Genomic DNA, 72089 nt, shown 5'->3' with positions numbered 1-72089 from the left:
GTCAGGCTTAACTTCTGTTTGTTCTGGGACCTTATTTTTCATGGGACAATCCATACAGGCATGTCCTATGCCACAATCTCTGCAGAGTGGTTGGAAAGTAGCAGGGCTACCACGATGAGGGCACTCTACGATCCAATGATTTTCTCCACAACCGTAACACTTGATTGGTGCTCGATATGTGTTGGGTCGTACTTGATTTGCATAAACTGGTATGAGACCCTCTGCACCTTCTACATAGTACACTGGGTACTCTGCTTCATACTCAAATAGTGAGTCTACTTCCTCGGCTTGTAATTGATGTATTGGAACTGCCTGAGAAGCTGGATTTGGTGCTCTTGGATACGGTCGTGGATTCGGATCTCTGAGTAGTTGCAGGACTTGTGTCCGAACGGGAACAGGATTTAGCCTTGGAGCTGGGGGCGCTTGTGTGAGTGCCGGTTGCCTGTATACTAGCATGGGTGCCGCTTGGTATTGTGGAGGTCAAGGCAGATTATTGCGCATGTTGAAGATGCAACTATTCTCATCATGACCGCCGACGATGCAGATATGGCACCACAACCGTGGCAGTGGATTTGCTTGTGCAATGATCCTGGCTCTTAGGACTGGGCATTCATTTGCTGTATGATTTGCCAAGTAGTGTGGGCACCAGACATTTTCTCACCGTGGATATGTTTGAGTTGGCGGCTAAGATAAGTGGAGTTTTTGATCCATGGCCTGCATCATATCTCCGTTGAGCTTCAAGGTCATGACCTCTAGGCAATCTTCATTGGATGTTTCGGCAATGTCCTTTGATTTACCTTTTTTCGTGCGCTTATCTCGTGTATTTGATCTGGCGTCATCACTGCTAGTGTCTGAGTCATGCCATCTTCGATGTCAATGGCTACCGCATGAGCAGCACTGAATGTTTCATAGCTACTTATCTTTTTCATATCCTTGCAGATTTTCTTTCTTAGACCTGCTATGAACCATGCCGTGAGGTACTTTGCATCTGGGCGTGGGTCACATTTGGCGATCAATCTCTTCATCTTTCCCAGGTATGTGCATACATCTTCCCTCCGGCCTTGTTCGATCTTGCTGAGTTGGAGAGCGGGATCGTCTTGTAGCCTCTCCATTTGAAAACGACGTTTGAATTCAGTTTGAAGTAGGTCCCATGTGGCGCGTTCTTCCATGAGAAGGTCGAGGTACCATTCTGACGCCTCATCAGTTAAGGCCATTGGAAACCAAGCCACCTTGGTTTCATGGGACTGCTGCTCGACATGCGGCATCAAAATGCTGGAGGAAGCGAGCTGGGTCTCCCCTACCATTATATTTGGGAAGTTCCAATTTTCCCAAGGGGCGACGGCCTTGATTGTTGTGATTTCGTCGATTGAAGAAGTTGTCAGCCTTTGCATCGAGCTCGATATCCCCATCATGGTCATGACAGCGTCCAGCCATGTTGGGGCGTGGAGGAGTTAAAGGGAGTTGTTGAATCTCAGGGGGGGATTCGGGGTAGAGGATTGGCAGGGGCGGTTGTTGCAGTGGAGTTAGATGTGGATGGGGCGAGCGTTGGAGTTGAAGTCGTTGGCCGGAACGTAACTGCATGCAGATTGTGCGTGATTTGCCAAGGGTGTCGCTACCCCAAGTGCGGGTGTGGATGTGGTGTTGTTAGGAGAGTTAGAGTGGTGTTAGTTTCTGTAGGGACCGTCGTGTTAATAATGTGCCTAAGATTGTCCTACGTGTGTAGGGAAATGTGCCGGTGCAGACGGATCGTTAATCAAAAGTCACGGCGTGAAAATACGAGTGAATTAATGCAAAATGAGGCCCACACGGGGGCGCGAATGAACGTGTGCTAGGGATGCCGAATGTTGGGATATCTCAAGGTGTATGCCTCAGGCACACCTTATGTTTCTATGTGTGAGTGCTAGAGGCACAGTTAGGTGCCCATAAGCACAGTTAGGTGGTGGAGAGCCACATAGGATGATTGAGAGAATCTAGGAGCAGATTGAGGAGATGATTGTGGAGCTCTGAAGTCATCAGTGATGTCAGTGAGCATGTATGAGGTGCCTACTTAAGGACCTCACTCTTCTTCATTCTATAATGGAAGTAATGCAAGTATTCTGAGTTTGTGTCCACTCTACTCTTTTCCTTCAGTTTTCCAACATGGTATCAGAGCCATTTGATCCCCCTTGAGCCCATTTCTGCCACATCATCATCTTCTTCTTCTTCTTCTTCTTCACCATCTCTCCCTCTTCTTCCCAAAATTTGCTTAAGCCTATTTTCCTCAGGTTCTCAACCATTTCCCACGCCCTTCCTGCTGGAGATCCACCTTGAAGGGGCAAACTTCCGGCTGCAAGGAATTGAAGAACCTCCATCTCTGCTGGTCGCCATTACACGGTTTTCGTCGATTTCTCTTCCTATGTTTTCTCTGCGTCTGCTCCTTCTTTCTCTAATTCCTTTAAGGGGAAGCTTCTCCATACCTTGGGCTACCTTGTGCTAAAATCTGAGCAGCAATGGCTGCATATTGAAGGAGAAAACAGAGAAAAACCAGTCGACTTTGTAGAAGGAAGAGAAGGCGACCTGACGCGTTTTTGCACCTCTTCTTCCCAGAGGATCTACTGTGGTATACCAGCTTTCTTTTGCCTCAAAAAGCCCCCTTTCTTTTGCTTTGAAGAGTGAGTTATAAGCCCTCCAAGTTCAGCTCTTTAGTTTTGACAGTTTTGACAAGCTTTTGAAGATGATGCTACATAAAATGCTACTCTAGCATTTCTGGTCTTTTGAAGCTTTCAATAACTTCAGTACAAGTGTGGCTTCAGTTTTGTTTTGAATTACTAGACCTGGGTTTGATTGGAAAGTATTTATTTCACCCACTTCTGTGAAGCACGTAAGAAGAAGCATCATTGATTGAAATTTGGTCACAAGACTTTGCTACATTAAATGCTTATATTTTGAAGCATTTCAGTTGTTATTCTAAGCCCTATTAGAGAGAAGACACTGCCCAATACCTGGGTTAGACCCTCTCATGGCTTGCTTATGCAAAATATGTGAAAAGCCAAAACATAAAGCAATGTCTTGTTATGCTACAAAGGATGAAAATGCCAATCTGACTTCCTTGTTGAAGATTGCCAAAACAATGGTTGCCAAAAAGGAAGCAACTTCAAAGACAGAAAATGCAAATCTACTTTCAGTTGATGAGCCTCCACAAGATGAGGCATCCTTTGAAGATTATGCATTTTAAATCATCTCTATGTATGCTCCAGATCTCTCCTTTTATGTCAAGGTACTCAACCTGGATAGTCCTCCAAAATGAATGAAATAAATTATTGTGTTTTGTGTGTTTTGTAAACACCTCTGGTCACCTTATGATGTAGGCCATGTGTATGTTTTGCTCCATGGTACCTCCTGCAGACATTGTGTGCATGTACATGCAGGGGAGATAACCATTGGAAGGTCTTTTTGTACCCCTTTTTGTTTACCTTACACCCATGGGAACCCTTGCTAGCATGAGAACCTAACCATAGATTTATCCTTGACCACCATGAGATGGCATGAGAAACTATGAGACTAGATGTATCCTTGACATAGCCTGAGGCATTCCCTTGAGGGGGGCTTTGTTGGGATATCTCAAGGTGTATGCCTCAGGCACACCTTATGTTTCTATGTGTGAGTGCTAGAGGCACAGTTAGGTGCCCATAAGCACAGTTAGGTGGTGGAGAGCCACATAGGATGATTGAGAGAATCTAGGAGCAAATTGAGGAGATGATTGTGGAGCTTTGAAGTCATCAGTGATGTCAGTGAGCATGTATGAGGTGCCTACTTAAGGACCTCACTCTTCTTCATTCTATAATGGAAGTAATGCAAGTATTCTGAGTTTGTGTCCACTCTACTCTTTTCCTTCAGTTTTCCAACATCGAAATGGTGTGCAATGGGCTGGAAAAATACCCCGTAACGTGGTGTTTCCGTGTGTGAAATCTGGGTTCAAACAGGGTTCAATTTGGGTCCCAAACGGATGAGTTTTGAGGGGTCAAAGTAGGGGTAAATTTGTGTTGGGGGGTCCTAATGGTGGTGTGAATGGACTTTAAGTCCAACCGAGGGGTTGAAACCAAGTTGATCTAGTTAGATGAAGTTAAGTTAGATGCCTAATTAGTTAGGGTTAAACTACCCACAGTTAGTTCAACTAACCTAGTTAGGGTAACTAACTCTCAGTTATACTAACTGAGCTAACGTTAAAACTAACCTAACGTAGTTTAATACTAACCTAGGTGAAAAATAACCAAACCTAGCCTAGTTTAACTAACCTACTTTAACTATAGTTAAAACTTAACCGTAGGTTAATACTAACCTAACCTAGTTATCCTAACCTAACTGAGTTAGACTAACTAGCCTAGGGTTAACTAACCTAACCTAACGTATGTTAAGCATCTAAGGTTAGTTTTAGGTTAGGTTTTTTTTTTTTTTTTTTGGCTGTGGGGGGCTTCCCGACGGCGGCGCTCGGGGGGGGGGGGGGGGGGTGGGGTTTTGCAAGGGGGGGTTTTGAGCAGGGGGGGTTGGCGCGGGGGGTGAGGGGAGGGGGAGGCAGGCGGGGCGTGAGGTGGTGCGGGGGGTGAGGGGCGGGGGCGAGGGTGAGGGGCGGGGAACGGGGGGCAAGGCAGGGGAGTGGCGCGGGCACGGGGCGGGGAGTGGCGCGGGCGCAGGGCGAGAGCCGGGGGCGGGGGGGCGACGGGGGAGGGCGAGGGGTGGCGCAGGCGGGGGGCGGGGGCTGTGAGCGGGGGTAGGGCGAGGAATGGTGCGGGGCGAAGGGCGGGGGCTGTGAGCAGGGGCGGGGCGGGGAATGGCGCGGGGCGGGGGTTGTGAGCGGGGGGCGGGGGAGTTGCGAGGGGGGCGAGGGGCGACGGGGGAGGGCGGGGGGCAGGGGGCTGTGAGCGTGGGGCATGGGAGGTGGGGGGTGCGCGGGCGGGCGGTGGTGCAGGCGCCGAGGCGGAGGGCACCGCATAGGCAGGCACTGCGGCGCACCGCCGTAGGCGGAGCCGTAGGCGGAGGCGAGGCGGAGGCGCTGCGGTGGTGCCTCTATGGGGCACCGCCGCAGTGCGATGAGCAGGGGGCAGGGGAGTGGTTGGGTTAGAGAGAGGGGGCGGGGCGACACTGTGTGCGCTACCACGAGGCAGGGGTGGGGTTAGAGAGAGGGGGCGGGACGGTTTACAGAGAGGGGGTTCGGGGGAGAGGGGGTGAGGGGGAGGGGGTAAGGGGGAGAGAGTGAGGGGGAGAGAGGAGAGAGTGAGAGAGAGAGGGGGGAAGGGGGAGAGAGGAGAGAGAAAAGAGAGAGAGGGGGGGAAGGGGGAGAGAGGAGAGAGAAAAGAGAGAGAGGGGGATGGGGAGAAAATGAGAGAGAGAGAGTAAGGGAGGGGGAGGGAAAGAGAGAGATAGAGACAGAAAGGGGGAGGGATAGAGAGAGAAAGAAAGAGAGAGAGTGAAAGGGAGGTGGTGGGGGTGGTGGAGGTGGGAGGGGGAGGGGGATGGGGGGAGGGGGAGGTGGTGGTGGAGATGGAGGGGGAGGGGGGAGGGGGAGGTGGAAATGGAGGGGGAGGGGGAGGGGGAGGGGGAGGGGGAGATGGAGGGGGAGGGGGAGAGGGGGAGGTGGAGATGGAGGGGGAGGTGGAGATGGAGGGGGAGGTGGAGATGGAGGGGGGAGGGGGAGGGGGGAGGTGGAGATGGAGGGGGAGGGGGGAGGTGGTGGTGGAGATGGAGGGGGAGGTGGAGATGGAGAGGGGAGGGGGAGGGGAGGGGGAGATGAAGGGGGAGGGGGAAGGGGGAGGTGGAGGTGGAAATGGAGGGGGGAGGTGGTGGTGGAGATGGAGGGGGGAGGTGGTGGTGGAGATGGAAGGGGGAAAAAAAAAGAGCACAAAAACTTGACGGACGGAAATTGAAAAGGAGGGAGAAGTGGTCACCTGAACGCTCTCCAAGTCTTTCTCGATGTAACGGGATTGTTGTGGAACAATGGACGGTGGGTGGAAGGCTAGGTTATCGCTGCGAGAAGGGCTCGAAGTCACTTACAATGCGAGGATAGGAGGAAGGGGGTGGTCGATGGAGAGGGAGGAGTGTCTTGCGTGGGGCTCGGAATGAAGAAGAGAATGGAGGCAAAAAGTGAAAGATGAAGAATGAGGGGGTGGAGTAGGTTTTTATAGGATTTGATTTTAGGTTTAGGGTTTAGGTTTAGGGTTTAACCCTAAACTCTTCCCGAGCCATAACTCTTTATGGAGAGCTCGGTTTGCTTTTCTGAAAAAAGGTAAAATGATCGAAATTGCAAGCTCTACACATCCGTGTCCACTACCTAGCCTGATTGTATATCATGTGGCTTCTATTTAAGAAATTAAGAAAATTTCTTAAGGTAGTAACCCAAGGTTGATGCTTGGGGTTGATATGTTTTGCTAGAAATGGGAAAAAAATTTTACTCTCCTTGTCCTTGAGTGTTATGTTCGTGAAAGTTCGAAGTAGTGTCTTGTTTTACACATACCTACGTATGTTTACTCACTACTTGAGACGCTAGTCTCCCCGGCAATGGCACCAAATGTTTGCTCTTTCCTACTGCTTTCGTAGGAAGAGCTGGGTATTCTATGTTTGCAGGGTTCCGAGGCTTTTTGTTTCCTACTACTTTCATAGGAAGAGCTGGGTATTCTATGTTTGCAGGGTTTTGGGGCTTTTTGTCACCTACAGATATATTGGGATTGTCGGTTGTAGTATATGTGTAGCTTAGGACTTCGAGTCGTGTTCCGGTGAGAGACGTAGGCTTAAGTGTGGTAAGTAAACAAAGTGCAAGCGTGTGTAAAAGAAACGTAAACCATCTTTGTTGAGGTAATGAAGGCTTTCTCCTTCATTGGGGGTTGTAGGGTCCCTTTCTTTTTTCTCAAATAATAGAATCTTATTTGTTCTCTGATAGAGGTAACAAGGGTGCTCAATGACATTGAAGCCCACCGGCTACCATCCATAAAAATCCCTTTCATACAAATCAAGGAACTAACACACAAGGGACAATTTCAACTTCATGGTAGTATGATAAACATGTTTGCGGACATCGACAGAGCACAGAGTGTCCTTCCAAGATTTTTGATGATGACTGATAATGCCATAGTTATAGTTATGATCAAGCAAAAATTGGAGTACATCCACCATTACATTAGCAGACATGTGTGACCAACACTCACAATGAGGGCATTGAATAAACTACTCGCAATACCACTATACAAAGACAACAATGTCTCCCTCAACCACTCTTTGCTAGAGGACATTACAAGATTGCAAGTTGATAAATGAGAGTGCTCACAATGAAAGCACAATGGAAGAGGGTGAGAAAGGGAAAGCCAGAAGAGAGCCACACAAGTTTTGGTGGGTGCAGAACACCCTAATCTTCTTTGTCATCCATATATATGTGTGTGTGTGTTTGAGTATTGTACATAATTGGGGTTAAGGCACAATGGCCTTTAGCCCCTGCAACTTCCCACTTAAAGGCCAATGTGCCTTTAAGGAAGAACATCCAATGAGCATACTATCCACTACCCATCAATACATGACAATACTCAAACTACTGACTAGATAGACTCTTCGTCATCATATCTGCAAGGTTATCATCTATATGAACCTTGACAAGCTCTATACACTTGTCCTCAAGTACCTCCTTGATGAAATGGTACATGTGTTTGGTCTTTGCATGAAAGACCGGATTCCATACTAGCTAAATAGCACTCATGGAATCATTATGCAATGTCGGTACACCTGTATGAATCCCCAAACCTCCCATTAGCTGATCAAGCCATATAGACTCCTTGTTGCAATCCTCTATGGCTGCAACATACTTGGCCTTTGTGGTAGACAAAGCAATGCACTTTTGTACATGACACATCCATGACACTGCACCACCTCCAAAGGTGAACACATAACCAAAAGTGGATCTCCTATTAACCACATGCCCTACATTTTATGAATTTGTGTACCCAAGTACTGTGAAGATAGTGGGAGAGAGGGAAGGAGTCTCACTTGCAGCTTTCTCACATACACAATGCGGGAATACACACAAAGGTGGAGGCTGAAAACAGTTTTCCTCTTCTTAGTTGTGTAAGCCAAAAGAACTCTAGTACAAAGAAATAGAAGAACCCTATATGTGGGTCTCAAACCAAACTCAACTAACTAAGGTGGCATACTAACTGAGCCACGAACTAGTGTAGATAAGGATAGCTGTCATCCAGCTATTATTCATGGGTGGTGTACGAACCGCATCTCCAGCTAACATGTCGGTGACATAAATGCACAACAGTCACCCTGGCATATCGTGAGTGGAGCTCGATATCTCAACACTCCCCCTCGAGCTCAATCCCAATTCCTGTACACCAAGCAGGTCTCTGAACTTCCGCAGCTTCTCTGCGCCCAATGCCTTCGTGAATATGTCAGCTACCTGATCCTCTATGCTGACATAAACTAGATCAATAAGACCTAGTAAAACCTTCTCCCGCACATAGTGATAATGCACCTCAATGTGCTTTGTTCTAGCATGATAGACTGGGCTATTTGCTAAGTGTATACTGCTCATGTTGTCACAATAAATGACAACTGGCCCATCTGTAGACTGATGCATATCATAGAGTAGCTTATGCAACCAAGCTACCTCACATGCAGCCATTGCTGCACCCCTGTACTCAGCCTCTGTGCTCGACAAGGCAACTGTAGGCTGTTTCTTGCTGCTCCAAGTGACTGCAGCACTCCCAAAAGAGAACACATATCCACTGGTAGATCGTCTATCAGAAATACTACCAGCCCAATCAGCATCAGTGTATCCATGCAACTGTATCTGAACCCCAGTCTCATAAAATAGTCCATACTGCAATGTGGACTTCACATACCTGAGTATGCGTCTAGCCGCATCCAAATGCAGTTTCCTTGGAGCCTGCATAAACTGACTTACCAACCCAACAGCATAGCTCAAATCTGGTCTGGTAATAGTCATGTAAATCAAACTTCCTACTATGCGTCTGTACATAGTAGGGTCTTCCAGAAGCTCACCTGCATCTGTGCTCAGCTTCACATTCTGCTCCAAAGGAACTGAAATAGGCTTACAGCCTGTCATCCCATATTTGGACAGCATGTCCAGTCCATACTGCCTCTGCAAGAGCTGTATCCCACTTGGTGATCTAATCACCTCAATTCCCAAGAAATAACGCAGCTCTCCCAAATCCTTCATCTCAAACTTCTGCCTCAATAGCATTTTCACATGAAGGATATCTTCATCACTATCACCTGTGATGATCAAATAATCAACATAAATGACAAGCAGCATAATACCTTTCTCTGTTTTTCTCACATAGAGTGAGAAATCTGCCTTGGAAATCTGAAAGCCAATAGTGACCAGATACTGTCCTATCTTGTCAGACCATGCTCTAGGTGCTTGCTTCAAGCCATACAAGGCTTTCTTCAACCTGCAAACAAACTTAGGATGAATAGCATGAACATAACCTGTTGGCTGCTCCATAAAGACCTCTTCTTGCAAATCACCATGCAAGAAGGCATTCTTTACATCCATCTGATGTAAAGACCATCCCTTTGATGCAGCCATAGCAATGGCTGCTCTTACGGTTGCCATCCTTGCAACCGGGCTGAAAGTTTCTTCATAATCAATGCCATATGTCTGTGCATACCCCTTGACAACTAATCTTGCCTTGTATCTATTCACAGAACCATCTGCATTGTGCTTGATCTTATAAACCCACTTACAGCCAATTGCATTCTTGTCTTTAGGCAAAGGCACCAATTCCCATGTAGCATTTGCATCCAAGGCATCCATTTCTTCATCCATGGCTTTCCCCCATTTTTCATTTCCCATGGCTTGCTCAAAAGAAGTGGGTTCTGGTTCCTGTATCACTTTGACCATATAGGCATAGTGAGTGGCTATAAATCCATCATATTTCAGCCTATCCACAGGATACCTAACCCTGGTAGACCTGCGCAAAATAGGCTCACTTCCAGGTGCTCTCAAAACATCCCTGGTCTTCCTTACTCCAGGTGTAACAATAGAAGGAATACCCAACTCATCATCAATGCTCTGTTCTGAGCCACTAGATTCACCATCCACATAAGAGTGACCTGCATTCACATCAAACATGGACTGATCTACCTTCTCTTTTCCTTTTCGTGATACCTGCATACCACTCTCTGCATTGCTTTGAGGAGATTCTCCTGATCTCAATCTGCCTGTCCATGGCGAAGTATGTGAACCACTGCTAGAGGACACTCCAGGTCCACTAATATTTTGTGATTGCTGCTATGAATTCTGTGCATCATTACCATTTTGTGCATCTACATCAATCATTACATTTACTGGTTTATACCAGCTGCTCATCTCATCAAAAACAACATCTCTGCTCACTGTGAACTTCCGTGTAGAAGGGTTATAGCATCTATACCCTTTCTACTGCAGAGAATAACCAATAAAGACGCACTTCTCAGCTTTTGGATCCAACTTGGACCTCAACTCATCTGGCACATGAACATAGACAATGCAACCAAAAATTTTCAAATGAGAAATGTCTGGTTTCCTACCAGTATACATCTCCTCTAGCGTCATGCCATATATTGTTGTAGTGGGAGTCCTGTTCATTATATAAACTGCTGTAGCAACTGCTTCAGCCCAATAATAAAGCCCAATAATAATCTGGTAGATCTTTTTCATCTAGCATGGCCCGAGATACCTCTCCAATATGCCTGTTTTTCCTTTCTGCAATTCCATTTTGTTGTGGGGTGTGATTGCATGAATATTGCTGCTTTATGCCATGCTCCTGTAGGAACCTTGCAAACTCATTTGAGAGGTACTCTCCCCCTCCATCTGACCTTAGGCATTTTATTTGTAGGTCTGTTTCTTTTTCAACCATAGCTTTAAAAGCTTTGAAGTGCCCAAACACTTCACTTTTCTTTTTCATAAAATACACCCAAAGTTTTCTGCTGAAGTCATCAATAAATGTGACAAAATAGTGACAGCCTCCAATAGATGCAGCTTTAGTAGTCCACAGATCAGAGTGGATTAATTCCAATGGCTTTTTACTCTCTTGAACATGCTTAGGAAATGGTTTCCTTGCCTGTTTTCCAAATTGACAGGCTTCACACACCTTATGCATTTCTGCAACCTTGAATTTAGGCAATCCTACAACAATATTTTGGGCCTGCATTGATTTAAGTCACTGTACATTAACATGACCAATACGTTTATGCCAGATATCAATATCTGCAACTACACCGGTCCCATGTGCAAAAATTGCTGGACTCAATTCAGGCATGTCCGCATCCAGCATAAACATCTTGCCTTTCTTCTTTCCTTTTGCTATCAAGCGACCATTATTTTTCATATCCTCAACAAAGCATCCATGAGGATTGAATCTGACCTGCAAGCCCTGCTCAACCATTTAACCAACAGAAACCAGGTTCTTGGTGATGTTCGGGACATGAAATACATCAGACAAGTATTTATTTTTCCCATCCTGCATAGACAAAGGAATTTTGCCAATCTGCACAATAGGATGTGCAGTATCATCACCAGTCTCCACAAATCCTGGTTTTTCCATTTTCCTTGCATCCTGCATCCATTCAGCATGACCTGTCATGTGGTTTGATGCACCTGAGTCAACATACCACACATCATTGCTTTCTTTTGCACTTGTCACAGAATTTGACATATGCTGTACCATAAACAAATGCTCATTTCTGTCGTCACCCTGTCTACTAGAGGATGCATAATTGCCTTGCTGCAATTTTCCATTCATAATGTCATTCTGCTCTTTGTAGCAGTCTTTAGCCATATGCCCCATTTTACCATAGTAGTAGCATTCAACATTGCTGTTTGCATTTTGGCCTCTCTGCCATCCACCACGACCTCTTTGGCTCCCCCTGCCTCTAGAGTAACCACGTCCTCCTCCATAGGACTAGTTTTCTTGAGTTTGCTACATATTCTGATTTCTACCACGGCCTCCAGATCAGCCTTCTCTACCTCTGCCTCTACCCCTTGCAGCATTTGAGTAGAAGACAGTTTCTTTTGAGGTTCCTCCTAAAGAAGATGCACCACCATTTCTCTGCTCTTCAGAAATTAGAAGAGCAATCAACTCCTCAAAATCAAGAAATTTTTCACGGACGGCAATGGATGTCCGAAACTGTGCATAATCCTTTCCTAGACCATTCAAGGTCACAAAAACTAAATCGTCATCATCCACTGGCGACCCAATGGAAGCAAGTGCATCCGCAATTTTCTTCACCTTCATGTGATAGTCATTGATGCTTGTATTTTCTCTCTGCACATTGTGCAGCTGCTGCTTAAGCTGCATTTTCCTAGCCTGCATATTTGTGCTGTACATTTTAGCCAAAGTATCCCATGCCACCTTTGGCGTACTTGCATCCTGAATATGCACAATCATTGAATCTGAAATACTGATAGACAGCCAGTACATAACTTTTCTGGCTCTCCCATGCCATCCTTTAAATGCCTGCATTTCCTGTTGATTGGGAACATTAGGAAGAACTGGTTCTTCTTCATTTCCTGTAATGAACTCCCAGTAGCCTTTTCCCATAAGGAAATTCGTCATTCTAAACTTCCATGCTTGGAAGTTGTTCTTTTCAAGCTTTTCAGTGACAATCTGTGAAAGAGAATCAGACGCCATTATAGAACACTGCAAAATATTCTGTCACTGCAAAAAACATAGCTTCTGCCTCACAAGGGCAAATCTGCAAACCTGACGAAAGTGGTTTTTGACCACACAGTCACTTCCTAGTGACGGTTTTGCATCAACAGGCAATAAGGATGATTCTGCAACTCCCAATATCTCTGCGCACAGGCATACGATGCAATTTCTATGGCAACTTTTCACCGACCTGCAGAACAGTGGTCGCACAGCAAAAATAGGGCCTTTTTTTGAGTGCCTGCGAAGAACTTCCGCCTCCAAAACGGGCCCCGAAATGACCTCGAATCAAAAAAATAAAGTCACCGAGGGCTTCGCCATTTCTCGCAGCATATAATGCCCTCTCACCACACCACGAAGGGCATCTCAATCTGAGACAGTGTACTCTTGCACTTCCGGTTGTGCTCCCTGCAGAGATTTGCTCCCAAACTCGAAAAAGGAAAGCAACACTAGTCCTCTTACCAGGACACTGCGAACTTGGTTTGCTTTCTTGAGCTCCTTACCACGAACAAGGCTCTGATACCATCTGAAGATAGTGGGAGAGAGGGAAGGAGTCTCACTTGCAGCTTTCTCACATACACAATGGGGGAATACACACAAAGGTGGAGGCTGAAAACAGTTTTCCTCTTCTTAGTTGTGTAAGCCAAAAGAACTCTAGTACAAAGAAAGAGAAGAACCCTAGATGTGGGTCTCAAACCAAACTCAACTAACTAAGGTGGCATACTAACTGAGCCACGAACTAGTGTAGATAAGGATAGCTATCATCCAGCTATTATTCGTGGGCGGTGTACCAACCGCATCTCCAGCTAACAAGTCGGTGACATAAATGCACAACAGTCACCCTGGCATATCGCGAGTGGAGCTCGATATCTCAACAAGTACATGCATCTCTCCTCTGCCAATGCAGATGCACATCTCCTTGGTACCCTTCATGTACCTCATGATGCACTTAACTACCTCCCAAAACCTCTTTCCTAAATTAGCCATATACCGGCTAACAACACCCACTACAAATGTAATGTCTAGTCTAGTAGCTATCATAGCATACATAAGAATCCCAATCACTGATGCATAAGGAACATTGGCCATCATGGCCCTCTCCTCATCTGATTTGGGATTATCTGCCTAACTCAATTTCACATATGGAGGCAATGGAGTACTTACTACCTTCCCCCCCTCCATATTGAAATGTTGCAATACTTTTGTAACATACTTCTTCTGTGAAAGCCAAGGAGTATCCTACTCTAGTCACGCATGATGTGCATAAATATGACATGCAGGTACCAAATCCTTCATGTCAAAGGCCTCATGCAACTTTTCCTTTAATGCATCCATCTCATAAGTGTTCTTGCTAGCCAATAGCAAATCATCCGCATAAAGTGCTAGGAGTCTCAGACTATTATCCTTAGCCCTTTTCTATAGAGGTAGTGATCAGTTTCACTCCTTCTGAAACCCTGGGACCAAACTCTCATGCAGTCTAGACACTCTGGCTAATCTTCTCAAGGGCATTTCAGCTTGTTGTCCCACCTACATGTCAGCCTCATTGTGCTCATTATTTCCACCAATAGGTGATCCATCATTTGCCCTTGATTGTGTACTTGTGGGAGTACTTGGTGGCACCATTTCATGCACATTCAGTGCATGGATAGCTTGTTATCTATCAACTTTGCGGGTGGATTCACATCTTGGAAAGTGACTCTTCTCATTTCCACATCCCTCGTGGGTGTCTTATACATGTTCTTCTCATTTGTCATAATGGTAGAAACAAACATGGTTGTTGAGACCAGATGAGCCATCGGGCTAGTCTATGTGTGCCACTATGAGCCTATTAAGTAAAAGCATGCACAGTTCCACATCTTTGTGTCCAAAAACGAACTAAGGACATTTGTTACTAACTCACGCAATAGATGGCCATCAGTCAAATAGGGGGGGTGTTGAATATAGGTGCCTCCCGATGTGACAATCATTATATTAAGAACTCTCTCTCTCTCTCTCTCTCTCTCTCTCTCTCTCTCTCTCTCTCTCTCTCTCCCCTTTTAACCATGCAATCATAATACATTTATACTCAAAGATATCAAGAAAATGGTTCTATTATCAATTTTCTAGTGTATAGATAGGACGTCAATATACAAAGGCATACAACATAAGGAGCTAGTATATGTGCATTTCACAAAGGGCCACCATTTTTTTTGGGGGTATTCTGGAGGTGAACCTTGAAGGAATGCCTCCATGCATATTCTCACCTTGAAGGAATGCCTCCATGCATATTCTCACCACTTCATTAATATTTATAGGAGATTTAAATAAGGCTAACAAATATATTCATGCATATCTAGCTTGCATGCATGAGACACTGACAAGTCATATGGGAAATCTAAACTCCAAGTTGGATCATTGTGAACAAGTAAGTGGATACTCAGTATGGCCTTAGGCGACTTTTCTTGAAGAGCTCAAGTATCACCTGGCCTTGCAAATTTGTGAGCTATCTTGTACCATTGTTGAAGATTCGATGAGCCCGTTTGAATCGAATTTGAGATTGGTCTTCAGTGGCCCTAGCTTGGCATTATACAATAAGAAAAGCATACCTTTCTTAAGATTCTTTTGCACAATATATGCTTGTCATGCCAAGCTTTCCTACTTCTCAAAATCACTTGATGTGACCAAGCTACCTGGATCATTGGATGTGACCAAGTTGCTCAAATGTGCAACTTGTCCAGCTCAACAAGTTGTTGCAATCGTCTCTTGAGTCTTGATTGCCTCAGATTCTTGACACTAATGCTTGCTACCACTGGGTCTAATCCAAAAGACATTCTGAAAGGGTTAGGTTTATGGGAAACTTGTTCAATATGCCCAGATTGCAACGTGTAGCTTGGTATCCCAATCTCTTTGGTGTGTGCATACTACCTTGGGGAGTATTGAGTCAAATAATTTATGAAGATTCAGCTTCGCCATTGCACTAGAGGTTATAAGTTGTGGCTACTCAATGCATCACATTGAACTCAATTGATTCATAAAATGTGTACTGTTATGGATAAATTTGACCAAAGTAAAAAGGCATAAATATGAGTGTGTGTTTGTATGTGTGGCAATAGTATAATAAAATATGGTGTGCATAGGGCCCAAGGTTGAGGTGGCAGTGCATGACCATGTGCCACCCTTCCACGTAAGAGGACCCATAAGGTGTGATGTACATAATCCATGGTAGTAATATTATAAAATGTAAGGTGGCATGGCTCCTCCATGTGCCACCCCTCCACCTAGGCTGCATTTAGTGAGATATGGCCCAAAGTCCATGGGAGGATTAATATAAAATAGGTGGAGATGGATATTATATTGGATTATTCCCTCCATGTAGGATAGGACCATGTGGGGGAGGTATAGAAGGTCCAAGAATGCAAGTTAAATAATGGGGAAAGTAGGATGAGGTGGCAAGATTCCTTGTGCCAACCCTCCACTTGTCCTCCTAGAGGTTTGAACATATTATAAAATTGGGGAGAGACCAAGGGAGTATCATAGACTTCAGATATGGGGCTTGATTTATGTGGAAAAATGAGGCAAAGTGTTGTCGCACACAATTGAGAGTGTGTAACCGCCTAGCCCACATGGGAGACTTTTCCACACACACCATGCATGTGGGAGGATGCATTTATTGGGAGAGACTCCCTCTCTTGGCTATAAAAGGAGGGGGCTATTCCTTGATGGGACATGCTCATTATTGTAAAGCCACCTAGCTAGTACTTTGATTTCCCCCTTCCCTTCCTTTTAAATAAAGCATGGCCCTCTTCCCTTGATGTCTCCATCTTTACATTCCTCCTCCCCTCATGTACATGTTTCTCTTCCCCCTCTCCGTTTCCCCTTGTGCCATAGTCTCCCTCTTCATTCCCTCCCCTTCTAATCCCTTTTTCCCTCCCATGATAACGTTTCGCCCTCATGTTCTCCTTTCCTCTATGGCCCTTGAGCATCGCCATACCTATCCTCTAGCCTCTGGTCTTGATTTCTTTTCCGGCTAACAGAAATGGTGTGGCTACTGGGATCGAAATCTCCACGGCTAGTGGTGTAAAATGTGTTACTCCTACGACTGGGTGAGGCTCTGTGGCCTCTTCTGTGCGTAGTTATCTACTTTTGCATCTCTAAACTGTGTGCCTTCCCTATCTCTATGGCTGCAAAACCTCCCTGCTTCTGCACTTTCAGTCTGCCTGCTTTCTGCTTATGGTTCGTGTATTCTGGCTGGCGAATCTTCTACTCATACCGATCGCATCTACAAAACTGCAACATCTGTTCTCCCGTGTGCGCATTCGCGCGTCCACTGTGTACACCCGCGTGCATCGTGGACAAGTCACGATAGTTTTCTGGGCTCCTGCATCTTCTAGTCGGGGACAATTTTTCTAGGTTTCTGCAAAACTGTAACAGATCTCGCACCCCCCCCTCTCTCTTCTCTTCTTCTCCTTATCTTTCTCCTCTCCTTCTCCTCTCCTCTCCTCTCTTTTTATTAAAGAGTGGGATTTGAACCCAAGAACTCCGCCTTCACAAAAGGAAGTCTTATCATTGGGCCAACAAGTAGGAAGTGATGAAAATGTAATGATTTTTGCTTATATATTGAAATCTCGAGAACTGTAACTCTCTAACCATGGGGATTTTACTCTTGCTGTAAAAAGCAAAAGTATTTCATTTCAGGTGCTCTATTCACATATCCTACTAGATCGCCAATTCGGAACTTTTCAAAGTCCACTTCACGGACGCACGCCACATGAGGAGGGTGGATATTTATGTCACTTCTCGACGAGTTTAAGGATTTGGTGCCTGGTCCTCCGCTCATTACGACTACCAATTGGCAAGATCTCTTTCTTGATCTTCATGTCGACCTTCAACGGCTGATTGTCCAGTGCATTGTTCAAGGAGACGACGGGTGGGATGATACATCATGGTTGATTCAAGGTGAAGAACTATTGATACGCTAGGAGAACTTTGATTTTAATTCTACTCGTTGTGTGGTGATCGAGCTACTTGCTGCTTCGAAGGTAATTAAAAGGGTGTCCTTCTTCGAAGGGTGGGATGCTCCCCAATCTTGGGGGGAGATTTGGTGCATCTACCTATTAATTCCTGTGGGTAAGCTCGTCTTGAATGGTTTATTCTCAATCTCACTACAAAGGTTTCTAGGCCTCGGCTATGATTGGTAATGTTTCAACCAAGGAATCCATTTGTACCTAATCAACCTTTTGTGCCTCAATTCGAGCCTCAAGTTGTAATTCTTTTTGGTCTAAAGATAAACTATCAACAAAGGATTGCAAGTTTATTTGGTGCTGAACATTTGGCTCAAGTATTGAATTCTCCCCACCCTCTCCTTCTACCTATCTTGGACTACCAAGAAACTTGGGATGTCCGAATTTTAGTCTTGGTGTGATGACATCTTGGATCCTTCAATTTGATGGAGCTTACAAACCTTCGACCAAGGCTGCTGGCGTGGGTGTGAAGCTCACTTCACTAGGTGGTGAGGAGTATTGTTATAGCAAGTCTGCACCAGCAAGTACTTGCAACCAAGCTGAGTACTCGGCACTCATTTTTGGGCTACAAAAGGCACAAGAACATCATGTCAAGCAACTTGAGGTGCAAGGAGATTCCCAACTAGTGTGTGAACAAGTTAGTGGAAGGTGGAAGGTGTGGAGCAAAGGCTTGGTTCCATGACATCAACAAGCATTGGAACTGTGCCAACAATTTGAAGAGGTAAAAATTCAGCATATCCCTTGAACTCAAAATATAGTTGCTGATTTCTTGGCACGTGAAGCTTGTACTTCAATCACGCATGACACGAGTAGAAACACCACCCCAACAAAACCGCAAGCCACGAAGGAGGGTGATCATTTGTAAGGAATGCAAAGGTTGTGGTCATCATGAAACTAAGTGTTGGGCATATTTGATACGAGTCTACCGACTTCAGAAAGGTCCTCAAGGACATTGCTCAAAAGAAGGATGCCAGACCGCACACCCCTTGAAGAAATAGCATGGCGATTACAAGAACTGGAAGAAGCTGAAGGTGATCTGCAAGCTCTCCAACTCTTGACATTTGTCATGGCATTCTTGTTTGCCTTGATGAACAACCTCATGCAGCACTGTGTCTCTAACCCTCACTTGTAAAAATGGATGTGATATCATGAGGGTTGGTCCTTTTAAGATTGTCTATGAGCTATTCTATGTTGAAGATTCTTCCCATGTAGAATTTCACAATACACCAGTCACACCCTACCCTGCCTATATATGCTTTGTGGAGGTATCTTCACCTGATTTTCAGTTCAAGCTTCCTCTTTCTATTGTTTGTCAATAGATAAGCCTCATTTCGCTTCTCTCTTTTCCATTTTCCAAGCATGGCTGACATTCCCGTGTTTTGTGGATGGGTTGAAGAAAATCCAAATGAGTATCTTGTGGCCTTCAAGTGCCATTGTGTTTCTCTCAACTTTCTTACTGAAGATAGATGGTTGTTGGTTCTTCCCACATTTCTAGAGGGTTTGGCTCAAGTGTGGTATGAGAAGCAAGCTGCCGATGTTCGCCAAAGCTGGCCAAGGTTGACAGCAGTGATGATTGAGTATTTCAGCAAAGAAGAGGAGCCAGAGAATGTGTACTTGCAGGTGGCAAACTTGAAGCAATCAGAAGGTGAGATGGCACGTCGATATGTGGATCAAGCGGCCGTGCTCCTGGACCATTTAATTGCCACGCAGGAGGACAATGCCGGATTTTGAGCTGGAATGACTCAACATGTCTTGGGCTACCTTGTAGCAGGAGCAAGTGACAAATTTTGCCTTAAGCTTAAATGGGAGAATCCAGAAACTATGGTGCTAGCACATGAGATTGCTCAAAAGTTTGATAAAGTTCAGTCTGACGCCGCTTGAAAGAAGATGATTGTCCATCCGCAACCCCCTCAATTCTTGCAACAACCTAGGGCGTCTAACTCAGGGGCATACTCCCACCCCCCATCAAGGATGTATCCACCGCCTCCACCTCAAATGTATGGTCCTCCCTTAGATGCTCACCCTCAACACGGTGTATATTCTCACCCTCCGCCTCAAAGATTCCCCCAGCCTCGCCCATGAGCCCCCCCCCTTTCTACTCCCTTGGCCCCTCCAGCTAAAGAGGCCCCCCCTACAATAGAACCTAGAGTCAATGACCTAGCCAAGGCCCTGAATGATCTTCGGCCTGAGATGGTGGGCATCAGAAATCATGCCAACCGCCCTCCAAGAGACCATGCTAATGTTGTATGCTATGAGTGCCACCAGAAGGGTCATTATCGCATGGAATGTCCCAATATTACAAGGGTGAATCTTCTAAGTGAATCAGGCACTGAGGATTCTAACGTAGAGATCCTTAACCTCAGGAAAAGAAGTCGTACCACCTCGGACCCCTCTCTAAACTGTGGACCGGGCCGCCCCAAGAAGAAGGTGTCCTTCTCAGAGCCCTCAGATGCTGAGATGGCAGACCCACCAATAGAGAAGACTAAAAGATCCCATAGGAGTAAGTGGTCACCCTCGGATTTTCCCATTGGCTAAGGGCAAGAGGACTATTCGGTCATTCAAGACCTTGCTCATCGATCTTTGAGCATCACACTCCCTCAACTAATAGCATTAAGCCCTAAGGTGAGACGTGAGCTGCAACAAGGGATCTCAATAAGGAGGAGCAAGAAAAAGGAAAAGGTACGAGAGGTATCTTCTCTCTCTAAAGAAATTGATTGGGACCCACATACAGTAGATGTCATCATAGATAATTACCGTGTCAAAAATGTGTGTGTTGATGGGGGAGCTGCATGTAATATCATGGTGCCCCGAATCATGAAGAAATTGAATTTGGAATCCACAAGGTGTTCCTCCACTCAAATCAAGGTAGCAGATGGTCGACGACTCGCCACCCTGGGAGTCATTGAGGATTTGCCCATCACTATCAATGGGTTGACCACCACCATCAATTTCTATGTAGTGGACATCGAAGATACAAGCAGGAGTTACCCAGCCATACTCGGGAGACCATGGTTGAGAAAGAGTGATGCAGTCAGCTATTGGAAGACAGGACACATGTCTTTTGGTGCTTCTAAGGAAAAGATTTCGATGCAACCAGGTGCCACGGAACCAGAAGAAGAAGAGGAGCAAGACAATGATACTCTCTCATCCTTGGTGTCTGAATCAATGGAAGGATCAAACGGGGGGAGGAGCTCTCAGATGAGGAAGTTTACATGATGGGGGTGTCTCTGACCCGCCACCTGTAGAAAAGGTAACAGCTAGTCCTCAACAGCTTGAATCTATGCTTTTCCCAAATCTCACTCCAAGTGAGAAAGATGAATTCCTAGAAATGTTCAAAGATTTCCCTGACCTCTTCGCAACTAGCTACCGCCACCTTCGCCATGTGACTGCCATAGAACACAAGATAGAGCTGAAGCCTGATGCGCAGCCTGTGGCTCAGAAGTATAGGAGATTAGAGGAGATTAGGGCCCCTACAGACTGATGCTTTGCGCTCAGAGTTGCAGAAACTTATAGAAGCTGGGTTTATTGTTCCAGTTCACAATACTGAATGGGTTTCACCAGTGGTAGTCACCCCAAAGAAAAACAACAAGTGGCGGGTCATAATCGACTATAAGAAACTCAATGCAGCCACCAAGACGGACCATCATCCTCTTCCCTTTCAAGACCTCATTCTTGAGAAGGTAAGTGGTCATGAGATGTATACTTTCTATGATGGTTACTCCGGGTTTTATCAAATCAGAATTGCCGAAGAGGATGTGCTTAAAACCACATTTGCCACACCCTGGGGGACATTTGCATTCAAAGTAATGCCATTTGGCCTCACCAATGCTCCTGCTACCTTTCAAAGATTTATGCAAATGGTGTTTGCTCCTTATTTGGGGGATTTCTTGGAGGTGTTTTTAGATGATTTTTGTATATTCTCGTCACGTAAGGAGCACGTCATGAAGGTTAGGTTGGCCTTCCAAAGGGTCAATGATGCGAATGGCAGTCTCAACCCTGAGAAATGCACCATTGGAGCCACTCAAGGGAGGTTACTGGGACATATTGTCTTATCTGAGAGCATCAAGCCTCTGGCCCTAAGAAGGTAGAAGCCATCCTCAAGCTCTCCCCACCAACTACCAAACGGTAGGTACGCTCATTTGTTAATCTAGCAGGCTACTATCGCCACTTCATTGATCAATATGCTACTTTGACACGACCCATGACTATGCTATTTAAAGATGGGGTTGATTTCTCTTGGGATGAGGATTATGATCATGGGTTTGCACAAATCAAGGATGCTCTGGCTTCAGAACCCATTCTATGCAATCCAGTTTGGTCAAAGACTTTCTATATCAATCCTAGGTTTGGTGAGCACACTCTGGCAGGTATTCTTCTCTAGCAAGGGGAGGATCGGTTCATGTATCCCGTTCGATTTGCTTCTCGACAATTGCTCCACACTGAGCAACGCTATTCAGAGGTTGACAAGTATGCCTTGTCTTTGGTGTTTTGCATTGAGAAATTTAAGCATTGTGTGGCTGGAAAGTCCTTCATTATACTCACTAGCATTGGTCTTGCAAAGCAAGTTCTTCAATCACCAAACCCCATGGGCAGGTTGGCCAAATGGTTGGCAGTTTTACAAGAATATTACTTTTCTTTTAAAATTGTAAAAGGGGGTTGTTCCAACTTGAAGAATGCTTTGATTGATTTAGAGGAGTGCCTTGATGTAACCCTTGTAGCAGCCATAGAAGTTGGGGATCCATGGTATGGTGGTATCTATAAGTTTCTGACTGCTTTCTCCTTTCCTCCAGAAAGTACTAGCTATGAGAGAAAGAAGATCCGTAGAGATAGTAGGCGCTACACCCTCTTTGATGGGGTGTTGTACCATCAAGGCATGGATGGGGTACTAAGACAAGCCATTGATGCAGATGAAGTGCCTAAGGTATTGAAGCATTATCATGATGGATTTTGTGGAGGCCACTATGCCAGTGACTATACAGCTAAGAAGATTTTACATGCTGGATACTATTGGCCGACCTTGTTCAAGGATGTCACTTTGTATTGCAAAACCTGTGAACCATGCCAATTCTTTGGTAGGAGGGATTTGTGTCCTGGGCAACATCACCCAGTGATGTCCATCCATCCGTTTCAGAAGTGGGGAATAGATTTTGTCGGGCCCTTGCCCATGACTGCCCGCAAAAAGAAGTATCTTTTGGTAGCCACTCAGTATGTCACTAAGTGTGCTCTATGGCCCTCATGTTCTCCTCTCCTCTATGGCCCTTGAGCGTCGCCACACCTATCCTCTAGCCTTTGGTCTTGATTTCTTTTCCGACTAACAGTACCCTATTCACCAAGGAACTCAATGGGAAAACCATACTTGCAAATTATGTTCTCAAGTAGAAACTTGGATGTATTGGAAGCCAATTTTTTTAATAGTGCCTTAGTGTCTATCCACTCAGTAGTAGCATAAACCATGGCCATAATGATGTATTTGCTCTATTTCTACTAGGTCACATTTTTTAATGGATCAATAGAATCCAAGCCCCACCTTTGGAATGTTTCCCATGGCTAACTTGGTTGGAGTGGCATCTGGTGTTATGGAGTGTTTTCAATTGATTCCCCCCCTAGATTTGGTAGTCCATCCAAATCTCCCAAATGTGCATGGTTTTGCATCAGTATCAATAAAATGTCAAATGTTGAGGTTTTGATGAACAGTTCATCATCCCCTCTCAAAAGAAGGTGGTATTTAGAAAAAACATTTGTGTGGTTTAGTTGCAACCATATTTAAAAGATTCATCTTGAATTGATATATAATGACCCAACATTAGTGGTATTTTTTGAGGGGTTGCAATTACAATTCATTAAGTGCACTTCATTGACTTTCTCCTTGGATTTGTCTGTGCAGCAGCAGATGAAACTCACAATTTGGAGTGTGCATGCTCTACATTAGCAAAAGCTAATTGGTGCTCCATTGATTGGCCACCTAGAGTCAAGCCTTCCTGTGGCACTACCAGTCTCGCAGTACACCCTTGTCTTCTGTCTCAATCATGTAAGTGGTTAAGATTAAACTCTTGCACATATTTGTACATGCATGCAAACTGGATATGACTTTAATCTAAACCACATATTGCAAGAGTTTAATCTAAACCACTTACATGCATGCATAGGGATAGGTGTGGGGCCTTGTATAACCAAATTTCCCAAGGGCTATTCTCTACATCTCAGGGTCAATGATGTCAAGGTCACCCTAAGGCTATAGTAGTATCACTATATATGAGGACACCTTAGCTCTGATATTCCATGTACCTAGCAAAAGTTGCACACCACACACCTAAGCTATCCCACGTAGCCCTTGTGAAAACTCCAATAGGAGGAAATGCACCAAGCCATAGCCAAAATAACCTGATTGACCATGAGAGCCCTACTTGCTAGAGAAATTTTGGTGCTCCAGTATAGAATCTTGCATGGAACACTCTCTAGGATGGGGAAATTTTGCTACTATAGTAAAACAGCAATGCCCACCTAGAAGCCTAGGTATTGCACCATGTGGCCATGCAAAATCATCTTAAAACATCACTCAGCTCCCCAATCCTAGATCTCCAAAACCTCCTCTATCTCACTAAGAAAATTGAATGATCTGTCCCAAGTGATCATGGCCCTTGAGGCCTCACAAATAGATATCTAATGATGTCCCTCTCTATACACTCAACAAAACCCTCCCAAAAAAGTGTCGTGTCATTTGCAAACTCAAAGTGGAGAAGCTCTTCCTCTTACCAGATCAACAAACACATCTCTGTGAGGCCTACTATGTGAGATCTCAAATAGCAGGCCAAATCATCTACCACAGAAAGAAATAGGTAGGGGGCTAAAGGTAGCCCTGGCAGATGAAACAAGACAAAGCAAATGGTTTGCCTACATGGCCACCACTGACAAGCATCTGGCTAGTGCTCCCTATTTACAAGGTTGCAACACCTCAAATCCATCACTCTTTGAGAGTCCCAACCTCTTCATAGTGCCCTCCATAAAGGACCACTCCACTCTATCCTAATGCCTTCTTGAAATCCAAGAGAAGGGTTATAAGAGGCTCTGATTCATCCCAAACCCAATCAATAACCTCCCAAAAGCCAAATATGTTGTCCAAGATGCTATGCCCTTGAACAAGGCCTGTTTGAGTAACATGGATGATACCTATGAGGTGAGGATGCAATCAAAGGGTCAAGACATTAGCTAAGATCTTGTAGGTGTGGTATCTAGTAGAGTGATCAATCTCCACTAGTAGATCTTGGATCTATCGAGTCCCCCCTTTAGAATCAAAAAAATGCATGCTCAACTCAAAGACTGGGGAAGAGAGATTTAGTCAAAAATCTCTTAAAAAGCAAACCAAAGGGGGCTATGAATGAAGTTTCAGAAGCTATGAAAGAAGATCGAGAGGTCAAACCGTCCTCCCTTGGGCACTTTAGAGTGGGAGGGCCTTGAGGGGCTCCGATAGCTCTTGGTTGGTAAACATGCCTCAACCTGTATGCTCATGATCTAGGATAATGTAGCTAGTATATGGACCCATATAGCCTCCTTGGCATGGCGAGAACCTATTGGGACTCCTCCTCAATGTAAAACAAGCACTAGTAGAAGTTTGAGGTCATTTCCCCAATCTCTTGTAGATTTGAGTGCATCACTCTCATCTCTTGGCCTATAGAGCTAGGTCCTTGTTGCTAAGCTAAGACCATTGATCTAGAAAAATCATGTCTCCATATTGTACCAACATGCCCTAGAGGAATGACACAAAAACTCTACTCTATGAACCTATGTGTCCTGAAGGTCAAGCCTCACACACTTGTGTCAGTCTACAAGCCACTGTGAGGTTGGTCCTATTCCCTAGAGTATCTCTATGGAAGCTAGGTCCCAACTCAATGCCCTCTCTCTTGCCTATAGTTTCTATCACTACCTGAGAGCATAGGCATGAATCTCTTCATTTCTCCTCTAGATGGCATCTAGTGCCCAAAGTACCCAACTCTCCAAGGCATGTCTAGATACTGCCAAAATCTTTGCTATGGCCTACTGCACATCTTCCTCCTATCATAAAGAGTTGTAGATGTGGGTTCCCTTCTGTGGGGAGTCCACAGTAAGATGCTCCTCCAAAAACAACACTGCCAAGGAGTGATGTGACATCATCATACTTACCAAGATGCCATTGAAACCCCCTTTTTGCATAGCCTAATCTCCCACATAGAACCTATCAAGGCACTCTAACAAACCGTCGTGCCTTCTTTTATCAAATGAAAAATACAAGTTGCTAGGAAACCTCAAGAACTGTGGCTCTTGCTAAGGGTGCCTGCCACCACCACTGATGATAAAGATAAACTTCTCCCATGAAATGAGCTCCACTAAGGGCATATTACTAAAAGGGGCTCCTCCTTGCTTGTTCTCCTCAAATTGAAGGTTATTTAAGTCTCTTCCAATAATCCAATTCTTGATGTCTAGGAGACTCTCCATGGGCCATCTACAAAAACATTGCGTGTTGTTGGCAACAGGTAGGGGCATACATATTCAGGCTTCCTATCTAGGACTCCCCATCTATATACCCCCAACCAAACTTCCCTCCCAATAATGAGCTCTGCCTAATCAAAACCTATTGGGCCACTACCTATGTGACCAAAATAAAAACTCTGCCACTCTTGCCAACTATGGGATACCAAATCTTTGGGCCTCTCCTTGGGAGTAGATGGTAGTGACGTTTGACCTCTATTGATAAAAACATATGCTCTTGAATCAAAAGAAATTCCATGTCTATCCTACCGTCACCCTCTATAACTCTTGGCAAAGTATTGGATGGTGTAGTGGCTATTGAACACGATCGTGGAGCATATGCACATTCCAAGTCAATGGAGGAAACATGAGAGAGCAAGGATCACTTGTGAGTAAGAGAGCAGGGCTCAATCACATCGTGGAGCCTGCACATTCCATGGTACTCATGGAGAGGAAACATGAGAGAGCACGCCTCACTTGTGAAGAGTAAGAGCCTACAAATCAACCTTTGATTTTTGCATCTTTGAGGGAGGATTTGAAGGAGAGTAGTCTACATTTGTGTACAGTAGCATTACAAAGGCTTGACTTCCTAGACGCCTATCTTCAAATCCCACTGCATTATGAGGGAGACCTCTATCTTAATCTAGGAATGGAGAAGTGAGTAGGTAGCCAATGTTAGTTGCACCTCTAGACCAAGATGGATCACCCCATTTCCATGTCTATATCTAGCCTCTCCATGGAGGAGCCAAGCTAAAAAGTAGTTGATTCACCATGGTTATGCCAAAGATCTATTCGTTTGGGGGCCATCCACTCCTCCATCATGTGATGCATCCACTCCTATAGCATACAATAGAACAAAGAGCCGATCCACTTCTCCTCTCCTATGGAGGCAAAGTGGAAGCCCAAGAAAGGGTGAGTGTGGGAACCAAACACTCCAATGGGTCCTCTTTTCCAAAGCTACAGGATCATCACTATCATATCTAGGGCAAGACGATACTCACTTAGGATCTCTAGATAATTCCACAATCTCACTCTCTAGGGATCGCTTGAAGGGTTGCTCAAGTTGGGACCTTGGGCTTAAAAGCTAAGAGAACAATCTGCCTAACTTTAACTTCATCAACAAAGCGAAGTCCTACAATTGAGAAGGAGCCACCACTAAGAGGAGGAAGCTATAGCTTGAAGAGTGGCCCATTGGGATTTTGGCAGCACTGATGATGAGCCTACTCCCTATGCTAAAGGACTGCTAGATTGATGCTATGCGAAAGACACTATCGACTATGCCAGAAAGGATTTAGCCTTGCCCTTGCTACCAGTTGGGGCTCTAGGCAAGGTTGAGGCCCCCTGTGAGGCAACAAGAAGAGGGCTGGCAGTGAGGACAACTACCTTCAAAATGGCCAGGGGGAGGAGTGGGCTCAATTGATAGGGGGAGGGCACTAATAAGAGGAAATGACCAAAGGGGAGGAGGGATAGCTAGAAGGGTAGTAGGGGCAGAGTGGTTGGCTCTCCGAGGCCTATTGCTAAGAAGGTACGTGAGTGGTGTGACATGAAGTTGGGGGTAATAAACTTCATGCACCTCTTCACTTCCTACTACTTTCGAATTGAGTGATAGTGATATTCATCACTAAGAAAGGGACATTAAAAAGAAGCTTTTATACCAAGAGACCACACCATACTATCCTCCCTTATATGAAAATGAAGATGGTAACATCCCAAGTGATGTTGTACTCAAGCATAGGGAGAAGGAAAGGATCAGTGGAGGCCATAATCTCAGCAAGCCGGTCTATGCCAAAGAGAAGATCGATATGTTGTTGAAAGAAGATCTTGCAGCTCAACATGAACTGATATATATCAAGGAGTTTGAAGGGGCTGATTGGGTTGGATGGGTAGGTTTCAAGGAAACATTGCAACTCCTTCATAGACCCCTTTACACTTAAATCAAAACACTCTCCAAACTGTCATAAGACACAGAGACCCATAATTTTCACCAGAATAGACATTATATAAAATATTCAAACACATATTTAGATGATCCTTGAAATGGGCTTCACCCTAATATAAGTTTCATAAGAAACAGAGAAGCGGTTGGAAAGATATGGGCAGTTTACTGGACGGGGGTAAAAACTATCTGAAAAAGAAACAGTCACACACAAGGGGTCTTAGATTTTTGGTTTTAAATCTAATATAATAACTGAAAACATAAGATGATACTCCTTGAAGAGAGCTTCGCGCTGATATAAGTCTCGTCCAAATCAGACCACCAAGCGAAAAGCTATGAGCAAAATATGGACAGGGGGTCAAACTGTCATGAAAAACACCTACTCCTTCTATTGGTGCCAACTTGGGAGAATACTACCTCCATGCTTAGACTTCATCAACGATCCAAGTCCCATAGAGGTTGCCTAGGAGGGAAGGAAGAGCTCCCTTTGTGGCTTGGGAAATAGATAAACTATGTATGCGCAATGAGCGGCCGAATAGACAACACTTTTAAGCACTTTGGAAGAGAAAACAATGGAAAAAGGAAAGAGACACTCAAGAGAGAGAACTTGAAGTGACCTTCATTACCAATAGAGTGAGACTCCACTCTAATGCAACCAAAATACTACAAACACAAGGGAGAAGAAGAGGTTTCATATGTACAAGAGGGAGCAAAAGCTCCAAGACTATTCATAGAGAGAGAATGAACTATGGACTCAAGAGTCTACATAAGAGGATATCTACAAGAGGGAGAGAAGGCTCATGGAAGAGGCTTGAGGAGACTAGATCTACAACAACATGAGGCCTAATGGTGGTAGAGATGATGAACAAGGGAGAAGAGGGCTCCTTTTATACAGATTTTGTCACCCTCCATTTACAATTGCTACCTATAGATTCCTTTCCCCATCCATCAGCTCAGCCCATATGTCACCATCCATGTCCTTTTTGGCTACTCTTTCCATGTGTCCCATAAAAAGATGCTCAAGACTCTTAAAATATTGAGAAATTCAAGAGTTTCCCCACATGGAGCCCATACGGACCCTCTCTTTTCCATATGTCCACATCCTCCTTATTCCACATAGGAATTCTAGAAGGATTCCTCTTAACTCCACACTCCTCCACATGCCTTCCACACACTTGGCATGTGATCTCTCTTATATTATTGGAACACATGGACATGAGCCCACCTCTTTATATGACTCATTCTTCCTATTTTCTAAAAACCCCATAATATCCCATACACAAATAACTCTCAACCCATACCAAGGCATTTATCATTCATACACATGGTATTTACAATGATCCATTCCACTCATCCTCTCAATCCCATACAATATCTTAGAAAATAGAAATAAGTGAGAGCCGCTAGGCTATCACTTGATACTCAAACTCTTATTAAACACAGAGAAAAACAATACCAATGCCAAATAAAAAATATCAATTTTTGACGTCACATCTTCCCCCCCCCCATCCTCTCTAGTAACAAAGAGGGTCTGTTGGCCCTCAAGGTGGTCAAGCATAGAAGAATTTAAGGCAATACTCATTGGTGCCTCGGGGTATCACCATGTCATCAACATCCTCAAGATGATAGGTTCCATTCGTGACATTCATATACATCCTTATGGAGGTGTGACCAAAAGTAACCTGCATTAGGAATTCTCCTACCTGTGCTCGCTGAAGCAAAATGACTAGAGCATTCATGACACATTTCTAGGACTCTCCTAGTCTCCATGGGATGGACCACCCGATGGAGCACCTTGTCTTTTCCCAATTTATAAAGAATGTCATCAACAATAGTATAGGGACAAGCCTTCCTTACCAATCTGTGCTTCTATTGTGGAGTTAACCCTCGAGAAAACATGCCTTCTTCCACATATTGCTGAACATCTTGCAAATCTGGCCATCCAATGTCTACCAAAGAAACCACCCCTAGTCTTGTACTACAATGGCTTGAGTAGCCAACTCATCTGTCCTTTGATTTTCTTTTTTGTTTATATGAACAAACTTGCAAAAGTCAAATTGACTACATAGTGCCGTAGCCTTTTAGTTAAGCTCCTTCAAATGAGGACTTCTTGTCTTGTAATGCCCTTGAATTTGCTTTATAATAAGCTGAGAATCTCCTCTTACTTCCAATTCTTTAACTTGACTTTGAAGACAACCCTCCAAACCAAGAATCAAAGCATTATACTTAGCTGCATTGTTAGTTGTGATACCTAGAAGCTCTTGTCCTCTAGCCCATACTTCTTAACCTTCAAAATTTATCAAGACCACCCCCCCGGCTCCTTGTTGGAATGAAGGACTAAAAGCCCCATCAAAATACAAGACAAAAAGTGTTGGTGGTGTCTCCCTTTCATCATTAATGTCTTCCTTATATTTCTTTTCTTCTCTTAGATCCTGCCGTCCTATGAGCAAATCTGCCATAGTGGACCTAGTGGTATTTTCAGTGACAAAAGAGAAAGATAACTCTTGAAGCTCTGACAACCATTTTGCAAATCTCCCCCCAGGATTAGGCTTGTGAACTAGATATGCTAATACAGACTGAGAGGTAAGGAATAAAAATGGTTGAGGTAATAAATAGGAGCGAAACTTTCTAACTGAAAAACACCAAAGAGAGAGCTTGCTACTCCATTTCTTCATACCTTGTTTCCACCTCTATAAGCTATCGGTTGGCATAATAGATGGGTTGCATTCTACCTACCTCTCCTTTTTGTAGCAATACAGCACCAACTGAATGCAAAGATACACTTTGATTTACATAAAAGTCTTGAGACCAATCAGGGGGCTTCAATATTGGGCCCTTACTCATGGCCTCCTTAAGTTACTGAAAAGACTCTTGTTGCTCCATACCCCATCGGAAAGAAACTCCTTTTCTTGTCAACAATTCATGGGATGCACTATCTCTGTGAAATCACCACAAAAGCATTGATAATACTTGCTCTTTCGTAGAATGTTGTAAACACCAGTGACACTCTCAAGACTTGGCAATGCCATGATTGCTTAAACCTTGTCAAGATCCATTTGCAGGCCTTTTTCAAGCACAATATACCCCAACAAGACTACTTTTGTTTGAGCCAAATGACACTTGCTAGGATTTAGACACCCTTTTGCTTCATCAATCCTAGCTAAAACGCCATCTTTAACTTCTCCATGTGATCTCTGCGCCGAGAATAAATGCAAAAATCATTCAAAAACACCCTTATGAACTTTCCCAAGTAAGGCTCGAGCACTTGACTCATGAACCTTTGAAATGTAGCTGATGCATTGGTCAACCCAAAAGGCATCACTTTGTAAGCAAAAACTCACCAAGGTGTGACAAATGATGTTTTCTTTTGATCTTCCTCCTGAATACGAATTTGAAAGTACCCGAAATACCCATCACATACAAAATAAATCTCATGCCCTACTACTTGGTCTAGTATTTCATCTTGGAATGGCAAAGGAAAATGATCCCTCTTAGTGCATGCATTCAAAGGACGAAAGTCCACACAAACCCGCCACTTATTTCCTTTCTTTGCTTTAACACTCTTGTGCTTGCTAGATTTTCCCATTCCTTTCGTAGTTTTGGAGACAAAGCAAGTAATTGACCAAAGGTGATATGAGCTCTCTTTTCTTTAAGGTCATACAACAAGTCATAGCTTCTAATGCCTTGTCCTAATTGAAAGTCTGACTGGCTAATTCTCCTTCTAGATACCTTCTTTTTCTTACTACGGTGTTCCTCTTCCTGGTGTTCTTCATCTACTTCTTCCTTGCTTTCTTCTTCTTCTTTTGCTTTACCACGCCCCCGTTTAGCCATCATTACCTCTCTTTCCTCATCCCCTGAAGAAGCTTCTAACAAGGATACATGTTTTTCTTCTTTCTTTCTCAATCTAGGACACTCAGGGTGATAGTGACCTTTTTCATTACATTCATAGCAAGTGACCCCACTCTTCTCTCGAGGCCTATCTTCACTCTTTGGTGCTCTAGGTTGTCGTGCATTAACCAAATGCAATTTCAAATCAGCAAACTCTGCCATCAATTGGGAGATATTATGATCTAACTCAAAGTACTTTGGTACCTGAGGAGTGCCCATTACCTCCACCTTAGATGTTGAAGATGTTGAAGACACGCAACAAAAGCTTCTTTATTGGTCGCAATGTGAAGTGCCTCCACGTATGCTGTTGGATCTTTACTCATTACTTTTGAGCGAAGACGAGGCTCCAAAGCCATAACAAATTTGCTCATCTTTAAGTGCTCCATCCCTACAAGACTTTGAGGGGCCAATGATGCAGATGCCATAGCTCGCAAAGCTGCCCTTTCATATTTTGTCCATAAAGTTTCATATCGGATTGCCAAGGCAGAGACCATCTCACCCTCTCCTTGATAGAACCGGTCCAACTACAACATCAAAGCATTTGGTGACTCCACTGCCCTAAATATCTGCTTCATTGTAGCCACCACTTGGTCCCAGTCCTCCTTGGTAGAGTCTGGCAAGGTCTCATGCCAAGCCTCATGCCAACTCAAGGCTACACCTTCAAGAAAATCAGGCAAACGGCCCGATCCTTCATGGACCATCCAGAAAGCTGGCATCCTCAAACAAAATCCCAAAGACTAGACTCCAGGTCTTCTCCTTGGGTCCCTCAAAAGACTAGAATCTTGTTAGCTCTTTTCTGTTGCTTTTGTAGGAAGAGCAGGGCGGCTCTCTTAGTATGCAGGGTTCCGAGGCTTTTTGTCACCTACAGATATATTGGGGTTGTCGTATGTAGTATACGTGTAGCTTAGGACCTCGAGTCATGTTCCAGTGAGAGACATAGGCTTAAGTGGGGTAAGCAAACAAAGTGCATGCATGTGTAAAAGGAACATGTATCATCATGATTGAGGTAATGAAGGCTTTCGCCTTCATTGGGGGTTGTAGGGTTTAGGAGGAGTTTAAGGGTTAGAAGGAGGATCCAGGGTTAGAAGGAGGTTCCAGGGTTTAGAAGGAGGTTCCAGGGTTTAGAGAGAGGTTCTAGAGTTTAGAAGAGGTGTGGATCAAAGGCATAGTAATGTTGCATATGTCATCTCTCTCACCCATTCACACAGGGATATCTTCAATGTCATTCATAGGTGGAGGGGGATTTGCGAGTTCAATCTATCCTTTGAAACTCCCTAGAGATTGGGAAAATTCTGTAGGAGGATTCCGATGGGAATTGACACAGGGCAACTCAGGATGCTAGAGAGTGTAGCTCCTTCAAGTTGATGTGGTGGTACATTATGTTGTGGAGTCTATTGTTAGAACAAAGGCTCAAGTACAGTATCAATACTTTGTGGGGCCAAGTCATGGATTGGGTCTTGAGCTTGTTTCTCAACCTCAAATTGAGCTTGTTCATTTTATACCCATTGTTGTGTTGAGACATCGAGCTCCACTCGTGATATGCCAAGGTGACCATTGTGCATTTATGTCACGGACTTGTTAGCTGTAGATGCGGTTGGTACACCTCCCATGAATAATAGCTAGATGACAACTATCCTTATGTACTCTAGTTCGTGGCTTAGTTAGTATGCCACCTTAGTTAGCTGAGTTTGGTTTGAGACCCACATATAGGGTTCTTCTATTTCTTTGTACTAGAGTTCTTTTGGCTTTCACAACTAAGAAGAGGAAAACTGTTTTTAGCCTCCACCTTTGTGTGTATTCCACCATTGTGTATGTGAGAAAGCTGCAAGTGAGACTCCTTCCTTCTCTCCCACTATCTTCACATGGTATCAGAACCTGGTTCGTGCTAAGGATCTCAAGAAAGCAAACCATGTTCGCAGTGTCCTGGTAAGAGGACCAGTGTTGCTTTCCTTTTTCGAGTTTGGGAGCAAATCTCTGCAGGTAGCACAGCCAGAAAGTGCAAGAGTGCATTGTCTCAGATTGAGACACCCTTCGCGGTGTGGCGAGAGGGCAATTTTTTGATTCAAGGCCATTTCAGGGCCTGTTTTGGAGGCGGAAGTTCTCCGCAAGCACTGAGAAAAAGGCCCTATTTTTGTTGTGCGACCACTGCTCTGGAGGTCGATGAAAAGTTGCCGCAAAAATTGAGAGTGCTCTCAACAAAAGCAAGAACGGAAGAGGGAGAGGGAAAAACAGAGAGCCACACAAGTTTTGGTGGGTGCAGAACACCCTACTCTTCTTTTTCATTCATTTATATATGTGTTTGAGTATTGTACATAACCGGGGTAAAGGCACAGTGACCTTTAACCCCCACAAACTCCCACTTAAAGGACAATGTGCCTTTAAGGGAGAACAACCAATGAGCATACTATACAATGCCCATCAATACACGACAATACTCAAACCACTGACTAGGTAGACTCTTCGTCAGCATATCTGCAGGGTTATCATCTGTATGAACCATGACAAGCTCTATGCGCTTGTCCTCAAGTACCTCCTGATGAAATGGTACCTGACCTCAATGTGTTTGGTCTTTTGCATGAAAGACCGGATTCCGTGCTAGCTGAGTAGCACTCATGGAATCACTATGCAATGTCGGTACACCTATAAGAATCCCCAAATCTCCCACTAGCCGATCAAGCCATATAGCCTCCTTGCAACCCTCTGTGGCTGCAACATACTCAGCCTCTATGGTAGACAAAGCAACGCACTTCTGTGCGCGAGACATCCATGACACTGCACCACCTGCAAATGTGAACACATAACCAGAAGTGGATCTCCTACTATCCACATGCCCTGCATAGTCTGAATCTGTGTACCCAAGTACACGCATGTCTCCTCTACCAAAGCAGATGCACATCTCCTTGTTACCCTTCATGTACCTCATGATGTACTTAACTGCCTCCCAATGCCTCTTTCCTGGATTAGCCATATACCGGCTAACAACTCCCACTACAAATGCAATGTCTAGTCTAGTAGCTATCATAGCATACATAAGACTCCCAACTGCTGATGCATAAGGAACCTTGGCCATCATGGCCCTTTCCTCATCTGATTTGGGACTATCTGTATGACTCAGTTTCACATATGGAGGCAATGGAGTACTCACTGCTTGCTTAAGACCATAGAGACTCTTCTTCATGAATGAAAGCATCAAACTTCTGATACCATTCTCTAGGTGCTTGCTTAAGACCATAGAGACTCTTCTTCAGCTTGCAAACTAAATGTTCTTTGCCCTTTTCTTCAAAGCCTTCCGGCTGCACCATGTAAATTTCCTCATGCAAATCCCCATGCAAGAAAGTTGTCTTGACATCCATCTGCATAAGCTCCATATCCTCTGATGGCACTAATCCAAGCACGCATCTAAGTGTGGTCATCTTCACAACCAGAGAGAATATCTCATCAAAGTCCACACCCTTCTCTTGCTTGAACCCTTTAGCGACCAAACGGGCCTTGTACCTAGGCACATCATCACCTGTGACCTTCATTTTGTAGACCCATTTACATGGCAATGCTTTCTTTCCATGTGGCAAAGAAACCAAGTCCCAATTCTTATTCTTCATAAGTGAACTCATCTCTGATTGCATAGCATACTCCCACTTGCATTGATCCTCATGCATCATAGCCTCTCTGTAGCAAGAAGGCTCCCCGCAATCAGTAAGCATCACATAGTCTACCCCTGGAACAAACCTATCAGGCGGTCTAGACACTCTAGATGATCTTCTCAAGGGCATTTCAGCTTGTTGTCCCACCTACATATCAGCCACATTTGGCTCATCATTTCCACCAATAGATGATCCATCATCTACCCTTGATTGTATACCTGTGGGAGTACTTGGTGGTACCATTTCTTACACATTTGGTGCATGGACAGCTTGCTGTCTATCAACATATGCAGGTGGATTCACATCCTGGAAAGTGATTCTTCTCGTTTCCACATCCCTCATGGGTGCCTTATTCATCTTCTTCTCATTGAAGACTACATATGGCTGTGTATGATCTTCTTTGCTTCTGGATCCTAGAGACGATAGCCCATCTCTCCACTTTCACCATAACCCAGAAAGATGCATTTCCTAGACTTAGGATCTAGCTTCTTTCGAAGCTCTTTTGGCACATGTGCATATGCCTCACACCCAAATATACGCAAATGAGAGTAAGAGGGCTTCTTGCCACTCCATGCCTCTTCAGGAATACCACCATCCAAACTCTTACTAGGTGATCTATTGATCACATGCACTGCAGTCTTCATTGCCTCAACCCAAAAACCACCAGAAAGACTTGCATTGGAAAGCATGCATTGCAACCTTTCTTGAATGGTACGGTTCATCTTTTCTGCAACTGGATTTTGCTCTGGAGTACGAGGGGATGTGAGTTCCCTCTTAATCCCACGTGTATCACAGAAATGCTGAAAGTCATGAGAGAGATACTCTCCACCATTGTTAGTCCGTAGGCATTTAAGTGTTCTACCTGACTGATTCTCAACCAAGGCCAGCAATTTCTGAAACACCTGGAATACATCACTCTTTCGAGCTATAGCATAAGCCCACACTTTTCTAGTTGCATCATCAATGAATGTCACATAGTATTCAGCCCTACCTAATGATCGTGTAGGCATGGGACCACATACGTTTGAATGCACCAAATCAAGCTTTTCAAACTCTTTCTTTCCCCTTCTTTTATGGGCACCCACTAAATAAGACTCTTGGTCAACTTAGGCACATGTCTCACATGTTTCAAATAAATGCAGACCCATTTGCAAAAGAAAACTTTATGTCACCTACTCCCACTATGTCACATGCATAGTCATTTCCAAGATGCACACAACATGTCTTTCCACTGTCATAACTGGAGAACCATTCCCTATGGGGAGTAACATGGAATGAAGCACCAGAATCCAAAATCCAATCGTGGGAATATGCATTATCTAAAGTGGTAAGCAACTCTGCAGATAAACTAGACATGAAGAGAACATCATTGTCACTATCATGTGTGACTGCATTGATCTCCTCGATCTTCACTTTTCCTTTGTCCTCCCTTGGACTCTCTTCCTTTTGATTTGCACCCCAATTTGCATTCTTTTTCTTATCCTTTTGCTCTCTTTTCAGCTTGTAGCAATCCTTTTTCATATGGCCCTTCTTGCCACAGTGGTAACACTCAATGTTCCATGCCCTGGATTTGCTACAAGACTTCCCTCTTTCTTGGGACTTCCCCTTGAACTGTGATCTGCCCCTTTGCACATTTAAGGCTGCATCCTACTTGTTGCTGTCCATAGACTTTCGTTTAATATCCTCGGCCAACAAGCTACCCACAACATCATCAAATTTCAGTACTCCACTAGGTGCAGACTTACTAACAGCTATACAGGACGTATCCCGTGAGGATGGCAATGAACATAAGAGAAATATTGCCTTAGTCTCCGCATCAAAATTCATCTTCTGAGCCTGAAGCTGGCTGAAAATAATATTGAATTCATTCAAGTGAGAAGCAATGGAGACCCCTTCCTTCATCTGCAGCTCAAACAACCTCTTCATGAGGTAAACTTTATTAGAGGCAGTTTCCTTTTCATAAGTGGCACACAGTTTCTTCCACAAATCTTCCGTAGTCTACTCATTTACTATTGTGAAATAAACTGACTCTACAAGATGAAGTCTAATAGTAGATTTTGCTAATGCATCCAACTCATTCCAATCATCCTTAGACATATTTGCAGGCTTAGCTTCAATCCCTGCCAAGGGTTTAATCTGCTTCTTTTGAATAAGCACATCCCTTATTTGTTCTTTCCATAAAGAAAAGTTTGTGCCATCAAACTTTTTAATGCTAAAAAACTCCTTTTTAGACATGGAAGAGGATGCCATGATGCAAATGAAGCAAAAATCCCAAATGCTAGTGCCTACAAGAGAGGATCACACCAAATACCAAGTGCACCCAAATGTGTATGCCACAATAGAGTGAAATATCACCAAAACTCATGTCTCAAAGCATCTGGCTCATGTGCATATACTATGCATCCATATGAGCAAATCTGGCCCAAAAGAAAATGCCAAATGCAATGGCAATCCAAAATGCCAATAAGTGCCAAATGACTCAAGCATAAACACCGTCCATGGGTATAAGCATCAATAATATCTCATCCAAGAGAGCATAGCACTATCAGTGCATCACTTGCAATGTGTCAAAGCTGTCCCTCAGCATAAAATAGCATCCATGTGCAAAGCGTCCATAGAAAATAGCATCCCACAAGGCAACTTGGGCCTATCAGTGCATCCAATAAGGATCGCAATGCATCCAAATGACCTATAAATCATCCATTGCAACCCAATGCACACCACGAATGAGCGCACATGGCTCAAACTGCAACCAGAGTAATCTGCATAAGGTATGCTCAAGAAATCATGGTCCCACGATAATGACCGCTACTAAAAATAGAACCTGAGATGCCTCAAAACATGGGCGCCATTGCATAATCAGACTCAGCAAGAAAATCTGCAAATATCTCTCTTCTGCCAGAACTCCAAAATCCCAACCGATGAGTGAGAAATGGGAGTCAACACTTATCCATTGCCATGTGGCATAAATCTAAGGTTTCAAAACCTTAGAATGAAAAATGCATAACAGAGAGACGAAATCGAATACACAGAGATCTATAACTCTGAAAATCCTCCACCGAATCGCGTAAGAACTGACAGGTAGGGGTTTTTGGGCATCCGGAACGCAATGGGACAGACGGTTTTGGAAACCGTGGTCTCAATCATTGGGTCCAACACACGGATTGAAAAACGTTTTTGGAAACAGAGCTATTTGTAAACTCCACCAGGGTGCAAATGATGAGCAACATAGAAGTTTTAGGACCTCTTGAGTCCACCGGAACTGACAGATCTGCAAATGGTTGCTCCAAACTTGAGTTCCAACACCCGGGCAGAAAAACATAGAAACTAACAGAGTGAGTCAAAAATCCAATGAAATGATCCCAGATTCAAGAATGATGGTGTTTCCAAGCTCCTGAAGTGAAGTGGATACCAAAAGAAAGCAATAGTTGCCTCTACAAGTCAATATGGAGTCTCTGTCATCGAACGGAACAGGGAAAAGCTCAAAAAACGACTTTTTCTTTGAAAACACTTAACAGGCTCTCAAAACCACTTCGCAAAACCAAAGTGACTTTTCCAAAGGTTCCTCCAAGGTCTCTACACACTCGGATGCAAGTAAAGTCACCCACAAAGCTTCCCATAGAGCTTCTCCTTCGTCCCACAGAGCTGCTGAGCTTCAAGCATTCACGCACGCTCAGCTAGATCACCCGGGCTCTGATACCAATTGAGAGTGCTCTCAACGGAAGCAAGAATGGAAGAGGGAGAGGGAGAGGGAGAAATAGAGAGCCACACAAGTTTTAGTGGGTGCAGAACACCCTAATCTTCTTTTTCATTCATTTATATATGTGTTTGAGTATTGTACATAACCGGGGTAAAGGCACAGTGACCTTTAACCCCCACAGAAATTGCATCGTATGCCTGTGCACAGAGATATTGGGAGTTACAGAATCATTCTTGTTGCCTGTTGATGCAAAATCATCACTAGGAAGTGACTGTGTGGTCGAATACCACTTTCGTCAGTTTTGCAGATTTGCCCTTGTGAGGCAGAAGCTATGTTTTTTGCAGTGACAGAATATTTTGCAGTGTTCTGTAATGGCGTCTGATTCTCTTTCACAGATTGTCACTGAAAAGCTTGACAAGAACAACTTCCAAGCATGGAAGTTTAGAATGACAAATTTCCTTATGGGAAAAGGCTATTGGGAGTTCGTTACAGGAAATGAAGAGGAACCAGTTCTTCCTAATGTTCCCAATCAACAGGAAATGCAGGCATTTAAAGGATGGCATGAGAGAGCCAGAAAAGTTAAATACTAGCTGTCTATCGGTATTTCGGATTCTATGATTGTGCATATTCAGGATGCAAGTACGCCAAAGGAGGCATGGGATACTTTGGCAAAAATGTACAACACAAATATGCAAGCTAGGAAAATGCAGCTCAAGCAAGAGTTGCACAATGTGTAGAGAGAAAATATGAGCATCAATGACTACCACATGAAGGTGAAGAAAATTGCAGATGCACTTGCTTCCATTGGGTTGCCAGTGGAAGATGATGTTTAGTTTCTGTGAACTTGAATGGGCTAGGAAAGGATTATACATAGTTCCGGACATCCATTGCCGTCCATGAAAAATTTCCTGATTTTGAACATAGTTCCGGACATCCATTGCCGTCCGTGAAAAAATTCCTGATTTTGAGGAGTTGTTTGCTCTTCTAATTTCTAAAGAGCAGAGAAATGGTGGTGCATCTTCTTCAGGAGCAACTTCAAAAGAAACTATCTTCTACTCAAATGCTGGAAGAGGTAGAGGCAAAGGTAGAGCAGGCCGATCTGGAGGCCGTGGTAGAAATCAGAATATGCAGCAAACTCAAGAAAACCAGTCCTATGGAGGAGGACGTGGTAACTCTAGAGGCAAGGGGAGCCAAAGAGGTCGTGGTGGATGGCAGAGAGGCCAAAATGCAAACAGCAATGTTGAATGCTACTATTGTGGTAAAATGGGTCATATGGCTAAAGACTGCTATAAAAAGCAGAATGACATCATGAATGGAAAATTGCAACAAGGGAATTATGCATCTTCTATTAGACATGGTGATGACAGAAATGAGCATCTGTTTATGGTGCAGCACATGACCAATTCTGTGACAAGTGCAGAAGAAAGCAATGATGTGTGGTATGTTGACTCAGGTGCGTCAAACCACATGACAGGTCATGTAGAATGGATGCAGGATGTAAGGAAAATAGAAAGACCAAGATTTGTGGAGACTGGTGATGATACTACACATCCTATTGTGCAAACTGGTAAAATTCCTTTGTCTATGCAGGATGGGAAAAAGAAATACATGTCTGATGTATTTCATGTCCCGAATATCACCAAGAACCTGGTTTCTGTTGGTCAAATGGTTGAGCAAGGCTTGCAAGGTAGATTTAATCCTCATGGATGCTTTGTTGAGGGTATGAAAAATAACAGTCCCTTGATAGCAAAAGGAAAGAAGAAGGGCAGGATGTTTACGTTGGATGCGGACATGCCTGAATTGAGTGCAGCAATGTTTGCACATGGGACCGGTGTAGTTGTAGATATTGATATCTGGCATAAACGCATTGGTCATGTTAATGTACAACGACTTAAATCAATGCAGGCCCAAAATATTGTTGCAGGATTGCCTAAATTCAAGGTTGCAAAAATGCAGAAGGTATGTGAAGCCTGTCAATTTGGAAAACAGGCAAGGAAACCATTTCCTAGACATGTTCAAGAGAGTAAGAAGCCATTGGAATTAATCCACTCTGATGTGTGGACTATTAAAGCTGCATCTATTGGAGGCTATCATTATTTTGTCACTTTTATTGATGACTATAGCAAAAAAGTTTGGGTGTATTTTATGAAAAAGAAAAGTGAAGTGTTTAGGCATTTCAAAGCTTTCAAAGCTATGGTTGAAAAAGAAACAGGCCTGCAAATAAAATGCCTAAGGTTAGATGGAGGGGGAGAGTACCTCTCAAATGAGTTTGCAAGGTTCCTGCAGGAGCATGGCATAAAGTAGCAATATTCATGCAGTCATACCCCACAGCAAAATGGACTTGCAGAAAGGAAAAACAAGCATATTGGAGAGGTATCTCGGGCCATGCTAAATGAAAAAGACCTACCATATTATTATTGGGCTGAAGCAGTTGCTACAGCAGATTACATAATGAACAGGACTCCCACTGCACCAATACATGGCATGACACTAGAGGAGATGTATACTGGTAGGAAACCAGATATTTCTCATTTGAAAAATTTTGGTTGCATTGCCTATGTTCATGTGCCAAATGAGTTGAGGTCCAAGTTGGATCCAAAAGCTGAGAAGTGCATCTTTATTGGTTATTCTCTGTAGCAGAAAGGGTATAGATGCTATAACCCTTCTACTGATAAGTTTACAATGAGCAGAGATGTTGTTTTTTATGAGACGAGCAACTGGTATAAACCAGTAAATATGATTGATGATGTGGATGCACAAAATGGTAATGTTGCACAGAATTTACAACAGCAATCACAAAATATTAGTGGACCTGTAGTGTCCTCTAGTAGTGGTTCACATACTTCACCATGGACAGGCAAATTGAGATCAGGAGAATCTCCTCAAAGCAATGTAGATAGTGTATGCAGGTATCACGAAAAGGAAAACAAAAGGTAGATCAGCCCATGTTTGATGTGAATGCAGGTCACTCTTATGTGGATGGTGAATCCAGTGGCTCAGAACAGAGCATTGATGATGAGTTGGGTATTCCTTCTATTGTTACACCTAGAGTAAGGAAGACCAAGGATGTTTTGAGAGCACCTGGAAGTGAGCCTATTTTGCATACGTCTACCAGAGCTAGGTATCCTATGGATAGGCTGAAATATGATGGATTTACAGCCATTCACTATGCCTATATGGTCAAAGTGATACAGGAACCAGAACCCACTTCTTTTGAGTAAGCCATGGGAAAAGAAAAATGGGAGAAAGCCATGGATGAAGAAATGGATGCCTTGGAAGCAAGTGCTACATGGGAATTGGTGCCTTTGCCTAAAGACAAGAATGCAATTGGCTGTAAGTGGGCTTATAAGGTGAAGCACAATGCAGATGGTTCTGTGAACAGATACAAGGAAAGATTAGTTGTCAAGGGGTATGCACAAACATATGGCATTGATTATGAAGAAACATTCAGTCCGGTTGCAAGGATGGCAACCGTAAGAGCAGTCATTGCTATGGCTGCATCAAAGGGATGGTCTTTACATCAGATGGATGTGACGAATGCCATCTTGCATGGTGATTTGCAAGAAGAGGTCTTTATGGAGCAGCCACCAGGTTATGTTCATGCTATTCATCCTGAGGTTGTTTGTAGGCTGAAGAAAGCCTTGTATGGCTTGAAGCAAGCACCTAGAGCATGGTCTGACAAGATAGAACAGTATCTTGTCACTATTGGCTTTCAGATTTCCAAGGCAGATTTCTCACTCTATGTGAGAAAAAGAGAGAAAGGTATTATGCTGCTTGTCATTTATGTTGATGATTTGATCATCACAGGTGAGTGATGAAGATATCCTTCATGTGACAATGCTATTGAAGCAAAAGTTTGAGATGAAGGATTTGGGAGAGCTGCGTTAATTCTTGGGCATTGAGGTGATTAGATCACCAAGTGGGATACGGCTCTTGCAGAGGCAGTATGGATTGGACATGCTATCCAAATATGGGATGACAGGCTGTAAGCCTATTTTTGTTCCTTTGGAGCAGAATGTGAAGCTGAGCACAGATGCAGGTGAGCTTCTGGAAGACCCTACTATGTATAGACGCATAGTAGGAAGTTTGATTTATATGACTATTACCAGGCCAGATTTGAGCTATGCTATTGGATTGGTAAGTCGGTTTATGCAGGCTCCAAGGAAACCGCATTTGGATGCAGCTAGATGCATACTCAGGTATGTGAAGTCCACATTGCAGTATGGACTATTTTATGAGACTGGGGTTCAGATATAGTTGCATGGATACACTGATGATGATTGGGCTGATAGTATTTCTGATAGACGATCTACCAGTGGATATGTGTTCTCTTTTGGGAGTGCTGCAGTCACTTGGAGCAGCAAGAAATAGCCTACAGTTGCCTTGTCAAGCACAGAGGCTGAGTATAGGGGTGTAGCAATGGCTGCATGTGAGGTAGCTTGGTTGCATAAGCTACTTTATGATATGCATCAGTCTACAGATGGGCCAGTTGTCATTTATTGTGATAACATGAGCAGTATACACTTGGCAAATAACCTACTCTATCATGCTAGAACAAAGCACATTGAGGTGCATTATCAATATGTGTGGGAGAAGGTTTTACTAGGTCTTATTGATCTAGTTTATGTCAGCACAGAGGATCAGGTAGCTGATATATTCACGAAGGCATTGGGCATAGAGAAGCTGCGCAAGTTCAGAGACTTGCTTGGTGTGCAGGAATTGGGATTGAGCTCGAGGGGGAGTGTTGATATATCGAGCTCCACTCGTGATATGCCAGGGTGACCATTGTGCATTTATGTCACCGACTTGTTAGCTGCAGATGCGGTTGGTACACCGCCCATGAATAATAGCTGGATGACAGCCATCCTTATGTACTCTAGTTCATGGCTCAGTTAGTATGCCACCTTAGTTAGCTGAGTTTGGTTTGAGACCCACATATAGGGTTCTTTCATTTCTTTGTACTAGAGTTCTTTTGGCTTTCACAACTAAGAAGAAGAAAACTGTTTTCAGCCTCCACCTTTGTGTGTATTCCCCCATTGTGTATGTGAGAAAGCCACAAGTGAGACTCCTTCCTTCTCTCCCACTATCTTCACATGTTGAAGTGCCTGAAAACGAGCCTTCTCCACCACTACATTTGGATATGGAGCTTCTTTTATTTGAGGCTCAGGAGTTGATGTGGATGAGCTCAGCTGTTCATTGCTTGGCGGAGGTGGAGGCACTTGTGCTTTCTTTTTCAGAAGTCGCTTTGGTTGGATTGGAATGTTAGGGTCCTTGGTGGCCTCTTTTTGTTGGCGTGTAATTACATTTACAAGTTGTGATTTTACACTTGCCAGACCCAGACTTTGATGGTCCACCCCAATGATGCCGATGGGGACATCAGGCTTAATTTATGTTTGTTCTGGGACCTTATTTTTCATGGGACAATCCATACAAGCATGTCCTATGCCACAATCTCTATAGAGTGGTTGGAAAGTAGCTGGGCTACCATCGCGAGGGCACTCTATGACCCGGTGATTTTCTCCACAACTGTAGCATTTGATTGGTGTGCGATATGTGTTGGGACATACTTGATTTCCATAAACTGGTATTAGACCCTCTGGACCTTCTACATAGTACACTAGGTACTCTGCTTCATACACAAATGGCGAGTCTAGTTCCTCGGCTTGTAATTGATGTATTGGAACTGCCTAAGGAGCTGGATTTGGTGCTCTTGGATATGGTCGTGGATTCAGATTCCTAAGTAGTTGTGAGACTTGTGTCCGAACAGGAATAGAATTTAGCCTTGGAGCTAGGGGCACTTGTGGAAGTGCCGATTGCTTGTATACTGGCATGGGTGAAGCTTGGTATTATTGAGATTGAGGCGGGTTGTTGCGCATGTTGAAGATGCAACTGTTCGCATCATGGCCTCCGATGATGCAGATATGGCACCACAACCTTGGGGGTGGATTTGCTTGTGCAGTGATCCTGGCTCTTAGGACCGAGCACTCATTTGTTGTATGATTTGCCAAGCAATGTGGACACTAGACATTTTCTCGTCGTGGATATGTTTGATTTGGCAGCCGAGATGAGTGAAGTTCTTGATCCATGGCCTGCATCATATCTTCTTTCAGCTTCAAGGTCATGGCCTCTAAGCGATCTTCATTTGATGTTTCGGCAATGGACTTGGATTTGCCTTTTTTGGAGTGCTTATCTCGGGTACTAGATCTACCATCATCACTGCTAGTGTCTGAGTCCGTCATGCCATCCTCGATGTCAATGGCTACTGCATGAGCAACATTGAATGTTTCATAGCTGCTTATCTTTTTCATATCCTTTCGGATTTTCTTTCTGAGTCCTGCAATGAACCATGCCGTGAGGTACTTTGCATCTAGGCGTGGGTCACATTTGGCGATTAATCTTTTCATCTTACCTAGGTACGTGCGTACATCTTCTCTCTGACCTTGTTCGATCTTGCTGAGTTGGAGAGTGGGATCATCTTGTAGCCTCTCTGTTTGAAAGCGTCTTTTAAATTCTGTTTGAAGTAGGTCCCATGTGGCGTGCTCTTCCACTAGAAGGTCTAGGTACCATTCAGACGCTCCATTAGTTAAGGCCATGGGAAACCAAGCCACCTTGGTTTCATGGGATTGATCTCCACCTGCGCGGCATGTGGCATAAAAATGTTGGAGGAATCGAGCTAGATCTCCCCAACCATTATATTTGGGAAGTTCCAGTTTTCTCAAGGGGTGTCTGCCATGATTGTTATTATTTCTTCGATTAAAGAAATTGTCGACCTCTGCATCGAGGTCGATATCCCCATCATTGTCATGACGGTGTCCAGCCATGTTGGGTCGTGGAGGAGTTAAAGGGAGTGGTTGAATCTCAAGGGGGGATTCAGGGTAGAGGATTGGCGGGGGCGGTTGTTGCAGTGGAGTTATATGCAGATGTGGCAGCATTGGAGTCTAAGGCATTGGCCAAAATGTTGCTGCATGCAGATTGGACGAGATTTGCCAACGGTGTCTCTGCCACAAGTGCGAGTGTGGATGTAGTGTTGTTGGGAGGGTTAGAGTGGTGTTAGTGTGTGTAGGGACCATCCTGTTAATATTGTGCCTAAGATTGTCCTACGTGTGTAGGGAAATGTGCCGGTGCAAACGGATCGGTAATCGGAGGTCACGGCGTGAAAATACAAGCGAATTTGTGTGAAACGAGACCCACACGGGGGTGCAAATGAGCGAGTTCTAGGGATGCCAAAATGGTGTTCAATGGGCTGGAAAAATACCCCGTAGCGTGGTGTTTCTTTGTGTGAAATCTGGGTTCAAACGGGGTTCAGTTTGAGTCTCAAACGGATGAGTTACGAGGGGTTAAAGTAGGGGTAAATTTGACCTTTTTTGGGGGGGCGCCTAAGGGTGGTGTGAATGGACTTAAAGTCCAACGAAGGGGTTGGAACCAAGTTGATCTAGTTAACTAACTTAAGAGTTAGTCTAACCTAACTGATATTAATTAACCAAGGTTAGACTAACTTAACTAACCTAACCTAATGGCAGTTAACTAACCCAACTAACCTAACAAAAGTTAGTTTTAGGTTAGGTTAGTTTTTTTTTTCTTTTTCTTTTTTTTTGGACAATGGGGGGGGGCTTCTCCGACGGCGGCGTGGGGGGGGGGGGTTTCGAGCAGCGGGGGGAAAGGGGAAAGGGGATGGAAGGGGGGGGTATGCAAGGGGGTATGCAAGGGAGGGGAGGGGAGGGGAGAGGGGAGGGTGAGAGGGGAGGGGGTGAGGGGTGACCGGAGAGGGGGGCAGCGCGGCAGGTGGGGGGTGAGAGGAGAGAGGGTGGGGGGTGAGAGGAGAGGGAGTGGGGCGGCGGGCGATGCCGCTATGGGGCACCGCTTCGGGTCGCCGTCGGGCGGCAATGGGACGGCGGGCGGGGTGGCAGGTGGGGGGCAGGGTGGCGGGCGAGGAGTGAGAGGAGAGGGAGCGGGGCGACAGGCGGCGAGCAGGGTGGCGAGCGGGGGGCGGGTTGAGCAATAGGGGGTGAGGGGACAGGGAGAGCAGAGAGGGGGAGGGGGGTGGGAGTTAGAGAGAGAGGGAGAAGAGAGAGAGAAGAGAGAGAGAAGAGAGAGAGGGGGGTGGGGGGAGAGAGAGAGAGAGAGGGGGGGGGAGAGAATGAGAGAGAGAGAGAGAGAGAGAGAGAGAGAGAGAGAGTGAGAGAGAGGGGGAGGGAAAGAGAGAGAGAGAGAGAGAGAGAGAGAGAGAGAAAGAAAGAGAGAGGGGCAGGGAAAGAGAGGTAGAAAGAGAGAGGGGGAGGGAAAGAGAGGTAGAGAGAGAAAGAGAGAGAGGGGGGAGGGAAAGAGAGAAAGAAAGAAAGAGAGAGGGAGGGGGAGGGAAAGAGAGAGAGAAAGAAAGAAAGAAAGAGAGAGGGGGAGAGTGAGAGAGAGAGATAAAGAGAGGGGGAGGGGAAGAGAATGAGAGAGAGAGAGAGAGAGAGAGAGAGAGAGAGAGAGGGAGGGAGGGAGGGGGGAGGGGGAGAGAATAAGAGAGAGAGAGAGAGAGAGAGAGAGGGGGGGGGGGGGGGGGGAGAGAATAAGAGAGAGAGAGAGAGAGAGAGAGAGAGAGAGGGGGGGGGAGGGAAAGAGAGGTAGAAAGAGAGAGAAAGGGGGAGGGATAGAGAGAGAGAGTGGTGGAGAAGGAGGGGGAGGGGGGAGGGGGGAGGGGGAAGGGGTGGTGGTGGTGGAGGGGGGGAGGGGGGAGGGGGGAGGGGGAGATGGAGGGGGGAAAGGGTGGTGGTGGTGGAGGGGGGAGGGGGGAGGGTGGAGGGGGTGGTGGAGATGGAAAGGGGGACGGGGTGGTGGAGATGGAGGGGGGGAGGGGGAGGGGGAAGGGAGTGGTGGAGATGGAGGGGTGAGGGGGGAGGGGGTGGTGGTGGTGGTGGTGGTGGTGAAGATGGAGGGGGGAGGGGGGAGGGGGTGGTGGAGATAGAGGGGGAAAGGGGGAGGGGGGGAGGGGAGTGGTGGTGGTGAAGATGGAGGGGGGAGGGGGGGAGGGGGTGGTGGAGATGGAGGGGGAGGGGGGAGGGGGTGGGAAATGGGAGGGGGGAGATGGGGGGGGGGGGGGGGGAGAGGGGGGAGGGGGAGATGGACATATCCACAGTGAGCAGCAAATGTAAGTACCCTCACCTATAAAAGGGAGGTTCATTTGAAGTAATAGGAGTGGGTTTTTATAGGAAATGAGTTTAGGTCTAGGGTTTAGGTTTAGGGTTCAACCCTAAACCTAAACTCATTTCCTATAAAAACCCTAAACTCTTCCTGAGCCATAACTTTTATGGATAGCTCGGTTTGCTCTTCTGCAAAAAGGTGAAATGATTGAAATTGCAAAAAGGTGAAATGAGTTTAGGTTTAGAGTTCAGCCCTAAACTCTTCTCGAGCCGTAACTTTTTATGGATAGCTCGGTTTGCTCTTCTGCAAAAAGGTGAAATGATCAAAATTGCAAGCTCTACACAGTCATGTCCACTACTTAGCCTGATTGTTTATCAAGTGGCTTCTACTAAAGAAATAAAGAAAATTTCTTAAGGTGGTAACCCAAGGTTGATGCTTGGGGTTGATATGTTTGGCTAGAATTGGGAAAAATTTTACTCCCCTTGCCCTTGAGTGTTATTTTCGTGAAAGTTCAATGTAGTTTGTTTTCTATGCATACCTACGTATGTTTACTCTTACTTGAGATGCTAGTCTCCCCGGCAACAGTGCTAAATGTTAGCTCTTTTCTACTACTTTTATAGGAAGAGCAGGGTTCTCTCAGTATGCAGGGTTTTGAGGCTTTTTGTCACCTATAGATATATTGGGCTTGTCGTTTGTAGTATACGTGTAGCTTAGGACCTCGAGTCGTGTTTTGGTGAGAGACATAGGCTTAAGTGTGATAAGCAACCAAAGTGCATGCATGTGTAAAAGGTACGTGTATCATCATAATTGAGGTAATGAAGGCTTTCGCCTTCATTGGGGATTGTAGGGTTTAGGAGGAGTTTAAGGGTTAGAAGGAGGTTCTAGGGTTAGAAGGAGGTTCCAGGGTTTAGAAGGAGGTTCCAGGGTTTAGAGAGAGGTTCCAAAGTTTAGAAGAGGTTCCAAGGTTAGAAGGAGGTTCCAATGGTTCAGAAGGAGTCCACGGTTAGGAGGAGGATCCAAGATTCAAGATAGAGTACATGGTGGAGAACTCGTCTCCCTCGTAGATCATGGAGTTTAAGGGTTGAGGAACAAAGGGTTTAGGGGGAGCATAGGAGTGGGAGAGGAAGAAGGTGTAAGAGTATGGGGGAAAGAAGAGAGACGAGGGAGGAGGAGGAGGGAGGAGGAAGAGAGAGGAGGAGGAGGAGGAGGGAGGAGGAGGAGGAGGAGGGAGGAGGAGGAGCAAGGAGGAGGAGGGAGGAGGAGAGGGATAGGATGGGTTGCAAGGTTGGAGGACAGGCGAGGAGGAGTTGTAAGGTTAGGACATGCTTTTGGACGTGGAGTGCAAGGAAGCATGGACACTTGAGACAAATGCTTGGAATAACAAAGTAGACTCTACATAATGCCCCAAAGAGTGCGGGCTTCATTCCATTATGGGGTATTTATACAAGTTGGAGAGCTTCTCCCTCTGCATGTAGAAGTTGTAACACATTCTCTTTCTACATGTAGAAGTCGTATGTAGAACTTGTAACACATTCTCTTTCTACATGAGTCCATGTTGGCACAGAGTCAACAAATCTTCACCATGATGAAACACAAAAAGGAAACACCAAGATCCAAATAATATCCCAAACAAGATCCCACATAGCCTTAGTATACCAAGACTAACTTACTATGCATAACCACTTGTTAAAAGCCCTCCACAATGTGATCCTCAATAAAATCTTCAAAAATAAGTGACCAACTAGCACCATGAAAACATTGTGTATACATGCATTCAAGAATCACCCTTCTCACAATTGGAAGTGCACATAACAGCTTCAAGAAATTGTACTCTTCATCATTTGCATAGCAAAAGAAGTTGAAAGCATTGAGAATCACCACTCCATTGTTATAGTCAAAAACTACCCAAAGACTCAACTCTTCTTCACACGAAGCTACTAGTGCATGAAACAATCCCCAATCTATCATTGTGCCTGCTGCCGGTGTTATTGATTCACCAACATATTCAAGAGTGCAAACATAAAGGATATGATCATGATGACCGTGTGAATAGCTTGAGCATCACCTTCACAATCTTCTAGTCTCTTAAACGGGCTGCAATCTCTTCTAACGGAGTTCTTCCAAGCATCTTCTTTATCACATCAGAAAACACATGCCTATACTAGGCATAACATGCAATCAAGTACACCTGAGACCATTTCGTAAGGTGGGATGAATCCAATACCAAACGTACTCTGCATCTCCACCAAAAGATGTGACATGAAGTTGGGGTTAATAAATTTCACGCACCTTTTCACTTCCTACTGCTTTTGAACTGAGTGATAAAGATATTCATCACTAGGAAAGGGACATTAAAAAGAAGCTTTTATACCAAGAGACCACACCATACTATCCTCCCTTATATGAGAATGAATATGGTAACATCCCAAGTGAGCTTCACGCTGATATAAGTTTTGTCCAAATCAGATCACCGAGCGAAAAGCTATGAGCAAAATACGGACAGGGGGTCAAACTGTCATGAAAAACACCTACTCCTTCTACTGGTGCTGACTTGGGAGAATACTACCTCCATGCTTAGACGTCATCAATGATCCAAGTCCCATAGTGGTCGCCTAGGGGGGAAAGAAGAGCTCCCTTTGTGGCTTGGGAAATAGATAAACCATGTATACCCAATGAGCAACCCAATAGACAACACTTTTGATCACTTTGGAAGAGAAAACAATGGAAAAAGGAAACAGACACTCAAGAGAGAGAACCTGAAGTGACCATCATTACCAATAGAGTGAGACTCCACTCCAATGCAACTTAAAATACTACAAACACAAGGGAGAAGAATAGGTTTCATACATACAAGCGGGAGCGGAAGCTCCAGGACTACTCATAGAGAGAGAATGAATTAGAGAGAGATGGACTCAAGAGTCTACATAAGAGAATATCTACAAAGAGAAGGCTCATGGAAGAGGCTTAAGGAGACTAGAGCTACAACAACATGAGGCCTAATGGTGGAAGAGATGATGAACAAGGGAGAGGAGGGCTCCTTTTATACAGATTTTATCACCCTCCTTCGCCCATTTACAATTGTTGCCTGTAGATTCCTTTCCCCATCAATCACCTAACCCCATATGTCACCATCCATGTCCTTTTTGGCTACTCTTTCCATGTGTCCCATCAAAATATGCTCAAGACTCTTGAAATATTGAGAAAGTCAAAAGTCCCCCCCACATGGAACCCATACGGACCCTCTCTTTTCCATATGTCCACATCCTCCTTATTCCACATAGGAATTCTAGAAGGATTCCTCTTGACTCCACACTCCTCCACATGCCTTCCACATGCTTCGCATGTGATCTCTCTTATATTATTGATGGACATGAACCCACCTCTTTATATGACTCTCTTCCTATTTTCTAAAAACCGCATAATATCCCATACACATAACTCTCACTCTATACCAAGGTATTTATCATTCATACACATGGTATTTACAATGATCCATTCCACTCATCCTCTCAATCCCATACAATATCTTAGAAAATAGAAATAAGTGAGAGCTGCTAGGCTATCACTTGATACTCAAACTCTTATCAAACATAGAGAAGAACAATACCAATGCCGAATAAAAAATATCAATTTTTGGCATCACAGTGGTCTAGGCTACTACCACTGGGGATTTGAAGGAACATCAAATAAGATCTCGCCCTTTGAGGCCTTGTGTCAACCTAAGGGGGGCTCTTCAACTACTTGCCCTAGGACTAGGAAGCTGTCTGAGCTCTACTTTTTCCCTCTCTCTTAGTTTGGCATGACATCTTTTATTTTTTATAGGCTTCTTAGTTGCCTTCTCTTGCTCTAGCTGAGTTCATTTCCCCTTAGAAGGTTCCACCCAAGGGGTCTCAGGACTCTTGCTCTTGTTGTTGCCTACATGGATACTGTGCCCTCTTTGCTAGGGGCTCCCTATGCTGCCCTGATTGAGCCTATGGATGGGGAGGGAGGGCTTGTCTCGGCCCTCTAGGGAAAGCATTGTCAAGTGTCCCATTTGTATACATCAAAGGCACTAGCCTGATAACCCAGAGACCTTAACCCTCTAATGGGGCTCTCCCCCATAAAGAGTATTGAGGTAGATCTCCTTTTAAAGGGTCGTTGGACTATCCATCACCAATTTGATTTGGGATACCCTGTCATCTACCACCACTGATGCTATTGTGATTGGTACCACCATGCCAAAGGCTATAATGGACGATAGGATGGCCCTGTACTCCCTCAGGAGCCCCAAGAAGTGGGGAGTCACCAAAAAGTGAGGCACATGGTTGGTCATGTCCATAATCTCAATTGTGAAACCATGGTACTCGGGAAAGAGATAGATGAATGCAGGCCAAGGAAAAAAGGTCTCTACTCGACAAGTTCCAAAGTAGTACAAAGTGAGCTCAACTCAATAAGAAAATCTCTTCTCTTGTAGATGGTGACCTCTTGGATGTGCTCCCCCACTAATGACAAGCTTGCCTATAACTAATCCCAAGTCTAGCTCCTTAAGGGTGTGATCCTACAATTCTACCCACAATGGTTTTGTCCTATAATGAGTGAATTTCTAACTTCCATTGTTTCTTAAATGTGGGAGAGTATAAGCTTGATGATAGTGGGAGTCAGGGGTGCTGCCATTTGATCCCTCCTTGCTAGATTATTTGTCCCTTTAAGATGAAATTAAAAACTCTACATTATCAAGAAAGGGAAAAGGAGAGAAAAAGGAAAGAAAGAAGACATGCACTTCGTTGGTTGTTGGACTCCCACCTATCATTCTAGTGTTGCTGCCCAAAAGAGTCAACCTAAGGCTTGAGCAAAGAGGCAACTCCAAGCTCTACGAGCACTGATTAAAATTCTCATCAGAAAGGAGGTCAAAAAAGCTCAAAAGGGCCTAAAGTATGGGCTAAGAAAATACCTTCAGTACTTACCAAAAAAGGTTTCAAATTGTCCAAGCTCCACCAATGAGCCTAGACCTAACAGCCTCAAAAACTCTCACCACATGTTGCTGGAGAGAAACTGTAAATCAGCTCAAAATACAAGAAAAAAGTGAGAAGTCTAGAGTGAAGGGAATATCCCTTGGGACTTTCAATTGGGAGCCCAGTAAGAAAATGCTCCAGATCAATCCAAATTAACACCACTTCAGACAAATGTTGAGTGGGAGCCTTGAGGAGCCATGAACTACTTGTTGGGATATCTCAAGGTGTATGCCTCAGGCACACCTTATGTTTATATGTGTGAGTGCTAGAGGCACAGTTAGGTGCCCACAAGCACAGTTAGGTGGTGGAAGAGCCACATAGGATGATTGAGAGAATCTAGGAGCAGATTGAGGAGATGATTGTGGAGCTCTGAGGTCATCAGTGATGTCAGTGAGCTTGTATGAGGTGCCTACTTAAGGACCTCACTCTTCTTCATTCCATAAGCAAGTATTCTGAGTTTGTGTCCACTCTTTGCTTTCCTTTCAGCTTTCCAACATGGTATCAGAGCCCTTTGATCCCCCTTGAGCCCATTTCTGCCACATCATCTTCTTCTTCTTCATCTTCTTCTTCTCCATTTTCCTCTTTCTTCCCAAAATCTTTGAGAGCTTGGTTCTCCACCTACAAACAACCATTGCCCAAACCCTTTGAGCTGGAAACTCCTCTAGTATGGGCGAACTTCCACCTGCAAGCAATTGAAGAAAAAACGTCTGTGGTGGCTGCCATTCTCCAAAAAGCGAATTTTTTCCGTTGCTCAATACTCCCTACCTGCTCCGCCATTGCCTGAGCCCTCTTAGGAGTAGATGGGCGACCTCAAGACGAAGATTTTGAGCCATTTTTCAGGTCATTTGGCTCAGTAACGAGGGAGAAATCGTCAAAACTCAGTTTCAGCCTGTAGCAACTCTCCCAGGCAAAAGTGCGCACCATTTCGTCAAACCTCTGTGCTGGACCCTCTCTGGTATATGAGCTTTCTTTTGCTTTAAAAAGCCCTCTTTTCCTTGCTTTGAAGAGTGAGCTACAAGCCCTCCAAGTTCAGCTTTTCAGTTTTGACAGTTTTGGACAAGTTTTTGAAGATGATGCTACATAAAATGCTACTCTAGCATTTCTGGTTTTTTGAAGCTTTCAATAACTTCAGTACAAGTGTGGCTTCAGTTTTGTTTTGAATTACTAGACCTGGTTTTGATTGGAAAGTATTTATTTCACCCACTTCTATGAAGCATGTAAGAAGAAGCATCATTGTTTGAATATTGGTCACTAGTCTTTGCTACATCAAGTGCTCATATTTTGGAAGTCTTTCAGTTATTTTTTCCTTGTAAGAGAGATAGACACTACCCAATATTTGGGTTAGACCCTCTCATGGCTACCCTATTTAATCTCGAGAAGTTCAATGGAAAGGGCTTCCACACATGGCAGATGAAGGTGAAATTTGCATTGATGAGGGAGAACTTATGGGGACTTGTCAAACCGACTCCTACCGCTTCTTCTACAGCCTCCAATGCTGGAGAATCCTCAACTCCGACATGACCGGCAAGGGATCCAGCTAGAGAAGAAAAAGCATATGGTATTATTGCTCTTGCTTTAGGAGATGATTATATACACCATATCTCTGACTTGGAGTCTCCTTCGGAAGCTTGGCAGAAGCTTGACATGATTTTTGGTAATAGCTCTCACATCTCTAAACTATCACTTAAAATCTCTTTCTTTGAATTGAAGATGACTAGTGGTACTACTTTAGCAGCTCATGTCAACTATATGCAGAGTCTTATGACTCAATTAGCTTCTATCAACTCTCCTATTTCTCCAGATGATGCTATTAGTGCCTTTCATGAATGCCACGTTCTCTTCTCCTCTTCCCTTCTCCTTTCCCCTCTCCCTCTCCCCTCCTTCTCCTTCTTGTTATGGATTTACAATTGCAACAAGCCGAGAGTCGCTGAGTAATACTAGTTGATGGTATTTGCATGCATTTCTCTCAACCCAAAGTAGCTTGGAGGAGTACTCCATCAACATTCCTAGAAGATCCCTATGACACCTGAGTTAGTGCCAATCTATCATTGATATGGACGTATATGGGACCTTCATCTTTCTTTCCAAAACCATAAGTGATGCATGCCCCAAACATGCATTTTGGTGGCCTTGAGATTGCAAAGCCTTGGAGCAACTCTTGTGAGAGGACCCGTTAGCCCCACTTCGAGACCTAATGGAGGCATTCAAAAGGTGTTGCCAAGAAACAACAATGATAGACAAGCAAACCCACGACAAGATCTGTAGAATATGCACACAACTACCATTGGCAAATCAGAATGGGCATGCTGGCACCATGCATGAAGCCACTCCCCAAAGATGTTTAAGAAAGAAGATGAAATATGATAGAGCCATGGAAAACATGCCATCAAATGCATGTGCCTCTTAAGGGATTATTTTTAAAGACTCAACTCCAAAAGTTGGATGTAGCCAACCTTCAAATGATTGAGTGTGCACGAGGATAGGATGTGTAAGAGCTTTCTGTTACCAAGAAATATGCCTGCAACATTTTGTTGGTTTCTTGCCAAATTCATTTGCTAGCTCAACATTGCAAATGAATTTAAAGACTAGCAATGTCGCAAATCTTAATTCAATTGAAGCATGCTTGCTATTATTAAGAATTCCTTTTGTGCAAATATGAGAACTAAACTACAAAGGCTAGTATGGGCTACGTAGAAGTGTGATGAACATCATGGCAAGAATTAATAGAGTGCAAGACACACTGCCACGGTTCCTCAATGATGAAGTGTGCATGCTTGCAGGCATCAAACAAAAGTTGGAGTATAGGCATTGCTACATGAGTGGCACTATTTTTCCCTTGCTTACAATCAACGCACTACATGAATTGCTAGACACACTACTATATCATGAAAGCAACACGACACTAAATAGAAAATGAGATAGACACATCAAATCATGCAAGAATAGAGTGTGCAAACATTTCGTAGATTGATGTGATAGATGAGGATGATGATGACGAGCATTTTGAAATAGATGCCTTGATCCATGGAGTGTATGCCATACGGAGGAAATTCACCGCTAAGCCTATTCAAAGATACATTCTGCAAAGAGATGTCATTACCAACAATATTCCTAGGCAGATAGAAATCCTTCCACATCTTGTGCTCTAAAAACTACCAAAAACTTGCAAGGTGGAATTAATCAATGAAGATAGGAGATTTGCAAGAGACTTTGAAACTTATTCTTTAATACAATGAAGATAATGTATCTTAAAATCTTTTCTTCGACCTGGGTCCATCTTTAAAAAGGACAACTACATGAGAGGTAGCTACACACTCAAGATGTTTGACAAGATACAAACATGGAGCAATTGTCGCCTTTAAGGGTGGATATAGAGACTTCAAGGCATTGCGCACATCAACTAAGTACAAAGACAAACTAAAGAAAGTCATCTTTATGATGATTTGCCAACTTGGGCCACCTCCATTCTCTGTCACATTCTCCTACGGTGAAAAGCACTGGCCCAAGCTCTTGGACTATCTGTGCAAACTAAATCCCGGCTTGTGGCAATCAAAAAATGATCCCGAAGCATCTTGCAGTTGCCACCTCTTTCTCTTAGACCCAATTAATCCCGCTGCAAGGTACTATGTGCATCGCTTCCAAGCACTAAAACAATAATTGAGGAAACATAGCACAATTCTTGGGAAGTGGTCAACTTCTTCTTTGTCACAGAATTCCAACACAGAGGCAGTCAACATGGCCTGATTAATATGGGTCGAAGGCACACCAATGATGGGTCATTGACAACTGCAGATGTGCCCTCCTTCATTGAAATACACATAACTATGGATGGCGACATGTTGCAAGAGACACCACGCAATGCACAAAGCCACCATCACCAAAAAGGCTGCAAGAACAATAGTAGAACATGTAGCTATGGATTTCCAAAATCGCCATCACGTTCCATGTGCATCTTGCAACCAATCAGTGAAGACCTTGAACTTCAATAGCAAGACCACCAAGACCTTGTGAAGCAAATCACAAAATCTTCGATGAACCTCAAACAAGGCACAAAAATAACATTTGACAAATGTCACAACTATCAGACACAACAGGAAGCAAGTACCTCAACGCATTGAGATATATTATAACATAGCCAACCATCTTGTTGAAATGAGATCCAAAACGTACCTACATAAACAACTTCAATCTTGCATCTACTATGTGGGATGCAAATATAGACATGCAATTCATCCTGAATGCACATGGTGCAGCAGTGTACTGCACATCATACATGACAAAGTCAGACAATACAACAACAAGAGAAATGAAAGAGGCGTTTGAATACAACATGAAGAACAACCTAAGCACAATTGAGTGCCTGCGTCGAATCAATAATACAATGAAAAACACGGGCCAAGAGCTTAGCTTACAAGAGGTTGCATATATTGCTATATTGCTCCCGCTGATGAGCTCATCAAGACAATTTACATTCATCAACACAAACTTCCAAGAAGACAAGACACTACTATTGAAGTGCAAATTGAATTCGCAATGGCAAATAATGACACAAACATCTTCTATGAAGAAATTATCCAGAAGTACATCAATCGGCAACCGTCTTTGCAAACAATCTACTTGTTCGACTATGAAAGCAACTTCAAGTCAAGAAATGGTCGAGAAAAGAAACAAAAAAGACCATGCATAATTTGCTACACTTCAATTAGCACAAAGACCCAGTGCGGTTCTTCCACAAAAACTGCCTACTCTACATTCCTTTCAATGATGTGGAAGAACCCATCCTAGCAGATGGACAAGAATGGGAAGATGTGAACCATGACATCACTGAAACCATCAAACAACACAGAGACAAATTCACAAAAGTTATGATTCAAAACACTAACACCAACAGTTCATTGGAAAGCTGAAGCATAGAAGCGAATAGTTGCTAGGAATATGATCTCGTACTAGATTTGCCAAAGCAACAACCTCGACCAACAACCAACATCAAAACACATAGAACATACAAGCTCATGCTAAACGTAGACATACTAAGAAACAATCAAGAGACTAAATAGCAAACAACGACTACTGCATGACGGCATCATGCTAAGAAAGAGACTACAACCCAATGAACGCATTCACATATTCTTAATTGGTGGTGCTGGCTCAAATAAGACATTCACCTTGTTGACAATAGTACAAGGCTTGGTCTGACATTATGCACAATCCATTGTTGACAATGCTAAGCTACCAACGGCACTACTAATGGTATATATAGGTAGAGCTGCTTTCATCATAGGTAGGACAACAATCCATTCAGCCTTGCATCTTCCACTGGTGACAAGTGCACCAACAAATCTACTAGGAGAGGAACTCGACAATCTAAGCACTCAATACAAAAGCCTTAGGCTCTGGTCATTTTTTACAAAGATTCTCTTATTAGTCAAATCATGCTAGCCCTAATTGACACACATCTTTACTCCATTAAGAGCACACACTAATTGAATTTGGTAGGCTGAAGTCATCTTCTGCGGAGACCTTTGCCAAAGCAATCCAATGCTATGAACTAAGGATAATAATGTGTCAAAGAGACATTGAATTCATCGACACATTAAACAAAATAAGAATCATCCAACAAACGGAAGATGACCTAACATACATGGACAATACATTCCAACCCCTCACAGACATAGACATTGCGCACCTCTTCCTCACAAATGCACAAAAGGAAAGACACTACCAACACGTGTTCGATGAACTGCAAGGAACACCGCATATCGTCCAATCCATTAACAGAAAGCATTGCAGCAAACAAATAAAGCTCTCAAACAACATTCAAGCAACGACCAAGCTGCATGCAACACTAGCACTAAAAAATGGTATGATAGATGAAATTTGTGCAGGCAGCCTAGACATTGAAGATGGGTTGGTGAATGGCGTCGATCGCACATTCGAGCACATGACAATAATAGAAAGCAAACCAGTTGCAAGGGTCAACTTTCCAAACAAAAGCATAGGAACAAGGACACGTCGCGAGAATGCTCGACTATACAACAACACCACAAGAATGGACACCAATACAACAAAACACAAAAGAATTTCAAATATGGAAAAACTCCCTAAACTCCATCACACGAAAGCAACTACTACTACAACCCACCAACGTGCAAGGATGATACAAAGGGCATAGGGGTTAACAAGCACATTCGATGAAATTTCATGCTTAACTGTGGCATGGTTTAGCCATCTCGGACAAATAATCAGAAGCACTACAAGAGCGAAGAACAGCATCAAAATCATATCCACCGTCTTTATCGATCACATCCACCAGCAAATCCAAGTCATTCGCATATACAAATCCCCGAAAACACCACCTGCTGAGTTTCTCATTGCATTGCAACACCCACTGGGTAGCTTGGACGAACAGACTCCAATTGTTATCCTAGGGAATGTCAACACCAACTGGACCTACACCCCGCATGCTTCGTTAGCCTTGACTACCTCACTACAACATCTATCATGCCAGCAAGCCATCGTCGACGAAATAACAATTTATCATTCGACATTGAATGACATATGGACAAACATTGACACCTCTTTAACCATTGTCACCACAAACCACTGCTATTGATCCGATGACTCTACAACCTTTATCCTGGTCCTGAAGCACTAAACAAGGCCTTTGCACACTTTCTGCCTTGGTAGGCTAGTGAAAATTTTCACCTTGTTAATGCTAGTATCAAATATACTATCCTGGTGTCTAAGAGTCCAACTCTAAAAGCTTAATGCTTTAGAGTAGCTTACACTTAGAGGGTAATCGCAATGTTACAGCACAATGAGTTATTTTAGTGAGGATTGATGGCGTTGTAAGGGGTACATTAGAGCCTAGATTTCCCAAGAGTGTTTTTCGTTAACTCATTAAGCTCTAAGGTTAAATCTTCATTCGTCTCTTTCTCCTTTGACATCCCATCATATAAACATTAACATTGCTTTACTAACTCATCTGAAGAGAGATGTCATTATCTTTTGAACTTATTTTGTATCGATATTAGTCCTTATAGCTTTTATATTTTTGTGGCACTTCATAAAATTTTCCATAATGTATTGTCTTAATATATTATTGGCATATAATTACAATGCAACTTTAATGATGGATTTGTATCAATGTTGTTTTCTACCAAATGTCCAAACATCATTTCCTTACTTTTAATTTTGGAATCTGCATGTTAAAATTTTTTAATGCATCGTTTTGCAATTAAAGGTTTTGGAACTCTTATTGTGTGGAAAGGCTTTTGAATTGTGTCAAAAACTTGAAATGTGATATGTAGAAGCTCTTTGTATTTGTTGTGAAAAATGTTTTTATGAACACGGACAATGGGATTTGGCCATTTTGGCATGTGGGGGGAGTTCATGCAATATGATCATGATAGGTGAAGTGGTGAGTGAAGAATCGGTAAGCTAGTTTGAGGGGGGTGGGCCAATGGCTCGTGACCCCACTAATTAGAGAAATTGCGACATGAAGTAGCAGAGACTTAGGCAATTTGGGCATTCACCCACTTGAGGTGGTTGCAGCCGCTGTCGAATCCCTCAAGAAGATCGCCTACTACCTGTCAACATAGGCCATGGGCAACTTGCCCCCTATCGTCGGCCATGTGAGTGTGTGTGTGTGTGTGTGTTGGAGGGGAGGGGGGGGAATTAGGGTGGATTCAAACGAGGGTAGTGGCAAAGGATCTTGGAAGGTTGCTATGTGACGTTCACATAGAGCAGACAGAGACGCGAGCATTTACTGCATGAATTCTATTTGCCATTACATAACCCTACAGCCCGCTAAAGTCTCCAATTGGTTCTCCTCCTCTTAAGTGGTGCTTGGGCGAGGGGGGTGCTGGACAACCCTCCTTTCTACCGGATAGCTCCATGGTCCACTACTTTTGCGCCACGTCAATGAAGGGGGGTGCTAGACAACCCTCCCTTCTACCAAACAACTCCATGGTCCATTAATTTTGCACCAAGTCTGGTGTCCGCCTTGGTCTGACGTAGTCTGAACACAGGCATGGGCATGACCCAATCGGACAACCCTCCCTTCTACCAGACAACCCCATGGTCCACCAATTTTGCGCCAAGTCTGGTGTCCGCCTTGGTCTGACGCAGTCTGAACGCAGGCATGGGCATGACCCAATGTGAACCCGGTGTGAAGACATGATCCTCAAACCATGGGGTGATTTGGGGGGGTGCTCTTCACGTGTGCATGCTCTCTTCCAAAATGTGCTGCTTTTGACGTGAAAATACTTTGAATCGCCTCCTTCCTCAAAACCCATTTGGATCTCCTCATTGGGTCCTTGAATATGTTGACAAAGCTTCTGCCACAGCATCTCGTAAAAGTGGGTGCTCTCAAATTGCAACAGCTTTGCAGGCCTTGCGGCCAGAGCACCTCTCTTCCCCGTGACAGCTTCTCTAGTGGGCTGCTCCCCGCCTTGGGCACTAGAAGCTACACCTTTGTGGACGCGAAAAATCGCGTCATCCTCCCCAACGACTATCGGTTCAGGTCAGCGTCGTCCCCTTGCCTCGTGAGTAGGCCATTACCGTATGAAAACGAAACCACGAAGGCTTTAAAGAAATTTACAAACTTTTAGCCTTCAAATGAACAGTATTTGCGACTTTGAAGCTTTTACTCGAGTTGGGGGTTGATTTCTCATCTAGTTCACGCTTTTTGCCTGAACTCGGATTGTGTGTCGCGATAATGATCTCGTCATGCCATTTGTGCAGGTGGTGGGAAGACTTTTTAGTAGTACTGGTAATCTTTACAGCTTGGATGGCACCATTCGAGCTTGGCTTCATAGATACACCTGAATGGCCTTACCTCACTGCAGATAATATAATCAATTTTTTCTTTGCCATCGATATTGTCATCACATTTTTTGTGGCTTATCTGGATACACAAACTCACTTATTTGTGACGAAGCATTCCAAAATTGCTTTGAGGTACTGTTGATTTACTGTTAAGATCTATGGAAATTTGCAATTGAAGGAACTAATTGGGCAAATTGAGCAGTGAGCATTCGTAACAAGTGAATTATTTTTCCTATCACTCTGATAATTAAGTTCACAACACTGCCTTGCATAGTTTAAGACTTCTACGAGGATAAGTTATAGTAACATCCCTCAGTCACTTTTTCCCAATCAGAAACTAATCTGCCACAATTGAGCATTCCCTTTGAGATGGAGCTTTAAGATGTTAACAGAACCATAACAAAATATATAAGGGGGGATAGAAGGTTAAATTTATTTCATGTGCTGCCCAACTGTCCTCTCTTTAGAGGGCATTGATATATTGCCACAAGTGAGTATACTGGTTATCCTGATGATACAAAGAGCCCATCTTCAACTGGGATGGAGCACCAGATGCTAATACAATTATCTCTGGTATTCTAATTCAATTGATGTGCACGTCCTGAAACCTAAAATAATCCATGCTCTTTCACAGGATTGGTATTCTGTGCTGTGCATGATGTCGGAAGGGAAGTAACATGTGTCTACGTACCTATCAGAAAAAGAATAATCCAAAGGGATATATACCCAATATTCCAATCATTATGTTACTGAAAAGCATGAGGACGTGTGCACGTGCACACACATGTATAGCTGTTAGAGAAGGAATAATATGACGGCAATATGCCCAGACATATATCTTTGAAAAGTATTCACTTTCACATTTTATTTTCCTCCATATTTGATGGACTTGGACAATCCGCAATTACCATTGGAATCATTTCCATTCTGCCCCATGTCAAATAAGTCTACTTTGATGGTCCCAGGTATCTTAAAACGTGGTTTGCTATAGATCTTGCTGCCACTACGCCTATACAGGCACTTGCTCTCTCAAGGAAACATGACAAAGGTTTAGCTTACAGTTCACTCAACATGTTGCGACTTCTAAGGCTACGCAGAGTTAGTGCCTTATTTTCTAGGTAAGCCACTCATCTAAAATTGCTGAAGTTTGCATTCATTATTGCCTTTGTGACTGGAAATGATCTCCTTCCCGGACAGTATAAGCAAATGTCCTGAACTATTTATCATAACTGTCTCCTGCAGACTAGAGAAAGATATCCGCTTCAGCTATTTTTGGATACGATGTTTATGGCTCCTATTTGTAAGTGACAGCCATTTCCATACAAACAAGCCCATAATGTATTGCAAGATAGATACAGGGTTCATGGCTCATAGATAGACCATCCTTTTTGCAATACATCCAGAGAAATAGTTCTTGTCAATAATGCATCACACTTAATGGCCATTTGATTGATGTCAAGGGAAATGCTACAGTAGACTGCTGTCTAAAGTCCAAACTATGTCCAAATGTATGTTTAAAAACTGTGTCATCAACTAAACGAGTTCACCCATTTTGTGCCATAATTTGTGGCCACTAAAATGTACCTTTTGCCCTTTTGTGGCCGGATTTATGGGTCCCGAAGTCTAGATTCCAACAATAAATGGGGAGCTGGGCTGAAGGGTTTGTTCTGTAAGAATGCACCTTTGGTGGTGTCAAAGACTGCATCACATTTTCATGCATGGGAATAATAGCCTTGGAGCAGATTGAGCTACCAAAATCCCACTCATTATTCTCCTGGTAGATGCTTCTAAGTCTGCATGGGGGGCCACATGGGGGGCCGGGGCAGCGTGGGGGGCGCGGGGGGTGTTTGTGGGGTTTTGAGAGGGGCTCAGAGGAAAAATAAAGCCATGATGGGAAGCAAACCTGCAGCCTGAGGGGACAGGGGGGCTGAGGGGAGCTAAGAGGGGGGTGTGTATGTGTGTGTGTGTGTGTGTGTGTGTGTGTGTGTGTGTGAGAGAGAGAGAGAGAGAGAGAGAGAGTTTATTAAAGTCTTCAAAAGACCGAAGGTTACTATGAGACTGAAAACAACAGATACAATGAGAAAACCTGAATTTGTGGGGCCACTAATTGGGCATTCACACCCAACATGGATACTAGTGTCTAAAGCCCATGAAGAAAAAATAGATATGCAACGTGATATCAATGTAACGGTCCTCTATATGCTGTCTGACGGACCAGATCCACTGGCTGGCTGAGAATGGACAGGAGGATCTGAGCGGACAGGCTCCAGCAGGTAGATGAGATACACCCATGTTGGAGCTGCTGACGATCGACCTGTGTGGTCCTCTGTTGCCACCTCATAGTAGCTCTCTGTTGGGCAAGTGCCAGTCACCCTAGTCGGCTGTGTCCTCAGGCCAGTGAATATAGAGGTAAGTTCTCCAAGCCTTATGCATGCAGCAACGCACTGGTGGGGGTGTCTTCTCCCTCTCTGGGTCTCGTCACGTTGTCTCCCTGGGGACTGCTGATCCATGTTATTTGACTAAAAAGAATCAGTATTCACCCTCTGGCTGGTAATGGTGACGGCCTCACATCTCCTAGTGCATAGGACCTCTGAAAGCAAAGTGCTCTTCCGACTCAACTTCCTGCAGGTCGCATGGAGTATAAATGCATCCCTCCCAAGGGATGCCCTCAGCCCGTCCAATCTCAATGCACAGTCAGTGAGAAGAAACGTGGAACTGCCCAATTGAGATTCTCAAAGCATGGGCGAGGTGGATCCAGGTGTAGCTGTGAGTCCCTCATACTCCGCAAATTGACTAGCTTGCGTATTGAGGACCAAGGCATAAATCTTGGACATAACATGCCCAATCATGATAGGCCTGTAGTTTTTCAGGTTCATAGGATCACTTGCCTTGTGGATAGGGACAATGGTATTAAGGGTCCAGGTGTGGGGGAAACTAGTGCCGACTGCTTCATTAAAAAGTTTTGCCAAGATCGGGACTAGGGTACGTAGTCCATATGCAATGTATTCAGTACCTAGTCCCTCATGATGTTTGGCTCGACCATTATGTAGCTTCAGGGCTGCATTTTTTATGTCAGTGCTGGTGAAGCGTGCACAGAAGGTGGGGTTTGGTAGCTGTGAGAGGTAGCTGCAGTGCTGCATGTTTGATGTGAGAGATCTGGGAACGGCTAGTGAAGAATATTGTGATACAGTGTATGTGCATAAGAGTGCAGAGGGTGTCCATAGTGAAAGGAGAGGGAGTCCGTCGGGCAAGAAACTTTTGCCAGAAATCTTTTGGAGTTTCTGCTAAACAAGATGTTTAGTAACTCCTCATCATTTTGGTGAATGAATGCCTACTTCTTTCGATGACCAGACGGTGGAACATGTGGTGTAGGGAAAGGTGTGGAGGGCGGCAGCAAGAAGGAAGCGAGTGATCCGAGCAGCTCGATCCTCCAGACGTGGGATGTCCTCAAGATTTGCGAGTAGGGTAGAAAGGCAGGCAAAGTAGTGGGGGAATAACTTATGGGTGGAAGTGTATGTCATGGTATGTTGTGTGTGCAGAAGGTGTCGTGGTATGTGGCATGTGGTGGGGATGGATAGGGTGAAAAGAGATATGTGTGTGTGTGTGTGTGTGTGTGTGAGGGAGAGAGAGACAGAGAGACAGAGAGACAGAGAGCCGGGGAAAAGGGGGGGGGGGGGGGGGGGGAGAAGAGCAAGGAGCATGGAGGGAAGCGAGGTAGGTTGAGCAGCACCCTCCTCAAAAAGATTCAAAATTTGTACATCCAAATGTAATAGCTGTGAATTTTAAACCTTTTAATTATAAATGCATTATTTCCATCATGTGCCATCTTGGCTTCCTTTTCATTTGGCATCTTGGTCTTGTCCAAGACAAGATCCCACCAGGTTTTGTTGATAAAAGATATTCTATATTTGCAAGTGTGATCATTTCCAACTTTGTATCTTTCAATTCTACCATTCTCAGGATTGGGTTAGTCACTTTTTATTCCTAGATGCTATGTCTCAGAAAATATCAGGACATCAAAGACCATATTCATAGTACATTGGATCAAATTGAAACCATTATATCCTTTATATATATCCAAGCCTATCTTCTGAACTTGAGGCTGTCTATCTTCTTTGCAGGTTACTTTATTTGCTGTCCATTGTGCGGGTTGCCTTTATTTTTTGTTGGCTGCTAGCTACCCAAAGGAAAATGCACAGCAGACTTGGATTGGATCAGCCCTTCCTGACTACAAAGACAAAGGGCCATGGGTTTGCTACATATATTCTATATACTGGTCCATAACCACCCTATCTACAGTTGGTTATGGAGATCTTCATGCCCAAAACTATAGAGAGATGGCATTTAACGTGGTCTACATGCTCTTTAACCTAGCTCTCACATCGTATTTGATTGGCAACATGACCAACCTCATTGTAGATGCAAATAACCGCACAAAGAGATTTGTAAGAAGCATGACTTGCGACTGTCTAGTTTCTGTTGGGAAAGTACTTGATAATGTGTAACTTTCTGATCAAGTAAAACATTTTTTTTCTTACAGAGAGATTCTGTCATAGCACTCACCAGTTTTGCAAAGAGACATCATTTGCCATTTGAATTGCATGAGCAAATGCTGGATCATGTGCGCCTTAAGTTCAGAACAGAGAGCCTAAAACAAGAGGAAACAATGTCTGCTCTACCAAAGGCCATACGCTCAAACATTGCCAGACATTTGTTTCTCTCTATAATCGAAAATGTCTATCTATTTCAAGGAACATCTCTCGATTTCCTCTCACAGCTGGTAAGTTCTGTGTTTTATAGCAACATTGCTTAAAATTATTTTCTTATCCCCTCTTTTCCATAACAAAAAGTTTGTGTTTATTGGCATAAAACCAAGCTCTCTCAGTGTTAATAGGAACCAGTGTGTCATAATTGAAGGTGACAGAATTAAAAGCAGAATATTTCCCTCCAAAGGAAGACATAATACTCTGCAACGAGGCCCCAACTGAATTTTATATACTGGTATCAGGGCGACTGGTATGTGGAAAAGTCTTTTGGCTATTTTCTCAAAGACTGCCTGGGAAAAACGATCCTCATTGTTCAGCTAGAAGCGTCCTCAATTGTTGGCATTACTGAACAAAACCATGTTCTTTATCTTGCAGGAATTACTTGCGTGCAAAAATGGCATTCAGAAGGTAAGGATTTTTGAAATCTATCCCACTATAGGGAAACTCTCAAGGATTTCTAAAATATCAACACAAAGCATATATTGTCAGGGGGGCTATGACCTTTTTTACCCAGACATGTAGATGCGATGCCATTTTTACAAGCAAAGTTATGTAGATCAGATGTCAGAAAGGTTGAAGGGTTGAAAAAAGACTGGATGCAGATAATTTAGCTGGTAATCAGCTGATTGGAGTATGTGACGAGCCAGGTAGCAAGGGACAGCAAGGACGGGGAGTAGGTTCAAAGGATAAGATTGATAGGGATGCTTGCTGAGGAGTGGGAGCTTATGATAAGCACTGGGCAAATGCATGTGGAGTATTTCTTTCACTCCATGCTTGTTGGGTTGACCAGGGGGACAGATAACACGCCACTTCTTCCAGACCACAAGTCCCCGATTGGCAAGAACCCAGCTCAGGGATGACTTGGGCCAGATCCACTAAGACCCACATGAGATATTGGAGATACCTGCTACCTTCTATGGCAGCTGTTCCAGGCTGAGAACGAGGCTCCAAGGGTGGCAGCTAGAGAAAAGGTATCCTTCAATGGTCTCCTTGTATATGATACAACAACTAGAGACTCCCTTCTCGGACAAGAAGGTGCTTGAGGTCTTAAAGGGCCTTCTGGTGCAGAAATGTCCCAGAGTGGACAGCTTGTCTCTGGTATTTTTCCGGCAGTATTGAAGCATGTCCACACTGGCCTCCAGGAGGTTTTGAAATGGGAGATATGCCACCGTGATGTGCTTGATTCCTAAAGAGGAAGACCACAGTGGTTTTTGACAGTGAAGACCAATAACCTTACTAGACAAGACCTTAGCCAAGTCTTGAGCCTGAGGTTTCGCCCTTCCTCTTGGATATCATTGATGTTAGACTAGTTTTGTTTAGGAGGGGAGCATTTTGGAGAACATCTCGGAGGCCACGGGTCAGGCGTGGTAGGAATCCCGGCCTCTCGCAATCCTCTTGGATTTCGAGAAGGCATACGATTGGGTGGATGAGGCCACTGGTCAGGCGTGGTAGGAATCCCGGCCTCTTGCGATCCTCTTGGATTTCGAGAAGGCATACGATTGGGTGGACTGGGCCTTCCTAGAAGGGACCATGCAGAGATTGGGATTTTTGGCATCGTCGGCGGTGAGCGTGATCTCATCTTTGTATGCAGGCAACTCTCTCAAAGATCAAATGGGCAGATTACAAAGAGAGAGGTCCAGGAGTTCTATACATAGATGGAAAACAAGGAAAAGGTAGTCGCTTTGTTTACATAAGGAAACCCCTGCCCCACTTCAAGCAATATGACATCACCCAAGACTTAGCCAAACTTCCTGTATCAATGTCAATCCTTCAAGCTATGATTTTGTCTATGGGCATTTGTCAAACAGTGAGAACATCATTCAAAGAAATGAAGCATAGTATAGATGCATCCCTATCATTAAAGGTAACTACAATTGCCTTGACAACTGCCCCCTTTCCGTTCCCTTTTGCTGTGGCTGGTTTGGCAAGATGCATCTCCCAGCATGGAGGGGTCCACCTGAGGATGAATCACGATTGCTTCTATTGTGGTGTGACACCCCTAATTGCTGAGCTTAATCAGCCCTGTTCAACACCCTGGAGACAGCAGCATTGTTCTAATGTCTTGTTCCTACCTACCTGTTCTATTGTGCTGCGAAACTTTAATTTTGAGTAGGGAGGGTTCTAGGCTAGTCCCCTTAGAATAACTAAGGCAGGACTGCCTCCGTCTCAATCTCACTTTTGTTGTTTTTCATTGCCTAATGTGAACTCAATGCATCTCGCAGGTTGTAGGAATTGGTAAATCTGGTGATGTTGTTGGAGAAATAGGAGTGTTATGCTTCAGACCGCAGCCCTTCACAGTTCAAACAAAAAATCTTTCACAACTATTGAGGATCGATAGGAACAGTTTTATCAACATCTTGCAAGGCAATATAGCTGACGGACAGATTGTAGGGAACAACCTTTACCAGGTTTCCACTGTTATTCTTATCCATCATGATTTCATTATCAAGGCCTCCCACTTACAATAATGTAATTAGTCAGAAATTTGGTTGTCAGGAAGATATATACCCAAAGTATCAACAACAAAAACGCAACTAGTCATTGTTACGTTCTGCTATTTTTGGCAGCATCTAAAAGAATCCAGTGATGCATGCATATCTGAGCTTGCAACAGAGATCGAGTACACCTTGGCTAAGGGAGGGTCTGGCATAACCATGAGTCTTGTCTTTGTTGCATCGAAAGGAGACAGTCGACTTATGGAATTACTATTAGCACGAGGAATGGACCCAAACAAAACGGATTATAACGGCCAGACAGCATTGGTAAACGTTTGCATTGTCGTGTAAACCACAATCAAGCACATTTTGTTTCCAATAAAGGTAGCCTTAGGTTCTCAATCTTCTCGGAATTGCATTCAGCATATAGCAGCTGCCGATGGGTCCCTGGAGTGTGTTCAACTACTTCTTGATCATGGAGCAGATCCCAACGTTCCAGGCATGTTTTCCCCACAAATGTCTTTGATATGCAGGAAAGATTAGTCGTGTGCGAAGGCATTATCGACTCTACAATAAAGTTAATTATGCAGGGGATGATGTTGGAACCTCTTACGCAGCTAAACTTAGCAATAGGCTGAATTTTGGATATGAATTGGATTTGTGCAGATGGCGATAACATTGTTCCCCTCTGGAGAGCCATATCCGGACAGCACGAGGTAGTAGCTAGATTGCTGTGGGAGCATGGAGCAACTTTAGCCTCGGGTGCACAGGGGGAATTCCTGTGTGCTGCAGCAGAAAGAGGAGACGTTGAGCTTTTGCAGAACCTGCTAAAGTATGGAGCAGACGTCGAGTCGCCCAACTCAGACGGTCTGACAGCTCTTCATATGGCTGTAGAGCAGGGTTGGTCCGCGGCAATCACTCTTCTTTTGTCCAACGGAGCGAAGATTGACATACCTGATCAAAGAGGTTTGACACCCCTCGATCTAGCAAGGCAGCAAGGGCGGGACGATCTTGTAAAGCTGCTGGAAAACCCTCCAAGCCTTTCTGGTAAGCCCAAAATGCGGGATGAAAGCAAACCGTCAATGGAATTGGAGCTCACGAGAGCCACAAACATAAAGCCCAACTCAAAGCCAATGGGGAAAACATTAAGGTCAATGAATCTTGACAATTCGATCTTTCAACTGGTGGCTAACCGGCTACAAAATGGCGCCTCTGCCACTCCTCCACGTCGAATCACCATCCACCAGCATCACCCAAAAAGCCGAGAGCCTACCACTAAAGCTGCAAAAATAATCTCTCTTCCCAGATCGTGGGAGGAACTGATTAAGGTTACAAGTAAGCTTGAAAGACTAAGGATTCTTCACTCGTTTGCAGCCTCCTCCGCCTACACACTAAGATCCAGCACTCGCACATTGCTACGCTTTTTGAACTCTTAACACGCCTGGCGTTTCGATTGAATTGGCTCTTTGATTTTTGCTGCAAGTGCAGGCCATAGATTTGGGTACATGCCCGTGAAAGTGTTGAGTGTGGAGGGTGCAGAGATCGATGAGATAGAGGTGGTGAGGGATGGTGATCATTTGTATGTTGTAGGGGAGGAGGAACTAAAGAGACTTCAGCAGCTGCAGCAGCAACAACAACAACAGCATAGACCCTCCAGGAGGGACTTTTGGAATGAAGAACCACGGGACTCTGGAAATGAAGAACCACAGAGACATCCCTGCCATGATAAAGAAGACCGCCCCCTTATGAATGCAGGGATGGTGATCGAATGCTGTAGAGGAAGATGAACTAAAGAGATTTTACTAAGAGCCTTGCCAAGAAGACTGCCCTCTATGAATGCTGATCATCTGTAGAACATGAACTGAAAATCAGCAATCTATGAGAACATGAACTGAAAACCAGCAATCTATGAATGCTGCTCATCTGTAGAAAATGAACTGAAATCCAGCAATCTATGATGAATGCTCATCATCTGTATAAAATGAACTGAACACCAGCAAAAAGAGATGAAAGCTTCATAAAGCTGTGAGACAATGCTCATCATCTGCAGAAAATGAACCGAATACCAGCAAAAAGAGATGAAAGCTTCATAAAGGTGTTCATGTGTCAAGAAGATTGCCCACATTGAAGGGACTTCAGCATCATTAGATGGACTCCCAAGAAAAATATGGTTAAGGTCAAATATTTAGAAAGGATTGTAATTGTGATATCTCGAGTCTATGCTTGTTCATCTCTACTAGCAATGGACGAGGCAGTCTTTACAATGAAGATGGTTAGGGATTGTAAGGCTCAAGACAGCACAAGAGTAGAGGGGTGTAGGGCCCATTAGGAACAAACTTGTGTAGCTTTGTAGATAAATTACTTTTAAAGACCACAAACGTCATACAATTGTCTTTGCATGGAGATTGTAGATATTCTTGGAGATGGCTATTTGGAAACAGGATCAACTTGCTCTTATCTTGGAATTCCTAGCTGCTCAAATATGTTAGCAATGGAGTGGTTTTGTGCAAAGTTGATGACTACTTTACTCCTTTACAAATTGGGTGTAGTTACTTTTTTTGGAAAGCTTCTTAAGAAGTAAAGTCTACCTTCTTCTCT

At 44.1% G+C, this 72089-nt stretch overlaps 1 protein-coding gene across 1 annotated transcript; it reads left to right on the top strand.

Annotated features, from left to right (window-relative positions):
• Positions 1–61768: 61768 nt before the first annotated feature.
• Positions 61769–71666, top strand: LOC147887893 (potassium channel KAT3-like). The gene is made up of 13 exons (XM_087393431.1): positions 61769–61985; positions 62207–62422; positions 63256–63408; positions 63533–63590; positions 66412–66735; positions 66831–67070; positions 67208–67306; positions 67432–67464; positions 69279–69464; positions 69624–69818; positions 69915–69990; positions 70158–70826; positions 70980–71666. Exons 1-13 carry the CDS (start codon positions 61786–61788, stop codon positions 71276–71278), a joined length of 2748 nt encoding a protein of 915 aa, XP_087249557.1. The 5' UTR covers positions 61769–61785; the 3' UTR covers positions 71279–71666.
• The last annotated feature ends 423 nt before the right edge of the window (positions 71667–72089 follow it).

This window comes from Dipteris shenzhenensis, chromosome 22, assembly GCF_047967505.1.
Source record: "Dipteris shenzhenensis isolate YYH24624 ecotype China chromosome 22, Dip_SZ_1.0, whole genome shotgun sequence".
Lineage (NCBI taxonomy): Eukaryota > Viridiplantae > Streptophyta > Polypodiopsida > Gleicheniales > Dipteridaceae > Dipteris > Dipteris shenzhenensis.
Note: the sequence above shows the minus strand (reverse complement) of the source record. Positions and strands in the feature narration are given on the sequence as shown.

Bases quoted from the DNA above. Each gene is read 5' to 3' on its own strand.
- LOC147887893 (XM_087393431.1), top strand. From the start codon at position 61,786: ATGTTGACAAAGCTTCTGCCACAGCATCTCGTAAAAGTGGGTGCTCTC. The intron at 66,736-66,830 runs GTAAGAAGCATG...TTTTTCTTACAG, and splicing joins ATAACCGCACAAAGAGATTT to AGAGATTCTGTCATAGCACT. The intron at 69,819-69,914 runs GTAAACGTTTGC...AATTGCATTCAG, and splicing joins ATAACGGCCAGACAGCATTG to CATATAGCAGCTGCCGATGG.